Source organism: Sturnus vulgaris, chromosome 5 (assembly GCF_052056855.1).
Source record: "Sturnus vulgaris isolate bStuVul1 chromosome 5, bStuVul1.hap1, whole genome shotgun sequence".
Taxonomy (NCBI): Eukaryota; Metazoa; Chordata; class Aves; order Passeriformes; family Sturnidae; genus Sturnus; species Sturnus vulgaris.
In genome coordinates this window covers 37057314-37122950 of record NC_142247.1, presented here as the reverse complement: position 1 = coordinate 37122950, position 65637 = coordinate 37057314, and the positions used below count along the sequence as shown (strand labels likewise).

At 39.6% G+C, this 65637-nt stretch overlaps 2 long non-coding RNA genes across 2 annotated transcripts; one reads left to right on the top strand and one right to left on the bottom strand.

The window, feature by feature from the left end:
- Nucleotides 1-27676: 27676 nt before the first annotated feature.
- Nucleotides 27677-49282, bottom strand: LOC106863120 (uncharacterized). The gene is made up of 3 exons (XR_015804183.1): nucleotides 49030-49282; nucleotides 29337-29451; nucleotides 27677-28040 (listed from the first exon to the last, which is right to left on the bottom strand). It is a non-coding gene; the product is annotated as an uncharacterized LOC106863120 (long non-coding RNA).
- LOC148223666 (uncharacterized) lies at nucleotides 35893-41155 on the top strand. The gene is made up of 4 exons (XR_015804182.1): nucleotides 35893-37809; nucleotides 37927-38141; nucleotides 38615-38689; nucleotides 40397-41155. It is a non-coding gene; the product is annotated as an uncharacterized LOC148223666 (long non-coding RNA).
- Nucleotides 49283-65637: the final 16355 nt, after the last annotated feature.

Genomic DNA, 65637 nt, shown 5'->3' with positions numbered 1-65637 from the left:
CTTGAAGCCTATACAGCTTTTCTCAAAGATCCTCAGGAAGTACAAAAAAGTATATATATTTCAGCTCATATCAGTAAGCTATATCCCTGCCAGATTTGCAGGTTTAAACCAAGGAACAGCAGAATGTCGCAGTAAGAGGTTTTTCTGTGTAAGTGCTACTTAACCTATAGCAGGTTACGTACTTTAACCTGTAGAGGACATGCTGTGAGAATGCTGTTCACAGGTTGGATAAGGTCTTATTTAATGATTATCCATAAGGATGGCTTAATAGTGACTGGGTTTTATGTGTCTTGAGTACATCTGTCCTCACTCACTCACTAACATCTCTTCTGGAAGATGCAGCTGACCTTTATAAAGAACTGTGAAAAGATCTTTTGCACCTTTGTGTGCCCTTCCCTTGCCGCGCTGTGTGACAGCTTTCTCATTAATGTGATTACTTGGACTGACAGCAGTCATACTTGTCACTTTAAATCTTGTTTGAACAGTTTTGTTTATTAAAATTTATTATTGTGTAACTATCATTTACAAGGCTGAGCAGGAGATGCCTCAGAGGTTACTTATTCCATCAAGACACAATTTCTAAGGAAATTTATGTCAAACCAAGCAATTTCAATAGTCCTTCAACTAGGACTGACTTTTTCCATGGCTCTTCTGAAGCATGTTGGCTTGCTGGCTTTAGCTGGCACTCTTCTTGAGTATTTTCCCTTGCCTGCTTGTTCCCCTGGAACCTGATGCATCTATGGGGTATCCAAAGTTTAATTTCTGTTCACACAGTAATTGGAAAGGATCATGTCTTATGAACATCAAGTGTAACATACAGGTGATACAGAGAGTAGACAAGACACTGATTTGTGACTTCACAATAGGTCAGAGATGATTGGGAGTGCTGAACTGTTCTTGTAATGAGTTAGGAAGGAATTTATGTTCCTGCAGATAATGCTTTTTGTGTTAGCTGAATGATATGTCAACATACTTTAGCTCAAAAACAAACATTAAGGAGATTTCATTCTGTCACTGTCATAATAAAAATATTGGCAGTAAAGTATTGGAGTTTTTTCTCTTGCATTTTTGGCTATTTTATTAGAAGTCCCTCTGGACCTATTTATCTTAATAAGCTAAGAATAGAAGCTGGCGACTTTTGCATACTTCAGTAATAAAAATATATACTTTCCAGATGAAATTTTGACCTTCCCTGAATGTTGAAGTTCTTTGCTTAAGAGTAGAACTTCTTTGGTAAGAAAGAGTTATAAGCAGTCATTTTAACAGCTAGATCTTTTTATTTAAGGAAGAGCTATCCTGTGGGTCTGAAAAATTGAGGCTGGAAAAGCTTTGCAAAAACTGAAAGAACAAAGCTAAGGAAATGCCTCTTTGAATTAGTAACATTTATACATGGTAGGAATAATCTGTAACTTTTACTGGGATTTGGATTACATTTCAAACTTAGTATGGTTATGCATATGCTAGAAATAAACATTTTAATCAGGTCTTATATGTATTTTTTTGCCTCTGGAAATATGAAATTTGTGTATTAAAAGACATGGTGAAGAGCAATCAACACAGGAACTTCCCATTTGATTCCAGAATCATAGGCTTTGAGTCTTACGGAGCACAGTAAATGGTGTGAAGCAAAATTATCTGACTTTGTAGTAGTAATGACCGTTAGCACAGAAGTATTTGCTTGCAGAACTAGAAGTACTTGGACATTCTAGACCCTCTGTTCCCAGAAGAATTTGTAAGGTAGGGGTGGCAGAATGGTCAATAGCCTCTGCTAAATTTAGTCTGATTCACATCAATAAATATGAATACTTTTGTGTGGTGAAAAAGGGTAGAAGAGGCCAGTAGAAAATCTTTTGCTAGGCCTTCATGTGTCAGGACTGTGGAGTGCCCAGGAGCCCAGTCAACTGCTCCTTACATACCCATCAGTCTCCCTTGAGTGCAAATGTTATTTTCTTTATAGTTTTCAGTGTGAAACACAGGGAAAGTTTGTTCACCTTCTTTTCTGTCTCTGAATGAGTGAAGCGTTTGCTTCCAGAAATGGGAAGTCTGGATTCAAGGCTGTCCTCAAGCATTTTGGCTCCAAATTCTCCCTCTCGCCTTCTGGGAGAATGGCCCAGCCCTCAAGCTGTGGTGTGAGCTCCAAGTAAGCGCCCTTCATATCATCTGTTGTGGGTACACCAAAGCGATTAAGAATTTCATAGTTCAACCTAAACTACACATGATATAGCTGATGATTTTTAATGTTAACTGAAATACACCATTGAAGTTGTATTGCTGTGTTATTAACACTCAGCAGCGAGCAGGATCACACACAAGTAGATTTGGTGATCTTTGTCTTTCAAGGAGCTGCTTATTAATGGTATAAAGTTGGAGCCTCTCTGCACTCATTACTCTACTACCTTACTTCCAAGTGCTGAGGCTGAAGAAGTCTATGGGCCAGGGCCTTCTGCCTTTACTCAATCCTTCAGTAAAAAAGTAAATTGAGTTTGTTAATTAAGCGTAAGGCCAAAAAGTAGTATTTAATAAAGTTAAGTGTACTGCTACAGAGGTCCTAGAAGTAAGTGCTAAATGCAAAATACATGATCTAATTATCATCAAGTACTGAAAATAATCTGTTCATGTTTTCCATGTCATTATTAACATAAAATAATGGGTAAAGGAGCTTTAGGGAACTAAAGTCCAAAGCCATCTGAGCCAAGACTAGGCTCAGATTGTAGACTGCCACCCTGTGTTCACTGCCTCGCAAAAACTCACAAAAAATGAGCCAGATAGGCTTTACCTCTGGCAAGCACCGAGGCAGTACCTGCTTCACAGTGCCACCACCAGAGCAGCAATGTCAGGTTTGGTGGTTGCTGTGAACAATCACGATGAAGTGTTACAGATCAGTTTCCCCTTTTGCTTCCCCACTAAACAAGTGAAAAAAGAACCAAATAAGAGGATGTTTCTGCTACAAATTAAGTCCAGCATTGTTCAGATTTGGATTCATGCCCGTCATTGTCATAGAAAACTTCTGCACCCAGTTTATGAGAAACTAGTCAAGCTTCATATATTTGTTAACTTTTAGTTTGTTAAAAAAAAAAAATAGTGTTGCAATAAAGCATCGAGGCTATTTATTGGTTGCCCTGAATGAGTTGTTTACATGAGTCAAGACTTTATTTTTATGTTGGCAGTAACTGAATTCTTGGAAGCAGCCACCTGATGTTCCTCAGTTCCCCAGCAGATGCCGTCTGTGCTGCGCTCAGCGCACGGGCTGCTGCATCCACAGGGCAGGGCTCTGGGAAACAGCAGGAAAATAAGTTTTGAACTGAAAGAGGTGTTCTGAAGGCTTTAAGAAGGAGTAAGAGGACAGGGCTCTAAGTCCAAGAGGCAGTGCAGAACTGGAAAACAGCATGACCAGGGGTTTGGATAGGAGAAAAAGGCACAAGGAAGGTATTTTAGAATGAACATGAGTAGAGTGGGAAAATAAAGTAAAAATGTGTAATAAGCTGGACCATCATGCTGAATCACTGAAGCACTGTGAAATCATTTTGACTATTAAAATGTAAAAAACATGAAGTGCTGAAGTTCAATAGCTATAGAAAAGGAAAACTGATGATGCTGTTTAATTGCTATGGGTAGGAATCAGGCCATGAGGCTGCAATAACCAAGGTCGTAAGATAAGAAGAAGGGGACTTCAAGATGACAGGTGGTGAGGAGAGGTTGTTCTTCAGCCCTGGTGAGGCATATCTGGAGTGCTGTGTCCAGTTTTGGGCTCCTCAGTATAACCTGAGTTTGTACTGACACCTGGAGCTTCTGGAATGGTTTCAGCAGAGGACAACAAAGCTGATTAAGGAGCTGGAGCATCTCTTATGAGGAAAGGCTGAGGGAGCTTGGCCAGTTCAGCCTTGAGAAGAGACAGCTGAGAGGGGACCTTGTCTGTGTCCCTCGGTGTCTGAAGGGAGAGTATCAAGGGGATGGAGCCAGGCTCTGCTCTGTGGTGCTAAGCAATAGGATAAAAACGAACAGGCAGGAAATGATCCACAGGAAGTGCATGCTATATTCATCTCTGTATAAGAGCTTTACTGTGCAGGTGACTGTGTACTGGAACAGTTTGCCCAGAGAGGTTGTGTAGTCTACCTCACTGGAGAATTCAAGAACCTCCTGAACACAATCCTGTGCCATGTGGTCTGGATTCCCTGCTTGATCAGGGAAGTTGGACCAGATGACCCACTGTGGTCCTTTCCAGTCTTACCTATTCAGAGATTCTATTATTCAGCAGTAATCCGTGCTCCTAATGTTGCACCCTTATATCTAAAAAGTTATCTGTTACATTGTATGGCGATTAATAGGTGTGTGTCCTTTCAATAAAGCAAGTTTTTTGTGTGCTAATGATCTGATGCACTGTGCTGAAGTCTGCTGCCTGAGGTTAGCTTTATGACTCTTCCTAGCAAGGAGGTCTGATTCTGAGGAATTTCATTTCTTATTCTGAGGAATTAGAGCAGAAATGAAACACATTTGGAAGGCATTTGGAAAAGTTTGAGGTGATCCCTATGTTCCTAAACAAGCAAGACACTGATGTCCATTTAAATTTTCCAAAAGCTAAGGGCATCCAGGCCAGATGTTCATACACTGGTAACAGCTAAGCGACATAAAAGCAAAACCAACTACCCATCTTTTAACTGGAATCAGTGTTTGAGGGCTCATTACATTACACAAAGATTTAAACCGAAGAGACCTCTAGAACTCATCCAGTTCAATCCTCTGCTAAAAGCAGAGTAAAATTTGTGGGTACGTTGTTACTCAGGGGCTTGTCCAACCAAGTCATAGTCACAACCTGCTTATTCCAATGACAGTTGTAACTTACTTCTTTGTATCTCCAGGCCTGCTCTGGTTTTCACTGTCACACATCACTGAACAGGTACCTACCAGCTGCCATTTCTCCCTCTAGCTAAGATCGTTGCTCCATAGTGTCTTCCTTACGAAGGTCAAGCATTTTCAAGTACCTGAACCAAAACAGCTTAGCTCCCAGAGGTTTTGTGATTAACTGACAATCTAATTGTATTATATTAATTTGCAGCAGGAGTTTCTCCTTTAGAAACTTCAAAGAATCTAATTGGGAAACCATACTTATGAATGTATTTATGACTTTTATCATCATCTACATTTACTAGGTAGCAGAGACTCCACACAGGCAAGAACTCTGAGGTTTTTTGCACCTTAATACATTGCCTCTGACTAATGCATTTCCCATGATTAGGGAATTCATTAGATCTTATTTGCCCATGTGAAATTTCTGTTGTCTTTTAAGAGGCTGAGGCTCAGCAGAGGTTCAGCATTAACAGACAAAACTTGTTTTGCAAGTTTTTTGAAATTTTTAGGAACTTAATATTAGATGTCTGTCCCTCTGCCAAGTTTGGCTAAGGTTACAGGAGAAGAGGCTCCTCTGTCTCACACACAGACCGCCTACATGGAAAACACATCCACACATGACTCATTCTGGAGAGTCTTTCCAAAAGTACCTTAACTAACACTTCAGTGTGGTCTGCACTCATTTCTATATGACAATAGCAAGCTTCAGAACAGACAGAAAAATCCATGTTCAGCATTTGCAGCATTTCCTACTGGTGTGTTTTGGTGGGGATGACCCTCTGTTCAGCTTCTTGGTTCTAACCTATACTGCATTTCATGTTTTGGAACCAAAAAATGCACATTCTGACAAGTTTTAGGTATGGACACCTTTTAGTTAGATTGTGTAGAAATTTGACTCAAGAAAAGCTATTGAGGCTTATCTTGTCTCAGTTGGACACATATTCATCAAAGAAAACAGGGAAAAAAAGTCAACAACATAGCTTAAATTTCCAGCTGAAACAAGCTGGGAGGTATTTTTAATTACTAAGTTTGGTGGTGTATTCAGGAGACAAATCAAGAATAATCAGTAAGAATAAAATCAGTAAGCATTTCATCAGAAAACATTTTAATGGCCTTCCAGAACTGGGAGCCAGAACATTGTGGGCAGAATACAAACAGCATCTCTCTCATTCCAGGAATTCAATGCACTTTTCTTCACTTCAAAAACTCTCAATATGATAGGCATTCAGAAGCATTTCAAGCCACTTTTGTGGAATTGTGTCTATTCCATTGCTTCTTTTTTTCAATTTTGTTTTGGCACTTTTTAATATGTATGAGAAATTATCTCTAAACCTGAGTATCTTCTATAAATATCTTAATTACAGCAAACAAACATGTTCTTAGCCCACTCTAATTTAATTACCATGTTAATTAATTAATTAACATGGAAAGTATCAATATATGCTGTTTGGAATCCTTTTTATGTAATACTTCTTTCCTGTCTAAAGGCATAAGGAATCAGTATAGTTAGTAGACTGCAGATTACGACTGCAAAGCAGAAACATCCAACATCTAATTCCAGTTGCTGGCTGAATGCAACAGGACATTGTCTAAATTCCTTGGGCATTCTGTTCCTCGATTCCCATCCTATGTGGGATGGGTGTAATAGCAACTTCACGGTGATATTTTGAGGTTCACTCTAACTGGTAAAATTTATTGGATCTGTAAACTGTATAACTGCAGTGCAGTTCTACAAATAGTCTTAACAGTCTTTTCTGAAATACCTTTTTTCTTCATTTTGAAATTCCCACACAAAACTGCCAAACAGAATCTGGGGTTTATATTTAGGAAGCCTGTAATCATTCCATGAAGTTTAAGAAATCTGGCAGTGATCTGGAAAACTTAGGAGGTAATGAAAGGTTACGAGGGGGAATGCAGAACTGCCTTGTATGGTAGTGGAGAGTGGAACCAGTACATATTTTGATAACACAGCACAGCTCTTGTCTTTGGGGTGGGCCTTGGTTGTATAGCTCTGCCTGCATCTGAAATGCATGGCAGTGTAAACATCACACAGAGATTCTCTTAAACATTTGTAAATAGTTCAGCAATTTTGAGAAACGGGGTGGAGCCTGCAGATGGCTAAAGAAAGAAGCATTATTCTCATGCTTGCTGAACTCACTGTCCCAAGCCCAGTTTTGATCCTAATGTAAACCACTGCCACTTGCCTTCAGGCACAGTTGTACAACGTGTGTCTGACCAGACTTGGAAGGCACGCACTGTTCCAGAGAGGGCTGTGCTGCATCCAAACCTGACCCAAATGTGATACTCCAATCTGAGGATTTCTTTCTACTTAGCAAGAAAAGGTGCAGTATTGGGTATATTGTGGGTGGCTTGAAGGAGATGCAACTTTTTAAACTGAAAACTACTTCTGAAAACCAGAAATTCTGTGGTATCATCTTGAGGCTGGGTTTTCTTTCTCTCATTGCTAACCACTTAGAGAAAGCCATTACCTTTTCTAATTCTGTAGTTTAAATTTTTTAAATGAGGATGGCAGCACCAATGTTTCTGGAGCCTTCTGGAGTCAATTAATAATTTCAAAATAACCTGAAGATGAAAAGTGGTAAATGTTTACTCCAGATGACTGTTCTCAACATTCCAGTTTCACAGAACTCAATATAGAAATTTTCTTGGCCATCAATACCTGGCTATTACATGTAGACCTTGAGGCTTTAGGTGTATGCTGCCACTCAACTCCCCTGCTCTGAATCTTGGCTCAAGGTGTGGTATCTTGCATTTCAGAAATACCCTGATGCTGTTACTGCAGGTAAATTTTACTTCTTATTTCAGCCAATTGAACTTGTATACTGAGTTAACTGCAGCTACTTATTTACTTACCACCTGCATTTAAATAAAGAACCAAATAAAATCAAATTATAAAAAAACTAACGTCCTTTAATCCCAAATGGTGTCATTAGGATTGCATGATTAGAAGTATTGTTTGCTGTAGCAGCACTATACTAGTCTGCCCTACTGATCATTCAGAGAACGGGCTGGGAGATCTCATCAGTGAGAGGAAGGTGGTATCAGGAAAAGGCAGTATCAGCAAATGCTTCATCTTCAAATTTATAAGAACAGGTCCCTAATGACAGAAGCCTGTGGAAAGGGAATAGGACGTGGAATTTTAGACTCCCATCTCAGAGGAACCTGCCAGCATTCTTGATACGTGGTGGTACACAGGTCTCAGTCCCATTAGCAGAGGTAATAGGAAGACAGAGCTCTTTGGGAGGGGTTCTCTAGGGACTCCAGAAACAGGACAGGAATTAGAAGCCTCTGAGGAATGTTAGAGTCCCACCCCGTTAGCTAACCCATATCCTTCACTTTACATTCATAGTGATAGGGCTGACATCCACAAGTGAGGAAACACTGAGTCATCAGAGTCATCTAATCTAGTAAATTACTTTCACAGGATTCCCCACCTCTCACAGAGTGGACAAAAAATGTGGAGGCATAATTTTTGGTAAAGCACAGTTCTTCTACTCCAAGCCAGTGACATTGCCTCTTCTATTGCTGATAGTGACCCCTACAAGAAACCTTGTCAGAGGGACGGTACAAAAGTGAGACCTGGCCAGCTGCCTGCTGATACCAATCTGCAGCCAATTCAGCTGACTGATAGATTCATAGAATGATCACAGTTGGAAGTGATCTTAAAGATTTTCCAATCTCACCATCCACCCAGCACTACCACTGTAACCACTAAATTACTCAGTGCCAGATCCAGATGCTTCTTAAACATCTCCAGGTATGGTGAGTCAAGCAACTCCCTGGGCAATTTATTCCAATGCCTGACCACCCCAACAATGAATTTTTTTCTAATATCTAATCTGAATCTCCCCTGTGCCAGCTTAAGGCAATTTCCTCTGGTCCTCTCACTGCAGGCACAGTAGAAGAGACCAGCCCCCACCTCACGACAGCCTCCTTTCAGGCAGTTGTGGAGAGTGATGAGCTCCTCTCTGAGTGTCCTCTTCTTGAGACTGTACAAACCCAGTTCCCCCAGCCACTCCTCATAAAACACGTTTTCTAGACCTTTCACTTTACTGCCCTTCACTGAGCGTGCTCCAGTGTCTCCATGGCCTTTTTAAAGTGAGGGGTCCAAAACTGAACTGTAGTCAAGATGTGGCATCACCAATGCTGAGTACAGGAGGGAAGTTCTCAGATTTAGGAGGGGCTCTTTTTGTTGTGTTTTTACCCCAGCCAACAACCAAGCCCCACACAGCTCACTCACTGTCCCATCACTAGGATTGGGGATAAAATCAGAAGAGTAAAGCTGGAAAACTCGTGGGTTGAGATAGAGACAGTTTAATAGGGAGCTATGCACACAAACAAAAGCAAAACAAGGCATTACTTCACTGCTTCCCATGGCCAGGCAACTGTTCAGCCATCCCCAGGAGAGCAGAGCCCCATCACATGTAGTGCTGACTTGGGAAGTCAAATGCCATCACTCCAAACATCCCCCCTTTCCCTTTCATCCTCCCACTTTACATACTGAACATGATGTTACATGGTAATATATGGAATATCGCTTTGGTCAGGTTGAATCACCTGCCCCAGCTGTGTCTCCTCCCACCTTGCCATGCATCCCCAATCTTCTCACCAGCACTGCTCAGCAATAACAAAAACATCTCGATATTATCAGGACTGTTTTCAGCACAAATCCAAAACACAGCCCCTCAGTCCACTATACCTCAATTCAAACCAGCATACAGGCTTAAGTCAGAAAATGTCGTGGGGGAAGAATTTGCTTTAATAAGGGCAAAAGGCAAAAAAGCCCATTGTCCAGAGCATCTGCATGCAGCTGACATTTTCTCTAGTGTTAAAAAAAAAAAAGCTTTATAGATGCTCACATTATCTGTGCAACAGGGCTGCAACAGCTTACTTTGAGCATAACATTGAGGCTGCATGCACTCTACACCAAGAAAAGTAACATGGGGCAATTTACAGTTAAGCAATGATGTAAAGTCTGGAGAATAATAATTGAAAAATTTGGAGAGAAGACAAAAGTTATTTCCTCTGGAAAAGATTGCTTTTGGATCTCCAAACTGTCTCTTAGTCTACCAGACTGTGCTAGGTGTTTTCTTAGAAGGAGCTATTAGAAGATCCACATTTTACCTCAGTAAGCATGTAAGAATAAGATAACTTCTTTAGACTAATAAATGATGCTTCACATCAGCAAATAGATCAAGGGAGTAATTTCTCTTCCCCTTTGTGAAAAAAATGGGTTCATCCTTCACAAAATTTCCTTTTTTCCTGGAGCACATCTCTAGCACACTGACCAGTCACCATCTGTCACAGTGCGAGCTGGCTTGTACTGGGCAGTTGATTTGGCCATATATGGGAGAGGCAGCCTGGCCTGATAGACAGGCCTCCAGGAACAGAGATAGGACAGAATTGGAGACAGACAAGGATTTGATCCAATGAGTCCCAACCTAAGCTGCAGGAGCTATTGGTCGGAGAGTTGAGCAGCCTGAACTTTAAACCAATCACAGGTGCTTACTTGGGAAGATTGAGAAAGGTATTTCAGGTGAGGTCAGAACGCTAAAAGGGCTTTTTGTGTGATTGGGCCAGTGGTTGCAGACATTCTTCTTTTATATCTATGTGTTTCTGCCCCCATAGCTTAGTGGATGCTTCTCCCATGTATGGCCAAATTAACTGCCCAGTACAAGCCAGCTCACACTGTGATAAACATCTGCCAACTTAAGCAGGTATTTCACTTCCCACCATGGGTAGAAGAGTGCAGATTTAGGCCACCGTCTTAGAGGAGACTTTTCTCAGAGTGAAGCTATTTGCACTAGAGCCTCACAAAATATGTGAGACCATCTTGAATGAGCAGCAAAAACATGCATTGTGGTAACTAGAGTCAGAGAAGAAAATACAAAGTCCTGTTTTATATTAGCTGCAAATAATCCAGTATGTAATAGTCTTCATAATATGAAATGTTTTATTTCCTTTGTTTTGACTAGATTTGTAATAAGTCAAACAATAAAATAAAAGTCAAAGCAGAGCTGCTAAAGCCAATCCTCTCTTTTGCCTAAAACAACAGTAATGCAGGCAAGAGGAGTATTTTATTCTTTCAGTAATTTTGGAAACTGAACTGGATGGCTAATTGAGTCAAAGTTTAATTTCCTGAATATTTGTCAACAATTCAACGTTTGTTTTTGCCGGATAAAAATATGCTATACTCACCATGTTCAAAGTCAAGGCATAACATTGTTTAGTAGCTTCTATTTTATCTTTATGATATGTACATGAATAGACTTTAGCCTCTCATAGTCAAACTGCAACACAGTTTATGCAAGCCACTTATCTAGACTGCTGTGAAAAAGTGCTGTAAAATATGGTAAATACTGTGTGAAAAACATTTTTCTGTTGCTTAGACACAAGACTTCAGTGAAAGCAGGGGTTGCTTGCCAAATTGCAGGGGAGTTAAATGGGCTCAAAAAGGTGCCCTCTGTTCTTGCAATATCTAATTTTTCCATGTGTACTTTATACCTTGCCAGGAAACAACCAGGCAATAATGTTGCAATTAAATAGCAAAATAGGTAACATTGGAGGTTATGGGCAGCTAATGCTGATGCTCCCTTTGAGTGTCTCTTCCCATTGACTGTAAAGGGAATCTGGCTTCCTAAACCTGAATTTCCTTAATTGCACCTAAGTAAATGCCTAAAATAAGCACAGTAAATCACTAAGTAAAAGTAATAATTGTATGTTACATCTATTTCCACTTCAGTGTCTCTGCTTTCCCCTTTTCCTGCTTTTTTAAGATAATAAAATAAAATAACTTTCAGATGCTTAATATTCAGCCAGATTTGAGATCTGCAAGCTTTTTTTCCTACACCTTCACTTCCCTCTGGTAAAGACAGATTAAACAAGTGGTAAACAAATCCTTTCAAATCTACCCCTCACATTTTAAAGGTGTAACTGCAAATTAGAGCCATGATATTGATAGGAATTTCAAGTGCTTAACACCATTAGAGATACAGTATTTAATCCTGCAAATTGATGAGCACACTTGACCTGATCCAGCAATACACTTCAAAGGATTTATGGCAATTTTTTTACGTAAGAGTGCTATTAAATGCTTTGCTGCATTGGGTGAAAATAGATAATGGCAAGATTAGGTTCATGTCACCTAATTTTAGCCATTTAACAGTAAGATGTCAATCTGAAGCTAATCATCAAAACTCAGCCTGTTACTAAAGAGAGGAGGTAAAAGCATCTCCAGAGGGTAATTCTATTTTAGACATTTATTTATGAATGACTGAATTTTTCTCCCTCATTTCTCTCTTTCTCACTCTCTCTTGATGGTAGTCCTTTGGCTTAGACTACACACCAGACTTTCTGAGAGTCAAAGTAATTCAGTTTAATTACCTATTCATTTCTGCAGAATTTGTAGTGATTTCTTTTAATCTATGTATCAACTTAAAATATTTATATAATTTGAATGCAAAGATAAGGTTTGTGTCCCTCTGCTATTATGTGTAAGCTTGAAGGGAAAATAAATGCTACCAGCCACTTGAACTCTTTTTTTTTTTTTTTGGTTAATATTACACAAGAGTGTAATCATTTGGCCATGAAAAGAGAGAAATAATTTATTCTCTTCTTATCCACTAATGAACCTGCAGATTGCTGTCACACCCACAGTGATAAATTTATACTTAATTCTCTGATGGAAAGAATTCAGGCAGTGAGAAGCAACTGCCTGTTAGGAGTGGAGCACTTATCTAGATGTGGAGCCTCAGCTAAAAATGACTTAATAACTTGTTGAGAAAAATAAAGCACAGCACTTCCATTCTTGCATATTAAAAAGTTTTTTCAACAAGCGGATCACAACTAAAGCTAAAGATCATCAAAAGGCAGCCACACAGCATTGTGGAAAACTCTGTAGGTGAGGTTTGCTAAAGACCTCTTTGTGTGGTCTTGAGATCCTCTGAATTCTGATAAAAACAGTAAAAAACTGTGATAATATCTAAGTGCACTTAGTACTGAAAGGAAGAAATGGAAAGTTCGATCATAAAAATCTCGAATGAGTAAAATGTAGATAGATGTAAACTTTTACATGGTGTCTGGCTTTATTTTAATTTCTATGTAGTATCAATAAATAAAACTACTGTCACAAGCTTGACAGAACATATTTTTGGGTGCAGTGAGGGCATTTTAATGGTATGTTCTCACAAGCTCAAGTTAACACATCTTAATTGTCTGTCAGTCAAGTGGCAGTGGCTGGATGTGCATGTGGTCCCAGTCCATTGCAAACAGGCAGCTTAACCAATCTTCATGGGTCACTGCTTATAAACCCAGCTTCCTTGGCATTTGCAACAGGCCAGGGACGTGCTTGGAGCAGTCAGTCTCTACCAGATCACTGAAAGCCAGTATGTCATGCAATCAAGAAGGCAAATGGAATTAGAAATGGGAGCCTGATGAGCTACTGATTCTTTCAACAGTGGATTTTGGGAGGGAAATGGTATGATTTTCCCATTCACTAAATTTTTCTTTTTTTAGCTGACAAATAATTATATTACAGTGTAAGTCCGAGCCACAGTTTGATTAAATTGTAGTGATTTTTTCCCCACAAATTTGGGGTATATTTCTACAAATTATTGAAATTCACAGATATCTCTTTTTAATAAATTATTACAATGGGGTGAACTATTCCAAACTATTTATGTTACCTCCAGGTCTTTCTTTTAATCATACAGAAATGCATTTTTTTTTTCAAATAAACCTATTGATGCACCTTTGTTTTCAAGACCTGTATTTCTCATCTGATAGCTTATATTTCTGATTTGAGCTTACGTACATACTTGACACTTCTTCATTTAAATGACCTTTTTACGTTTCAATTTATTCATCGATGCCATTTTAAACTTAATTTTCTTGTTGGGAGAAGTGACAAAATTTAAGCTTATTCATGGAAAACCACGCTGTACTCATTCTAAAAGGTAATGCACTGCCCTGCAGTCTGGTTAGCCTGTATGGACCCAGAGAGGTCCCTGGGGTTCCTTGTGAATGCAGGAGGCAGTGTGGGATGCAGGGCTGGGGCAGCAGTATCTGTTTGCTTTACCTAGAAAATGGATTTGCAATATTCCTGGGAGGGCTCTCTGGATCTGCCCAGATGAATGTCTTCCATCTTGATGATGGATAATACTGATAACACACAGATGTTGTTTATTTGTAGAAACCCATTTCTTAGATTTTAGAAATGTCAGGGGTATACTGAGGAAAAAGAATTTTCCAGTGTGGTGCAGCCTACCCTTGGTAACAAGGCATTTGATCCCTTCCATGAGCTGCAGTCCCCATAGCTGACTCACAGAGAGTCTAAAGCAGATAGAGCCATGCAGAATTGCTTTATTTGCAGGGCTGAGATTCTGGGAAAAGGCATCTCTGGAAACAACTTAATTTCACAAAGTCCACATAACATCTAAGAAAACTTCCAACAGCTCATGGGTTAGATCTTCAGCTGCTGTCAGAACATGCCCCCCATAACATTATTGCCTTGGGACAGTAGTAGTAAGTTACTACAAAACCCCATTTACACCAACATCCTGTCTCCAGCGGCGACCACAAATCAGTGCCTAAGGAAAAGTGTGGGAACAAGGAAAACAGAAAATATATCACTGAAGTGTATGCTTCCCCTTGAGTGATTTTCAAATAAAAGTAAACCCTAAGAACAATATGGGTTTGTTATAGGCTTCAGTTTGGTTTTGTTGGGTCTTTTTTAATTTGGTGCCATTCACTGATTTCTCACCTGTGAGCTTGTCCAGTTTTCTTTTAATGCTCTGTAAACTTTTAGCATTCACAGCATCCTGTGGCAAGCAGTTCCCAAGCTGAACTATTTCATGAAGAACAATAATTTGTGCTCTTTGTTTCTCATCTATGTCCCTTAGCCTAGAGAAAAAAGCATGGACAATTGTAGCAGTCCATTGAGATTTTTCACAGTGACACTCATTAAGAAAATATTAAGCTTTGCAGCTGTTTTATCACTGTTGGGCCCTGGGGTTTTTTGTTTGTTTTTCTTGACTAATGCCACTTGTGTCCCCTCCCAAGGAGTAATTGGGGTCAGTTCTCAACTCTCCTGCAGGCTGCCTCTGTGCCCTCTTGGGCTGTGACCTCCTCTGTATAACCAAGTGTTGAAAGTACTGGCAGTTTAATCCCTTAAACTTAATTCTTAACAATAGTTTGCTTCCCCCACCTTTTGCTTATCTTGCATATATACACAGAATGGTTCACTGGAAGTGAGTCTGCTGTTTTCTTAGTATACAGAGACCCCAAAACCAGTGGAAGGACAAATAAACTTCTAGGTTGACTTTGAAATTGTAGTACTTAAATGAAAAACAATCTGTCTTCTTCTTTCTATTCTGCATCTGGTTATGAATTCTTAAGGTCTTTCATCACATTATGTGGATTAGAATCTTTTTTTATTAAACAATCGTAGAGTCTCTCACATGGCACAAGAAAAATGGGAGAAAAGAAGTCTCGAAGAACACTAAAAATCTTGAAAGCCATAATCAAATCATGAATATCACTAACTTCAATCACTATATCTTTACACAAATACTGTGTTATTTTTACTGTTTTATTTTTGACAGTTGCTGGTCCCAGGAGTATTATGCTTCTGAGGAAAAGAAACTGGAAGAATAAAGTACACTTGTGTGTCTGCAAGTAAATTTCTCCTTGATCTAGTTCTATTCATGATCATTTTACTGCAAGATAGCTCACACAGTGAAATTCAAGAGCATTTGCTTTGGGAGTATTTCAGGTAAAGTGACACTAAAATTGTGGTCACAGTGGTGTGTCAAGGTATTATCAGGGTCAAAGTAAAGAATCTTGGAATGTTCCATAAGTACATTCTTCAAGATAAGCATTTCTTTATGTCTTCTCTTAAGTCAATAACACTATAGCTTTGTGAATGAAGTGGGGTCTATTCAGAGATGCATTGACTTCCAGCAGAAATAGAATCAGTCTTCTTTCACACCAAATTATGCATCTCTGAATTCAGACCAATAAACATGGTTTCCATCATTCTATCTTTCCATTAATAGATAAAATCAGAGTGGTGAAAGAGCTCTCAAGATATCACGGGCGCACCTTCCATGGAAACCATTTATCCTGTCTGCAGATGCCAGTGAGGAAGAACCTGAGTTATCCCTTGGTCATCTGATGTCACTCATTGACCACACACTGCTAAGCAAAGCATGCTGTTTGCTGAAAACTACTCTGTTTGGTAATTTGATAAGTGAGATCTGCTAATTAAGGAAGAAGATCTTTCTTCATAAAGAAATTGTTTATGGAAGCTCTTATTGTAATGCCTCCAACCCAGCTAAACTGATCAGGCTGTCATGCATTATTTATAACTAATGCAGATTTTTTTCCCCATCTTAAACTTGAAGACTTTTAATACCCTAAAAAGCACTGATTTAATAGAAGCATGGGTTACTTTGCAATGTGCCTTTTCAAGTACTTAGCTGTAGGTGTGGAAGAAGAGATTACAGGCGACCTTGCCCCTGATAAGTCACAGTTGTGTTAATTACCAAAGAAGAGGAACAGCCTTGCCCTTAATGGGTCACAGTTGTGACTGATAAAGATAAGTGTGATAAAAGGAGTGGGTTAGGGTAGTCAGGGGGATCTTGGAGGAAGAAGGAATGATCCAGCTATACACACAGAAGAATGAACTTAGCAAGAGAGTTGCTGCAGTAAAAGATCTGCTGTGAGGTCAGTCTGGGTCTGATGGAGTCAGAGCCTGCTGTTGGAGCCTGTAGTCATAGTCGAGCTTGGTGAAAGCTGTGTTCAGTCTGCAAACCAATACTCGGAGTCATTGTCCAGCAGGAAATAGCCAGCAGTCAGAGTCTGCAGCTGGACCCTGCAGTAGGAGCTTGCTGTAGTCAGAGTCAGGATGGCAGAGCTGTAAAGAAGAATCAACCAGGACCCTTTTCATGTTGTTGAGTGAGAGTCCGTGTCTTGGCTCATTTCTACCCCTAACAAGAGGCCTGCTGGAACACTTAGCTTGAGGAACTTTAGTGTTTTTTGAGCTTTTCTTCCTAGCATACCCTTACCTAGCTGAGGCTCTTCATAAACCAGCACATTTATAACCTTCACAGTGGGGCAGCACAGAAATGCAGTGAGGACAAGGAGCTCATGGGTGCAGGTTGAGAGCCCTGCCAAGACCAGGGAGGTCAGGGCACACCTTTTACTGCCAGCCCACCCTGCAGGGCCCCATTGCAGCTTTCCTCAGCACCAGGGGTTTTCATGGTGTGTGAAGCCTTCTGCTGGTGAAATGCAAAGGGAAAAACATTTAGAAATAGCCAGCCTAGAAAACTATGTAACAAACGCAGCACTAGTGAGGAATAATGTTTGTTGGCATTCCCTGAACATATTGCAGATCATTTACAGGTCTCAGCAAAATTCCTACAGAGCGCCAGGCCCGGAGAGTGAATTAGTGTGCTTCATGCTGGTGAAGTCATTTTCTTTAAACAAAATGCAGAGTTTAGGAACTGCATAAACTTTCTAAACGGCATTTTCTCCTTATCTGGATAAGGATCAGGAACCAATTTATAGTTTCTGGTTAGCTATACTTATCTTTTTTCTAATTTCTTTCAGCTTCAAGGTCATTAAGTAATTTCTAAGTATATTTTAGGTCTGTTACCCAAATTGCTGTCCTTGAGTTGCTTACCAGAGTCCCTCACTGCCATCTGATTTTTTTTTTTTCTTGTAATTTGTATGAGATATGCCTGTAATCTGGTAGGATATGGTGTATCCAAAGGTTAGGTGTGCTACAAAAGCCTCTTGTTGCCCAGCTTAGCAAAGTTATTCGAGGAACTTTCAGTGCCTTAATGTTAAATGGTTATCTAGGTATCTGTTAAAAGGGAACAATGTTTCCTGGCTGATTCTGAGGTGCATGGATTCTACTTTGTCATAAATAGCTTATTTCTGCTCATGTAAAAGAGTTCCTCAGACCAACTGGAATAATAATGTGGCAAGTAGCTACAGTCCAAGCAGCCAGCCAACCAGAGCATGATTCTTTATCATAGTTTTGCATTGTTCTGCTAACTGCATGATGCCAAAAAATAATAATAATAAAGAGAAATCCTTTGTTCCCTTTCACTAACCTAGAAGGTCACAAAACAGACAGTTCCTTCTTGATTACACTAAATAAATAAAGGTCTGATTCACAGAGGGGAAACAATCTTCTGCCAACTGCCAAACCCTATAAAGGGTAAATCTGTTTTTACTTTGTGAGCCAGATTGATGAGTCACTGAGGCTATGACTACCACCAGCAAGAATTAAAATGTACCCAAAAATATAACCTCCCTTTGTACTCCACAAGGGTACTTCAACAGCAGACTCTGCTCCGGAGCAGGGACCACCCCAGCATTTGCTTTCCAGAACCAGGGCCCCTCCCTGTCACAGCTACTGACACACATTTGCTTTATTCACAGGCATAAACTCAGCAAGGGAGCTGAATAATTAGGTTCTTCATTTGGGAAATCAGCCATTATGGAAATAAACACCCACCTCTCTTCCCTCCTCCCTATTCCCTGCCCTGGGCGAGCTGCCTTCAGAACATGCCATAGCCAGAGGTTCCTCCTGGAGCCCAGTGACACACACTTGGGAGTAGAAAGGGGGGTTCTCCACAGGGAAACCCCAGCAGGCTGGTCCAGGCAAAGACAGAGATAAAGACTGGGGAACTCTTTGGGATTTCTTGCAAAACATAGTCTTCAAGGGACTCGAAAAACAGGATGAAATGAGCTGGTCATTTAGTATTTTGAAAATTATGTAAGAAAAAAATGTTAAAACAATGGCAACAAGAATAAAAAGGATTTGTTCGTTTCATTTCTTTAGGTGGGTGGATTTGCAAGTCCGTTATAGTCACTGACAAAGCTGCTGTTGATGATAACTGTGCCAGAATTTCATCCACTGCATTTATCCCCTAAATGCACGTTTTAGTAATTTATCAAAACTAATGCTGTAAGACTTTTGTTTTTAAGTACAGTTCTTTCCACCAGGACACACAACCCAACAGAAACAATCTTCAAAGAGACAAGGTAAATCTTTGTCATTCCTTAATTCTGCTATGTTTTACTCTAAAAATTAACTCCTGCATCCTCAGTCATGCGTGCTCAGGGTCCACAGATAATCCTTAGAGATTGCACAAAAGAAGAATTACCTAAAGTGAACTAAAATGAAATGAGGATAAAGCAACTCTTGCCTATGGATGAAAGTAATTGTCAATTCTCAGGTAAACTTCTATATTGTCAGCCTGGCATTTGGAGCTCTTTGCAGCAAGACCTATCATGGAAAATTGTAGAAATCATTTTGGTGAGGATGTACCAATGAGAAAAATAGAAAGAATGACATGGTAGTCAAACACTGAATCATTAACGGGGAGAATGCCCTATACACTTTCTTTAGGTCTTACATGAATCTAAACAGCGGAATAGCTTCAACTTCAGAGTGGAAGAGCTGCAATTGATACTCAAAGCTGGTTAGAGCAGGTGCTTTTATGTTCTTTACTGCACTGTAATTGAATACTGTAACTTTTGGAGAGCAAAGTTATCCGTGCTGAACTAGAAAAGAGTACCCTATTTTTATTTAATTTTATTTGATTTTATTTATAATTCTATGCATTATTCATTTTTCTAATCCAGCAAAATGTTTACTTTTATTTAAATATTTTACATTTTATTTTTATAATCATTTAAAGCATGAGCCTGTTAAAGATAGTGGGATTTTATGATTAAACTTTGTAATTTAGTCTTTAAAAAATTAAATGCCCAGCTTCATATATTTGGTAGATTTTTCTTGAGACACTTTTGTAGAGAACACAGAATATTAATTAATATTAATATTAATATTAAATATATTAATATTAATATTAAATATTAATATTAATATTAAAGCTACCTTATATTTTAAGTGCTTTGATCTTTAGACTGAGGGGAATGGAGTTTAAAAGTACATAACTCCACGTTTCTTCTACAATTTCAATCTCTCACTGTTATTTCAATCTTTCACAGTTTTACTGTAACAGTGACAACTGGATATGTAATGAAATATAAAAAAGTATCCAAAAAAGCACAGAAACATATTTGGCCTATGCAGTTGCAAAAAGCTAGGGGAAGTTCAGATACCAAACCCACCTGCCTTGCCAGCATCAGTTTAGATATAAATATCTACTTTTTTTCCTGGTGGTTCCATCAGAACAAATTAGAATAAATCCCTTGAGAGAGCAGTTATAAACTGCAGTCATATTCCTGTCTATGAAACCTCTGAATAATACATGTAATTTGTGACTCATATGCCAAGAATCCCAATTCAATGTATCTATCAGCAGTACTAAGAGTTCTATTTTTTTAAATAAATGAATGAAACGCTATTAATCAGTCATTTAACAGTCATAATATTCTCAAAAGCACAACAGATTTTACATATGTGTATATATATAAACCTGTAAAAATGGAGGAGGAAAGTCATTGAAATGGGGCTGAGTCTGAAAATCCTTCCCTAACCTTGTGCAAGTGGCTAGTTTTTCTGCCCCTCAGTTTTCCAGACACAATAAGCTCATAGTCATTCTCTGCCTTGGGGAAGCGTTTTGATGACAAGCCATGTTTATAAAAGAATTTTGCATATACAGTGATGAAGGCAGCCATAAAAATAAGTAGGCAGATAAAAGTGATTCACTGGCTGAAATAAAATGATGCTTGTTAAATTAATTTCAAATTTTATCTTCTTGTCTGTGTATAGAGACCTATGGTATAGGAAATAAACCGTGGGTTTACTGCTGAGGAGTTGACCTGAAAATAAATATTTTTCTGGTTTCCATTATTCTGTTCATCTTTCTTGATCTCAGTCACTTGACTTAATTTTTCCGTGTCTCTTTGGAAATTTCAAAATTGTTTCCACCCCATCCTCTCCTCCCAAACTAAATATCTGTACAGATGTGTGGGCACACGCTGCTCAGAGAGCTGGGTGACAGAGCAGGATGGAGCATGATAAGGCTGTGAGTCTTTAAAGGAGCAGGGCTGTGCCCCAAACTCAGAGTGTTTGCAGAGGTAAGATCACAGATGCACAGAAGAATCTGGCTTGAACTTAGAAAAGGCCTGGGAGTGGGGAGAGATAAAGCCCAAAATGCCAGTAACAGAGAAAGTTGTGTCCAGTCTTACAGATTTGTGTGAATGGTGACATACTTCTGTGTTATTTACAGTGAGGAACGAAGTGTAGGGTTTAGAACTTTTTTGACTACTCTTTGTTTCAGAGATCAGAAGCCTCTAAAGAGCTGCACTGTAAATCCAGATAATGCACAAGGCTGGAGGGCTTCAAGGTCTATGCTGAACTTGGCACCTGAATAACACTGGATTTCTGTAGCTGTGAAGCCCCCAGCTTCCACCAACAAGAAGCAAACAGAAAACAATACATGCAACCAGTGCCTAAAAGAGAAGAGCAGGAGAGCACTGTGGATCAAGGGAAGCTGAGGAGTGATCTCTGTATACAATAACCAAAGAGAAGCAGTCTAAAGGTTAATATAAGCGGAATAATGGTTTCTTTCCAGAAAGCTTAAGAAGGTTACTGCAGAATGGTGACACACACAACCCAAAAAATGTTTAAAAAAAAAAGCCCCACACTGAAATCATGCCAAACAAAAATTTAGCTAGAATAGTCTTCTATTTGCAGAACTGTAAATTGTGCCTATGTGTGTGTGTGACACAGCAAGGCCCCAGAAACCTTAATAAAACCCTATAATCTGAGAGGAGAGCTTGGAGTAACATTTGCTCTTGGTAACAGTATAAAATGTACAGCTAGCACTGAACTCATTGCTTGATGGCACGTGGTTTTGTCCAAGCTAAGAGAGATTGTAAAGGTGAAAGCTTTTATGTTCTTCAAGTTTTATGCAGAGTGGGATGGAGACTATGAGAACTGCCTCCAAGACAGAGAGGGCAAGGTGCAGGGAGGCAGCAGCAGTGCAGCTATTGTGCATAAAGCAGCCAAAGCTGATGAGAAAAGTGCTGTCTGAGCATTCTGTGAATATCTCCCACAAAATTACCAACTCTCCCCACAGTCTGGTCTCACTTAGGGATGGAATAAAACCAGCATAAAGCCTTGAAATTTCTTTCACTTGTTTCTTGCTTTTGTTCCTCCCTTGCCTTTGAACAGTATGTTGAGATGAGGATTTTTTGGGGGAATGCTTAGAAAATGAAATAGGGTCAAAAATGGAAAAACACAGTGTGGCATATCATGTTCTTGGCTTAAGCAAATGAAATGGAAACAGGGACATTAACTTTCTGAATTGTTCTCTATCACAAAGTTGTGATAGCAGTGGAAATGAAAGGTAACAAAATGAGAGTTGTCACACCTATGTTGAAGGGTCTAGCCAGAGAGAAAAGCCATATGACCTTAATGCGTTCTTTAAAAAGTCAAATGCAAAGACTCTTTCATGAGAAAAGCAGGTTCCTGAAAATGTAGTGAAGGACACAGGGATCAGCATGATGCCAAACTGAATCAAACTACTTCTACAAGCAATCATTATATGCGATTCATTTTTCTGTACCATAACAGTAGTGTGATGAAAGTTAACATTTAAATTAACAATAGAACTGTAGGTAAAGAGAGTGGAAAAGAATATGGAGTATTCAAATCACAGTCTACATGTGAGAAAACATGAGAACTGGAAACATATTGCAAGGACTCATTTGAATGGACACTACCAAAGACATAATGCTGAAAACAAAAAGGAGACAACTGACTACACCAATGGTAAAGAAAAAAAGAGCAGAGGTTTCTGAGTTGAGATTTCCATGTCCAATATTCTTTTATTGTGTGGCAGGAAAAGAGACTGGTTAATAAGATTCAAATTAGGGCCTGGCACAAGGAGAGGGCAGCGACAAGGAAAGAAAAAGGAAATTATAAGCAAACAGAAAGAGCAGCAACAGCAGTGTTGAAGTACTTGCTGAAGTACAGTGTTGAACAATTTGCCTTAAGAAATACTAAAGAAAAGAAAATGCAATTAATTAAAGCCAACTTTGAATAATATGATGACAAGGCCAATTACTAACAGAATAAAATAAGCTTACATATTACTGGTGTTACAGATATTTTTAATTGAGATGATTCCTACCAAGAAATTTTTCCGCTTTGATATTAGATTTTTGCAGATTTGATCCCTAATATAATTTTCAAATCCAGATTACAGTGGCAGAGGAAGAAGAGCAGAAAGAAGATCAGAGCATGAACATATTTCTGCCTTTCACTGCACCAAGCACTTTTAAGAACAAAACCAAGCTCTGAACAAGGACAAGCTACTGCTGGGGGAAGAAGCTGGGTGACTTTAAGGCTTTTGCAGGGGAACACTGGAATTGATTACTGGAGCCAAATATGTCCAAAAAAACCATGTCCGTACAGCAGAAATAGCCAGGATGAGAGAGGTGAGCAAGCAATTAGTGTGACATAGGGGGAAAGGCCAGAAAAGGCTTCTTTTAGAGAAGTTGCACACTCTAAAGAGAGAAAACTGGCCCCTCTTGTTCCTCACTGATTTCAGGATAACAGGATTTTTCATGCATTCTTTGCAACCAAAAAAGATTTCCATTAGTAGGTACCTTTCTCCAAAGGCAATAAACTAGAGAGGTCTCTAAATATGTAAAATCTGCAAGAGTATAATTTATTGGTCCAAATGCTGCATGTAATGCTGCAAAACATTATGTAAACACATGAGAAGACCATCTACATGGAATTTATTCTCTGCATGGAATCTCTTTCAGCTATGTGTGTTTTACAGTTTTAACAGTATCATGCCAGTTTTGAAGATTTATGCACAGTTTATAAATTCACTTACGAATTTATAATTCAGCCTCTGCCCACTATATAACATGGGCCTATACCAAAATCAGGGAAATAATCTGGAGTTCCTGAGTAATGGGAATCATGTTTCACTATTATTTTTCATTTGTGTAAGCCACTGGTACACGCTTGTGTAACTGCTCCCAAATAACAGAGAATGATGCAAGCCTGAAAAAAATATTAATTTATCAGCTCTTGAGTTTAAGGAATAAAGATATCTGTCTTTAATTGAAAAAGACATGGGCTTATTTGCTGATGTTAACCAAGGCAAGATTCATACAGCCCTGTCTGAAATCTCGTGCTCTCTTTGCAGAAGAGAACGACAAATCACTAGAGATGGATTACACATGAAAAGCCAGAGCCTTCATCTTATTATGGAGAGTGTTCTGAGGAATGAGCCTTGTCACAAGCACTTCACAGAAATCTCACCCAGCTGAAAAATGACACTGACAGCCTTTTGCCACTCTTTGAAGAACTTTGTTCTTTATATGCTTTATTTCAATAACCTCTAAATGTGGATAAAACTATAGATAGTCAGTGTAAGGCATACATTCGCCCACATATTGTGTGGAGAAGAGCAAAATCAGGTGCTGATCAAAAAAAGGCAACATAGAGAGTGGAAGTAAATATTCTGCAAAGGAAGGACACTGCAGTGTGGGAATCCCAGCAACAATTTTTATTCTTTGCCTTCATCTTCAAGTTATTATTTGATTTTTGTTGGTGGAAATCTTTCACCCAGTCTCACCATGTGCTTTCTGTTCTGCTTGAGAACAAGACAGATTCAAACCTTGGTGAAAAAGCACAAGAAAGGAAAGTGCAAGAGCTTAGACAACAATGAAAACTTTTATTCTAGGACAAGAAATAAAACAGGCTCAACTGCTTTGGTATTTGCTGTAAAACTCTGGCTTAAGTATTTTTCCTATTAGTCCATCTGGCAGCCTTCAGTAACTGTTCCTACACCTTGACTCAGCCAGCCAGGGTGAGTCAGCGCCCAGAGCAGGAGCACAGCGAGGAGCTGAGCGCGTACCAAGGGCACTCACAGCCAGGACTGAACTGAAACCAGGCAGAAAAGAAAAGCTGTTCACCTAACATGGTCTTCTCATTTCAGCTAATTTAAACATCCCTGTGGGAAAAGCTCCACCTGTGACTCAGCAAAATGCCTTAAGCACAGTTCACTGGAGAAGCCCTATTTAAGTAACAACTGAAAAATACACACACGTATTAGAAAATAATATATATAAGAGTGATGGTGGAAATTCTGTGGTTAGGGACCATAAGATGAGCTGGAGAAGAATAGTTCTGTGCTCCTAACTGATATATGGATTATAAGCCAGCAGCCAGCAAAACCAGCCTTGGGCTCAGTGAGGGCCCAAGCTGCTGGTGGTGGGACTAAATCTGGAGTGGTCTCCTCTGGTCTTTGGCCAGTGGTGGGACAGTCATAAAGAAAACTTCTTTCAGCTCTATCTCAGCTGTCGGAAAGTGAGCTCAGCTGGCAATCTGCATTCCCTCCTTGTCTCTAACCATGGTTATTTGGTAAATTGTGTATTAGTCAGACCATGTCTTCCAGGAGAACCAGCTGTTGCAGCTTCATTGCTGCCACTTTCACCAGCTTGGGATAGAGCACTCATTTACAAGGTATACCATACATCCAGAATTTTAATAATCACCCCAGAAGGAGTTTTGATAGAATTTAAAAAATTCCATGAGAAGATCAAAATCTCAGGAGCCAGGTGTTGATGCATATTTCTTATGGAGAGATGCATTGATTCTTGCCATAGTACTAGACTGTCCTCTAGATTGCAACCTATATATTCAAATAATAGTTTAATTCAAGGCAGGATTGTAGTAACAAAAGGGACAAGTAGTAACAGAGGCAGCTGAATTGAAAAAGCCTTATTAATTACAGATATATAAAAAAAAATTTAAGGGAAGAAACATCCTAGCAGTCCCTGAGGCCCCTTTCTGAGCAACACCTCAGAGTCCTTCAGCCCCTCCAGCTCTTTGTGATCAGGACGAAGGAGCTGAGCACCTACGAGCTTCCCTGCACACAGGGCAGTGCCTTCCTGGCTGGGTATTTGTGTGAGCAAACCACCTGTGTTCTACCCCCAAAGGGCAGGGGCCAGTGCACCTCCCACCCAAACCCCACCTCAAGGACACTGGATGGAGATAGGACAAGAGACAGCCAGTGCTCTAAGTGCATCTAGAGATCCTGGTCACACCACAGGAGAGAGAACATGTCTACTTTATTACCAAAGTGACTTGGTTTTTTGAAAGATAAAAATTTTTTAAAGCTCCGAAAGGGCAAACTCTGCAACATTTTCATTTTCGTATTTTTCAGTAAATCTCTTCCACTTTCTGATCACATTCCAAATGATTAGAAACAAGAAGGTATTAGTAAACAATATCTTTAACCAAAATGCAATTTCCTCTCATGTCAAAATGAAAGATAATCTGTGTAACCTCGGGGATTTGAAGGCCTTTCTATCAGAAAACGTCTTTTCCTCACATTAGCTAATTCAAGAGAACCTTCTAAATAGTCCTCCAGAGACAGCAGTTCCCTTTTATTGCATTCATCTGTCTTTTATGGCTTTGCTCTCATGAAAGATTAATAGCTGCAAAGGTCAAGGGCCAGTGTGAACATTTTGTCTGACCTGCATAGCATAGGCTATCAAATTTTACCCAGTAATTCTTGCACCAAATCCCATTAATTGGAGATAAAGCATCATATATCTTTTATGTTTTCTTGATTTAAAGGCTGCAAATTATGAGAAGCCTGCTCTATAAATTTGTTGCATTTCTTGTAATTTATTTACTCTGACCTGCAAATTGTCACTAGAGCTTATTACAATTTTTTCAATGAAATATTTTATACTGGAGAAATTTGGGTATTATCACAGGAGCATAGTTCTTGAGCTTTATCTCACCATTTTAATTCCACAAATGAAAAAAAAAACAAAAAAACAGAAAATGTCGTATTTCTCAACAATTAGACTCTTTGGTCTGATTTGCTTTCTGGATGTTCCTCTTTCCTCAGTATCAGGACAACTGGGGAGCCAGGCTACTCATGTTACCTGCTAGGCAGTGGCAACGCCTCTTTGATGTCTCAGACAGACCAGATGTTCTCAGGCACACTGAGCTGGTAACCCCATCCTCATCATGTGCATGTACCCAAACACCAGCAAAACCCTATAACTTCTATCAGGCCTGTGATCCTATTTAAAAGTGCCATAAATCCCATTTGTGCCTCCTGTGTTTGAAATATGGCTCTGGCCTCAGCAAACTTATCTGTTGCTTTCAAATAAACCACACAAAATCAATTAATCTGGCAGAAGGTAACTTTCAGGAGAAGGGCTTGGTCTCAGCCTGTTAACAGAACAATGGCAAGCCTGAGAGCCTCTGGTGATGGACACCCTGAGCTACACACATTAGTTTGACCTGCAAAACAGTGTAACATACAGACACTGAACTGATGAGGGTACAGTCATAGCTTTGGATTACAGATTCCCTTTCCCATGGACTAAAATTCAGTAACAGGAGTTTATCAGAGTGGCTCTGACATAATTTTCTAACTAATGTCTTCCCTCTCTGTAATATAAATCATAAGCTTCTAGATATAAGAAGCTGAAAGTCTCAAACGAACCTTTTTTTCAACAGGTAATTTAACTTCTAAAAGCTGAAGTTTAAAAAAATATATATATTTATATAGATAATATATATCTTTTTATATATGTTTTATATATTTATATATAATGTATAAAAATATATATTATATATATTACATATATTTATATATAATATATATTATATATATATTTTACATGAAATAATTTTCAATAAAATTAGCATAATATCCTCTTTCAAAATAGTATTTGTGTATTTTTAAGACTTTTAATTTTGTAAATAAATTTTTATACATAGTCAATAATACATAATACTTTTTCAAAGAAATATACCAAGCAGCTTTGCACTAAAACATTCTTTTATTGAAAATTTTTAAAATTTCTAGTTTGTGCAGCAATGTCAAAGTTCCAAATATTACAATCACAATTTCTGACCTCACTGTGACTACATTTATGCATTGGTAGCAGAAATCTGGACGACATAATTCTCACAAACTATATAATTGTGGTAGAGGACAATGGAAGCCATTTTCTCAGATTATAGCTCTGAGACTTTTTGGACAGACTTAAGAACTCAAGCATACTCTTCACCTCTCCCCATTGTACAAGGGTCTCAGGGAAGATGATCTCCTGATCTTGTCAGAATGAGAATGAGTTCAGGTCCAAGGAACCCATGGTAACGCAGGATGCAACAGCAGAATGAGACACAGAACCTGTGAGTCCAGGAACACAAAATTAGAACATTCACATTTACAAATACCAACTCATATCAATTTTAAGCAATGCTTGATTTTGGCACTTCATGCAATATTTCTTTTTCCTCTTTCTCTAGCGATAAAACATTAAGAAACCAAAGATTTTGTAAGTGCTGTGAAAACATGATAAATGAAAGTATCATGCCAAAAGCGTTCACAGCTAAATCACACAGAGCAAAAGCAGATTACAAATGATGACAGCAAGACCACAAGAGTGAGGTCTGGTGAGCCAGTAAACACATTTTGGTTACAGACATGAACACACCAGACTTGTTTAGCCTTTCGGTTACATGTAACTATGTTCACAGTTTTTCAGATTGGAAAGTAGGAGGTTATCCTTGTAGGTGTTAAGCAATGGTGACCAAATGCTGAGCAAAACTGAACACTGAAATGAATTCTCTGACATGCTGAAAATTGCTGGGATAGACCTCCCATTCGCAGCAGATTTTCCTTTCTGTATCTGACACTCCTAACAGCTATTATACTGGGCACATTCTCACAGTCTATTGTTAAATTTGAATAGTAGTTACAAATACAAGCATTTTCAAGAACTTCCTGTTTTTTAGCAGTTCAAGTTTTTTCCTTTTGTAAATGAGTTCTGTGATTATTTTTATGCTGTTTATTGTCTTGACTTTTTAACATCCTCTCTGAAAACAGTAAATGGTTAGACTTCACACCCCATTCTAAAAACTTGTCATTCATGTGTATGTGCAGTGGGATCTGTAATCTGTAATATTCTGTTGGAAAAGAAAAAGCCTATGTAGCTGCCATCAATTTATTGAGAAAGCAGTGTTTGGCTGAACCTTTTGATGGAAGGTACCAGATGGAAGGCTGCTGCACTCCAGAAAAACAATTTTGAATTACAGTGCCTTGGCATAGGTCTTGGAGGTGGTTTAATAGTGGTTTCACAGGGCAATAAGACTCCAGAACCTAATCTGAATACTCCACTTTTCTGATACATTATTTGTTTTGCACAAGTAATATTGGGGTAGCCTTGCCATAGACCTAGCTGGGCACAGCTAGAACAGAGATGTTGCAGCAAAACCCACCACTGCCATTGCTGTCATTTATTTAGTTTGACTTTGGGAACTTTTTACATCATTTCCTACCAACCTGGCTTTCTGATGTAATCCAAGAACTTGAAGCTGGGAGGTGAGGGTACTGAAACATATCATTAATCTATGGAAATCACTGCTCTAGTCACAAAGATGACAATTAAAAAGCAAAACTAACCATTTGATTTACATATCTTACCAGATTATCACAATTATTTCACAGATAATTGTTCCTCATTTTGTCTCTGATGTCCAGATCGGTGTTACACTTGTCTTGAATCTGATACCATTTATGTAAGTGCAATGGCAACGGCCTACAATCAAAACACCAGTTTCTTAATCTCTTTTATGATATTTAGACTTAAGCCATCCATAAGATTTTTACTTCTACTGCTGCAACTTACAGCACTAAATAGCAAGTCTGGCTCAAAGCTTGATGGTGCTTCTCTGTGCTGTGGCATGGACTGTTTCTATTCAAGGCTACATGACATCGTCATTGCAATTGCTTGTACAAAGAAATACTATTCAAAAATTGTTCCACTCATTTCAGTTGATTTTTAACATGTTTTTAGATCTGCAGGAGCACTTGACACTGGATTTTAAACACCTACATACAAAATAACAAGGCTCCATGCAACATTGGATTTGAGAACATTGGTTGAATCACAGCAACAGTATAAAAAACCTGTCTACTTAAACACAACCATTTTTTTTGTTTGTTTGTTTGTTCAGCCTAGAGAAGAAGAGACTGGGAGAAAGCCCCATTATGCTCTTCAACACTTTCACAAGGGGGAGTGGAGGGGCGGGTACCAACCTCTTCACTCTCATGACCAGTGACAGGACTCAAGGAAAAGGCAAGAAACTGAATCAGGAGAGGTTTAAATTGGATATCCAGAAAAGGTTTTCACACAGAGGGTGGCTGAGTTCTGGAACAAGGTCCCCAGGGAAGTGGTCATAGTACCAGCCTGACAGAGCTCGAAAAGTGTTGGACAATGCTTTTGGGCACATGGTGTGACTCTTGGGGTTGTTCTGTGCAGAGCCAGGAGTTCAACTTTGATGATTCTTCTGGGTCCACTCCAACTCAGCATATTCTGTGATTCTATGACATCTGACAACCAGGCAGTTTGGTGAACTGGTCTCTGTATCTTGCAGAAGGCATTTAATCTGTTTTCAATCTGTGAAGACACAGGTTCTGAATGATACAGTCACTGATTAAGTAATAACCATACACATCTTCTGTGTTGGTTTACAGTTTAGATTTTCTAGAGCTGAAAGTGGCAGGAAGATGATTATACATACACATGACACAGAAAGCTCCTCACAAGAGTCTGGTTCAATCCAACATAAAATTACTTATTTTCTATTTTTTTCCCCTGAGAAAAACACTAGCCTTGAAAAAACAGCATGTTTTTGCCACACATGGGCATAAATATCTTACTGAAAGACATTCCTGGTACTAAGAGGCCAAACACAACAAGAGCCAACAGAAGAAGGTCAGACAAGTCAAAAGAAAAATGTAGCTTTTGAAAAAAAGTCTTTTAAAATCAGGACACATAATTATTTAAAGAAGTCATCACATCAAGTGATGGATTATCTGTTCACATCTGTAATCAAGATTGTATCCCTTTCAGTATATGCTTCAAAGACAAGCTGTAAGACCAGTTGCAAAACAATGAGACAAAACACTTCAGCCTGTGTTAAGGTTTTCTGGGCCTTTCTTCTGTCCCTAAATACTCATTATTCCTTAAAAATCTGCTCAGTCTTTTATTTTCATATTTTATAATTTTAAACAGAAAGGTGCTTGTTCAAAATTTTGGGTACCAGCCATCCCTCATAAACAATATTGCACAAATAAATAAAATGCCCAACTTAAATGCAACCAAGTAAAGCTATAAACAAATGTCTCATCCTTTTTTGACTCTATGAATACAGTTGTTTATTTGCTTTGTGCTCATTTCTCTTGGATTGGTAATATGGTCCTGTTTAATACCTAGTTGGTGCCATGGACAGTGAGATTGAGGGCATGTTCAGTAAATTTGCTGATGACACCAAGCTGTGTGGTGCCACCGACCCGCTGGAGGGAAGGAATGTCGTGCAGGGAGACCCGGATCAGCTTGAGAGATGGTCCCATGTGAAGCTCAAGAAGTTCAAACAAGGCCAAGTGTAAGGTGCTGCACCCAGGTCGGTGCAACCCCACACATAAGTACAGGCTGAGTAGAGAAGGAATTGAGAGTAGTCTTGAGGAGAAGGACTTGGGGTGTGATGGACAAGAAGCTCAGCATGACTCAGCAATGTGCAGCAGTTCAGAATGCCAACCATATCCTGGTTTGCATCAGAAGCAGTGTGACCAGCAGGTTCAGGATTCTGGGATTCTGTCCCACTGCTCCACTCTGGTGAGACCCCACCTGGAGTGCTGTATCCAGCTCTGGGGACCCCAGTTTAAAAAGGATGTGAACCTGTCAGAGCAAGTCCAGGGGAGGCCACAAAGATGATCAGAGGGCTGGAACACCTCTCCTATGAAAAGATGGCAAGAGAGTTGGGACTGTTTAGCCTGAGGAAGAGAAGGCTCCATAGAGAGCACTTTCCAGTACATAAAGAGGGCCTTCAGGAGAGATGGAGAGGAACTTTTTACAAGGGCATGTAGTGATTGGACAAGGGCAATGGCTTCAAACTGGTGGAGGGGAGGTTTAGATTCCACGTTAGGAAAAAATTCTTTACCATGGGGGTGATTAGGCACTGGAACAGGTTTCCAAGAGAAGTTGTCGATTCCCATCCCTGGAAGAGTTCAAGACCAGGCTTTGAGCAACCTTGCCTAGTGAGTGTCATCCCTGCCCATGGCAGGGGGGTTGGAACTAGATGGTGCTTAAAGTCCCTTCCAACTCAAAGCATTCCATGATTCTATAATAAATATTTTTTCTATTTTCCTAACTTTCATAGGGTTTCTTCCTTATTGACTGCTTTTCGGTTGTTGTAGTAAGTGGCAATTATATCTTCCTGTGTGATTTCTGCACATGGCAGCTTCATATCGAAAGGATTCTATTCCTTTGCCGTGGGACTGACAGTATAAAAGTCATATTTGTTCTCCATCATAACTTGCAGCTGGGAAAGTCAATTCAAACCGACTCCTAACAAACTGAAAATGGGTGATGGCTCCTGACATCAGTGCTCCAATGTTGCCTTTTTTTTTTTACTTTTTTTTTAATATCTGGGAAGTCCTAGCTTCCAGAACTATGTAGTTTGTCCTTAAGACACTGAATTCACTTTTAAGAGAAGGTTTAAGACCAGAGAGGTTGGACAACTTGACCTAAAGCCTGAAAATGCCAGATGTAAAAATATAAAACCAGCAGCGCTTCAGTTTCAAGCCAGTCTGATGCTTTTTGTTGTTTAATTTACATTTTTCTAACTCTAAGTATGGACAATACCTTGCATAGTGCTTTCTCATGGGGTTCTGGTTAAGAACAATGTCTGATTTTTCATTGAGCTCTTCTCCTCAGTGTCATTTTGACTGCAGACTACACAAGTGTTTTTTGAGTGTGAAAAACAGCAGTCCTGCTCTTTGTGGGCAGAAGATAGATTGAAGCAGTGATGAGCAAAGGGTAAATTCTTGTCTTTATATATCCAGGCCATTTATGGAGAAGCAAATAGAAATGCAGAGGCATATGGCAGGAACCAAGGCCGTCCTGGCTGGGAGGAGTGCTGCAAAGAGCACAGTGTGCATTGCTTCCTCTGTGGAGGCGGCTGCATCATGGGGGCTGGAACAGTCGCCCTTCCAGGACAAATCCTCCAGAAGCAGGCAGCTGTAGGCATGCTGCCCCTGCTCCTGCTGTGCACCTCTCCACTGGACACTAGCACAGCAGGGCAGCCACAGAATCAGCCTCCAAGTCCTGCTCCCTAAGAGGTGATCTCTGGGCAAAGGTAGAGATGCATTTGCCCAGCTGAGCATTGTCTTCACAGAGACAAAGTGATTTTATAAACAAGGTGCATATCTGTTAGACTGTTCATGGCAGGGAGACATTTCCTATTCCTTTACTATTTGCTACCCTGAACAGAGATTTTTTAAATTAAATCTGTTACTAATTGGATAGCAATATAGTAAATAAATATGAGCTTATGACTCAAACTCTACTAGTCCTCTGCAACAGGAAATAGGAGCTCTGAGCACTGAAGTGTCTATCACTCCTCCAACAGTCAGAACAGCCTTAGTCACAGTAATTAATGGTATTTTTGACCATAGCTCTGCTTTTTATAAATGCATCTGGGCTGTTTATCTCAGGTTAATCCCACCCTGGATCCAATGAGTGCTACAGTCCAGCTACATGCTGCTAATCCTCCAAGGGAAAGCGTCCCTACAAGTGTTAAAGATGACTAGATTCTAACACTAGTGAGTGAGATGCTTTCAGGGAACTTTACAATGCTGTATCCCCCTGGGATATAGCAGGGACAGCCTGTGCAGGATGAATCAATGCCATACGTCAAGTACTGTTTGTATATGTTTCAGAGTAACCAGGCAAAGTCTTTTAACTTTCCATCCTAGAGCCCGAGCAGTACTTTCCTGAATGTCAGCCAGGAAAATTTTGTAGATTTGGCAGTAGAACTGTGGGAAGCCTGGTTGAAGACCAGCCCAGAGTGCTGGAGCAGAGGCTTTATATAAAGAGAGAGAATCCAAACACCTTCCTTTGTTTCATGCTACAAACGAATACAAATGGAGTCCTGAGATTGCAATCAGGCTCCATTGTATAAGCACAGGCCTTTCCATTACTCCATTACAGCTTTTTGGCATGTAGAGCTTCATTATTTTTCAGCTGGAAAACTAATTAAATTAATTCTTTTTTATTTATCGGAGTGTTAATGCTTCAGTTCTCAAGTCTCCGCTGGCTTCCAGCCATTTAATTTTGGTCCCTAGGGCAAAGCCTGAAAAATTAAGATAAAGTCATTACTTAATGTTCCCCTTCTGAGAGAAAACAAGAAGTATTTCCTGTTCTTATTACTTGCACAAAGTCCATTTCCATGGTAGAATTTCAGCATGATCAGAGCTTTTGCACCCAACATCTCTCTCCTCCCGAGCTCCCCATTCAGCCGCAGTGGCTGAGGCAGGGAGTGCTGCCAGGCTTCAGCTGGGCTTTCCTCAACACCCTGGAAACCACAGGGTGAACAAAGGCTTTGCTCAGGTGCTTGCCCTTTGCCATTTGGAGCCACCCTCTCCAGTACCTCCAAAGTACTTCAGGAGTGCTGTGCTTTACCTCCAAGGAGAACCCAGCCCTGGGGATCCTGGCTGTGCCAAATGGGTTAGTCAGAGCTGTGGTATGGGCACTGCCCAGTTCAAGTGCATTCAAAGCAGCCAAAATCCGCCTTCTTTTATTCCCCCCCCCCGTGTGTATCACAAAAGTTCATGCACTTTTCCAGCAGTGTGTTGACTTAACCGGGACCTGTCCTCCCCAGCTGCGGAGCCTGGTGCAACAGGTAACAAACAGCCCTTTCCCATGGCAACAGCGTTTAGTGCCTGTGCCTGAGCCTCAGCTCGGGAAAGCTGCCAGGATGATGCAAAAAGTTTAGAGGGGAAGCAGAAAAACAAACAGAAAGGAAACACAGCAAAGTACCGGCAGTTGTGAGGGGACAGACAGAGCTGCAGCACCACCGCGTTTCCCTCCCCATCTCCGGTACAAACCTCTCACCCCTTGGCCACCAGAGCTCTGCCCAGCACTGCTCTTCAATGCTCTCTTTATAACATTCTTACATTTAAAGAAAGCTGACACCAAGGAAGCCCAACGCCGTAGCAGAAGTTCACCCAAATATTTTCATAAAGACAGCTTGTTTAGGGAAAGACTTGGCCAGACAAGGGCACAGCTTGCTGAGTGCTCTTGAATTGCATTATCTGAGACGTGTTGCCCCGTTTGGGACTGAGAGCAGATATTGCAAAATGTCTGTTGACTCCCTGGTAGCAGCACAGGGCTGGCACACTGGGCCAGGCTGTGCCAGTGCCCCAGGGGGATGAATTTTCTCTCCTGCAGGGTTGGGACGTCTTGCTTCACAGGCCATGCTGGTGCAAGCCCTCGCAAGGAGCCAGAAGCATCTCATGCAAGTGCCAGCACACCTCTGCTGTGCTGACATGTGCCAGGCCAGCACCTTTATCCCTGCAGGGACAGGCTCTGCCCTGCAGCCTGCTCCTGAGTCAGAGCGAGATCCTGCTGCCTCGCCGGGGCTGCACAGAGGGGGCAGGAAAACACAGCCCTGGGATGCTCCTGGCCAGGGCCAGCGGGGCTATCAGGGCCACTGAGGCTATCAGGGCCAGGGGGGCTATCAGGGGCATGGGGCTGTCAGGGCCACTGGGGCTGTCAGGGCCCCCGACACTGAGAGCAGGAGGGGAGGGAGGGCAGGGAGGAGACGGCTGTTCCACAACAGCTTGGATTCGGGAGGGGACAGAGCTGGAAGCTCCGTGCTCCCGCGTTTCTGGGGCAGGCACAAACAAAAACATCCTCGAGGGCAGATGTTTGGAAAGGAAGCAAAGCACGCAGCTCCACTTCTGCTAACTTACGCCAGACAAGGAAAGCAGCTGAGTGAGGCATGCAAAGAACAAAACCTATTCACCAAACACACTGCCCGAGTGAACAGCAATATACTCCCTGCTCACCTTACCCTCTCTCAAAATCAGCTATTTTCTGCTGATTTTTAAAAAGTGTTACTAGCTAAAAAATACATATAGGCTTTGAAGATGTCCTTTTAACTACTTCTTTTAAACTTCAGCATTTTCAGCTGAATTATTATTGTATTTACAGTTTTGTACAGAAATTCTTTGCATGATCTCAGTTTTTCTAATCTCAGCACGAATCTCTGGTGGGTCATCTTGTCCTACCACCTATTCCTGAATTCCATATAGCTGAACTCTACTGGGGCATATATGCTGTTAAAGCAGCAAGAAAAGTCTTGAAGATTGCAAAAAAATGCATTCTGATACCATGTGAGATGATTCAGTGGATTGAAATTCAGAAGTGAGCAATAGGGAGAATCTGGAGCACGTTTTGTGCTAAAGTGCTTCAGGTAGGTTGCTACACACCATCACAGAAAAACTCATACCAGCCAGTGCTATGTGACAAACACTTCCTAAATCAACATGATTCAAGTAGTCATTTTCACTAACCATACTGAGAATTATATTAAAAAGTGTTATCATTTTGAAATGTTTTTGAGGAAGATATGAGAGGCCAGTTTTGCCAATAGCTTAAGCAGATGCAGTTTCTGTGCACTTTTAAGTCAAGAGGGAATTTGATCCCTTTTTTCCACATGCAGGCTTTAAAACCCCAGCTGTGGCTTTTGTCCAGGATAAGGTCAAGGGAAAATACATGTTCTCTCTATGTCAGAGAATTTTTTAAGGTATTTGTATTGAGAAATTCTTCTGCTTAGTAGGAAGGAGTGACTTGAATTTAGTAGAAAGGTAAGAGGTAGGATGTACTTTTTGAAGTCCCTTAGAAAATCACTAGTACATTATGTTACAAACCCCTGACAAATTCCATTTCCCATGGACAATAGAGTTTTATTGGGACTTACTCTGTAATTTCTCCATTGGCTCTTCACCCTCTCAATGTGCTCTGTGCAACTGTAGCAAAAAGGAACTACTCTCATAGGTCTGGATATGAAAGCTGTGTGCATGTTAAGATCCCCTTGTTCAAATGCTTGGGATCTGAAGGCAGGGTAGAAGCAGTGACCTGATGATAGAGAGCTGATAATGAAAGAGCAGTAATAAAGAATTATGTGAGAAGGAGAGTTGTAGTGCAGCAGGCAGGAGCAGAGACGAGCATGGGAAAAGAAAGGAGGAAAGAGGGAAATGAGCTGTCGTCAAGATGACTCATCTAGAGTGCAGGAAATAGGGAAAACCTCATTTCTGGTCCTTATGGCATCTCGTACACTGTGTAGCACATTCTTAGCTCTTCCTCACCCCCAACCCTCTGAGTAGTAACACAGTTTAAAGAAGAAAGGTAAAATGCACTCCTGCCTTCTCCCATCTCACATAACACATGGATTAGCAGTAAAGATGGCCCCCTGGGAGTACTCAGCATAGGGAGACCATTAGGTATTTCTCTATACATAATTACTAATTACCCAGTCCTGAGACAGATGCCAAGATGTTTTGCATTTGCACAAAAAGCCTCTGGGAACCTTGGAGTAAAATAATCAGCATTCAGTGGTGTTTGGGCATCCAGAGTTTAGGCAGAGTTTAGGAAGCTGCTTCTCAGCTTCCACATCTAGGGTCCATGTTAGAACTTTCCTGAAACTGCTCCAGACTTCCAAGTGTTTCTCTTTGCACTGCTAGCTGGTACTTCATTAACTCGGGTGTTTATATAACATTAATAGGAAACCATGTAATTTCAAGCTGAGTTTAATCAAGATAGGTATTATTAACACTGACATTATTTTGCTTCTATTTACAGTTTTGATAAGAGAAGAGGCAAGGCCTGCTGGACTGCTAAAAAGGCAAAATCTTTTCTACCATCAAAGTGCCACTTATGGCCCCTGTTAAATATATCATCTTTAGTTTTTTGCTCTGTAGGAAAATGAGCAAAACAAAGGGTTGGGAATTCTGATGAGTACATCCAAAGTCATAAGGGAACTGGAGAAAAGACAGCACCTCTGTTTTGCAGCCTTGGGAAACCTTATAGCCTCGAGGGACACAATCTTTGGTAGGATCCAACATTTTATCATAGAATCAGATGTTTAAATGAATCATTTTATCTGAATTGCTGCTAGCCATAAAAGTTGAAACAATAAAACATATAATAAATATATCTACATTGCAGGAATGACAGTAACACATATAAGCTAGATCCAGTTTTCATGGGCAACTGTAGCAGGAAGGACATAGTAGCCTTGGATGATAGAAAATCATTTAAGCATGCTAACATCAACATCTATCTTGGATTCTCTGCCATGGTTAACTGCATTTGATTTTTATATGGAAAGACAACTAAAAGCCTTCACCACAGGCCTCTATTTTCTCCATATGGGGGGAAAGGTAAGCTCCTAACATGGACACATGTGATGTTAAAAGTGTATAACCACATAGTAAATTGCACTACAGATTTAAAAACAAAGAAACAACAACAACAAAAACCAACAACAACAAAATTTAAAAGTAGGCAGGCCCAAAGTGCAGTATTTCTTGAAAGAGATTAGCTTACAGGAAAAGAAATCTAAGGTCAAGATGTGTGATTTATTGATGAATAGTTTGAGGCCAACAAAAATTGCAGAGATGAAAACATAAAGACATAAAATATGACACTGTCGAGTTCACTTTCTTAATTCATTTTGTTCTAGTACTTCTTTTTCCACAGGGAAGTTAGCAGTAAGTGGTTTTGTGGGTGGTTTAGAAAATTTAGAAATTATCTGACCACACAAACTCAGGTTTCAAATAATTTTCTCAAAGACCCAGTGTTTTCCCTCATGATGCTTCTTTCCTTATACGAGGGATGCTTCTTTCTTTTTTAGATTATAGTGTGGAGCTTAACATGGAGCAGGATCTGCAGCAGTGACCCTGACATATAAGGGCACTGGGAGAAGAAGGTGGGTTAAACACCTCTCTGGACCTGCCAGATTGCTCCATGAGCAGCACAAGGTGTCCCCCCTTGCACAGAGCACAGGTACTCAGGTGGTCATTGTGTTCTGTGTGTCCCTGGTCTAAAACCTTACACTGCCCACTTCTTGAATGGTGTAGACACTTCTGATTTCCCAGTCTCAAAAAGGTATAGGAGAACTGCAAAACAAGCAAAGAAATGCTACCAATATGTTCCTAGCCATAGGGAATATCTCCTCTATCAGGAATAAAGACAGTTAAACAGACAAGCACAATTCAGCCTGAGAACAAAGAATATTGGTGGAGATCTGATAATTGTCCTACAGTCACCAGTGATGGAGAGGATGAACATGGAAATGCCTTCTTGAGCTATGAAACTCCTACTGCAGCTACAATTTTACAGGGGTTTAGAAAGGCACTAGACAGGTCACTGGAATACCTCCAGAAGAAAAGACCACCCATTTCAGAGTTCAGACTGTCCTCACAGCTATTTTGTGTATTTCAAGCACTCCAGAAAACCCTTTTCTATATAAGGCCACAAAAAGCCTTACAGGCATTATTAGTTCAACATGCAAGACAGAACTTTTCCAACTCTTTCCAAAGCAAGAACAGCAGAATAGTGTCAAGATTACATCCTTTTGATAAACTGCAAGAATGGCAATGTGTGAACTGTAGGAGCTGCAGTAGGCATCCAAAGCAATTCAGAGAGCAGGAATTGACAAAAGCTGGAAGCATCTGGACTCTCTCCAGCTTCTAAACCCAAAGCTTGCAGCTGCAGGATCCAAATGCTTCAGTGGTGAATACCTCCCTCTGGAAAATCCCTGTTACATAAATGGAAAGTAGTACGTAGGTACACACAGAGGTACATACCAGCAGAGGAATGATGAGTTACTCAGAAATGTATTTGAAATTCTTTCTCCTTACATTTTTTCCAGATACACAGAACAATAATTTCCCTCAGTATAAACCATTTGACAGCTTCTACTCTATGTTGCAGTGGTGTGCATGCAGCTGTTGTCTTTGAACATTGGGTGTTTCCTCAAGAGTCCTATTTTCTGTCTTGTTCTTAGCAAGTATCTCTGCTTATAAAGAATCCTGGAAAAAATCATATGAGAAAGTAAGCAGGTTCTATTTCTGTGTGCATTCTACAATACATTTTCATGCATTTAAACTAAATCAGGCCAGTTGATAAAATCATAGAGTGCTGATGAGAAGGATAACAGGATGTTATTTGAATATTATGGATAAAATTAATATCTGTAGAAAATGAAGGCATTTAAAAGTGTTCTTATACCTTAACTGAAATCCCAGGTAGTAGCAGAGAATAGCTGTAGTAACTATTCCTCTCACCCTGGTGCTGTTTTCTGAATGGTTGATTTTGATATCCACATAGACAAATGGGGCTCTATGATTATTGAAATAAGAATAAGCACACCCAGCAAGAGTTGACCACCCCCAAAAATGACAAATTGGAGTGCTTTTGTTTTTTAAAAAAATACATAATAATGGGTCCTTTGTTAAGCTTTTAATTAATGAGTTCTATTCATGAATCACCCAGGTGCAATGAAATTGCTCAAAGCTTGTCTGTTTGTTGAGTGTAAACCCATGGTGTTTAACCCTGGCACAAGCCATTTCTCTCCAAACCAGCCCAGTGTTTGCTTGAAAATCTCTACCAATGAAAACCTCCTCTCTCTCAGGGCTCCCTGAACAGCTGTGCACAGGAACAGGACACTGAGCTTCTACGGAAAGCTCCAGCTGAATGCTTTCTGCAAAACTAAGGCAGCTTTAAAAGGAAATTGGGAGGTCCCTGGAAGGGTGATTCCCACTAGCAACTCCTCTGAACACACAAACACTGCTTCAACACAATTCAGTCACTGCTCTCACCCCTCCAACAGCACTGGCAGTCCTGCCATGACCCCCAGCAAAAACCCAAGCAGCAAAACCAAAAGCCTCCTGCAGCAGAAAGCCAAGCAGCAAAATATAATTACAAATGATCATATGCATTTTAAGGGGAGCAAAAATATGAAATATAAGAAAAAGCATCTTGAAGATGAATGTTTCACAGTGATGGGAAAAATTATTTCAATGTATGAAGCCCATGAATCATTTTGAGATCTTCAGTCAGATAGATAAAAGATTATTATTGTTGTTATTATTATTTCATGTAAATAATGATTACATTGCATTTGAAATAGCTTTGTAATTTCCTGTCTAATGCTACCCTTAGGTCTCTTCTATATTACTGCTTTTCAATTATCTTTTCTTTTTCTTCTTGAATATATATGTTTTGAATTATTTTTTCATCTGATGTATCAGCCCACTCTTCAGATTGAATCTTATTTTTATATTTCCTGCCCATGTTTCTACAGTTAGGAGTTTATTGCTTTGTAAAGCTGAAAATAAATAAATAAATAACAAAAAAAATAAAATCATGTTCATGTCATATGTTTGTATTTATATCTAAAAACACATACTATGTGTTTTCATGCTACAAGCACTTTTTAAAACATCTTAGGGATATGCCCCAATTCACTATTGTGTGCATATCTGTGCATTCAGATCGGAAAGAAAACCAAAACATACCCAGATTTATAATCGTACATTGCTATCTAAAACCCCTTTGAATTGCAAGCAGTATTCATGCCAAAAGGAGGTGGGTAAAATCCAGCTCTGACAGGTTAAAGATGGAGAATTTCAAGGTCAATGTTGCTCCAGGAAAATTCCCCAGCATTGCTGCTCACTCATCGCAAAATTAAATCACAATTGCAGAGCACAGCCATAAAGTTTAGAGGGACGAACCCGTACAAAAACCTGCAGGCAAGGGCAAGAAACCCCTCAAGAGGAAGGTCAGACCTCAGACCAGAATCCAGGCATGGAACAGGCAAGTGTCCTGGTAGCACCAGCTACCAAGGGGACCAGGGGGCTCCTCGGCCACCGCCTCTCTACATCATGGCAAGGCAAACCACCTTGTGTGACCACACAGCCTGACTGCTCTGAACCTGCACATCCAGCACACTGGAGATCTCACCTGATGAGCTTCCCTTAGCTGCCGGACAATTGCTGCATGGACAAATCAGGAACTTCTTCACACCTATATGCAGCACCTTCATTTAGACTTCAGTGAGGTTGTAGACAACCAAACCTGATTACAAATCTTACAGGGACTTCTCCACTGCTTGACACATTTGGCATTATCATTATGTTATCGTCAGCCTCGTGGTGTGACTCTTGGGACTGTCCTGAGCAAGGTCAAGAGTCGGACTCAATGATCCTTGTGGGTGTCTCTCAACTCAGAATATTCTGTGATTCTGTGACCCCGTGGTCCACCTCTTCAGTCATTTTGCAGGCTGAGCTACACTGCTCATCTCAGCAAAAATTTAAATTAATTTTTTAAAAAATCTTTTCCATTCAACTGGTAGTGACTGAGGGTACAGTTGTAACTTGAATGATTTTAATATTTCTGTTAGCGAAAAAGACAAACGAACAAAAAGAAAATAGTAAAGTCCTGAGGAATAAGAATTTTTCTGTTTTCTCTGCAGGGTTTGTTTTCATCTGGTTGTTCTTTAAAAACTTAAAACTAAAAATATGTATTATAATATTTACATGGCTTTAAAAATCTATAATTAACTTTTCTAAAAGGCATGCCATTGCAAGCAGATTGTAAATAGCATTTAAAAACAGAAATTTTATTAAAACAATTCAGAGGCTATTAAACTGGCTGTCACACTCTCCTGTCTGTGCAAGGTTGATGAGCTAAATAATGAATTGCCTTCCTGCCTGCTTCTCAGTCATTTTAAGTGAACTGAGGCTGGGATGGGCTGTTTGCCTTTCTCAGGTTTATTTTTGCTTTGTTTCCATCAATCCAACAATTTTTGTGTATTCTTTCATTTTCAAGGCCACAGGTTCCCTAAAGTACTAATGTACTAATTTAGTAGCAGCAGAAAGAAGTTCTAAAAATCCAGCTGGCTATTCTGGGAATCACTGCAGCAGTTTAATAAGCCTCAGTTTTCTCTTATTAATCTAAAATAAGACTTGGCACATAATGTTTGCCAGCTGTTGTACATTTACTGCCTTAAATACATTTTTTATTGTCAATGAAGCACTATGAAGAGCCCACTCATAGCCTTATTTGGATTAAACTTTACACCATGCCATATCAGATCTCTTTTTTTATTTTCATGTCTATTTGCTTTGTTCACTTACTTTTATTGGGCCCAGATATGAGCAGTGTTCTTTAATTAGTATAAGTCATTATATGCCTGGGAAAATCAGATTTAGTTCTTCTGTGGTGTGAGACATTTTAAAATATTTGCAAGTGAAAATTTTGACACAAGAGTGTCTCTCCATCCCAAAAGAATGGCAAATCATGTTTGTCATTAATTTCCATATCTCACAGTCTGTAAAGCCTGCAGCACACTGCAGCTCCAGGATTTCTAAGGTGGACATTATTTGGCCTTGCATGGAAAACTTGCAGCTGCATATCAGTCCCATTTTAGTCATAAACAATTCAACTGCTCAGCTTCATACCAGGCTAAATCCCCAGCCCTTTCAGTGAGCTTTTATAACCAGACTCTGCACACTTTCCTTGACGTCCCTCACTAAAGCACGACAGGTCCTCCATCAATCTGCAGCAGATGCAGCAGCACAAGGAGAAGCTTCCTCCTCGCTTAAGGACTGGGCATCTGCCACTCCTGGGGCTGCAATGTCCTGTTCTGCACCCTCAGCTGATGCCAATATCCTGCTTCTGCCAGGAGAATCAAGTCTTCAGACTTCCATCATGTCACTTGCCCTGATATTCATCTCCAATAATCTGCAGGAGGGGCTCAGGTGTCTCTGTCCCTCCTGTGTCCCCTGGGAATGGCTCCTTCCCCACCCCCCTGGAGCTGCCTAGCTCCCACTAGCACTGCACAAGGGGAGCCCAGCATCTGTTTGCCCCACTTCTGCCAGTGGCAAAGCTGCTGCATTCATGTCCTTCATCAAGTTTTTTAGAAATGTCTGTGACAGTAAACCCTTAGCACTCAGTAACTGGGAAGACTGGGAGCAGACACTGTGCAGCAGCAGGAAGAGCCTGAGGTTGGAATGTTTGTAGACTTATAAACACAACAGTCCCACAAGAATGGAAGTACCAAGGCCGACCAAAACTGCAAGTTTTGAGATTCCAGGTCTAACACTCTAAATGAGTCTCTCTCCATTAGTGATGACATGAGAAGAGAAAAAAATGCGTTTTTTTAGCTCAGTTCAGATCCCAAACCATCACACCTGCTCACGGAGCAAAAGCCTCAAGGGAAGTACAGAATTCAGAGAGCATTATCCAATGTATCTGTGCCCACAAAAATAACCCTCAACCAAAACAAAGAAGAAAGCAACTGAAAGGGCGCTTGGCAAACTTCACTGTACCATATTCTTCATTTTCAATCTAGGGGCTTTTAAGTTTATAGACAAGATTGTTTCATGTTAATGTAAATATGTGGATGAAAGTAGTTACCCTCTCCAAGTCCCTGATGATATTCACTCACAGTGAAAGATCACTGAAAGTGTAAGAACATTGTGCCTTTTTCAGAAAGGCTGCAAAGTGTAACACGTTGTTAATGAGAGTCAGACAAGTCTTGTTGTCTTGTGGTTGTCAGAGAAACTGGACTATGGACTAACCATATTCATTCCATACAGCTACTGTTGGTCTCAGAGCACAGCAGGAAGAATATCTGTGAGCTGCTGTAGCAGTGTGGCCTGAAAATAAAGCCAAGATGACCTGGTAAAAGACAGGGTCCTCCTCATTCCCTTGACCAAAATCCTAAAGTGGCTTGTCGTTGGCCTTGTGGTGACAGTCACAGGGGAAATTCTCAGTTGCCAGCCATCTGAGGGCATCACGATATAGGAAAATTACTTTTCACAAAATATCATTTCTGGTTCACTGTTCCAGATCTTCCCAAGATGTAAATGATCTCTCTTGAGAATAAGGAATCATAAACTCTCATGTTCTTCTATATGAAGAATTGTTAGCAGCCCTGCTCAGCCCCCAAGCAGCTCTTTTACTAACCCCCTTGCCACGGGTCCCATGATATCTGAGAAGGCTGATGAGGAGGTGGGTGGGAAGTCCACATGTCAGCCCACCAGTCTTGATGTTACTGTTAGTGCCAAATCTTATTTCCTTGAAGTTTCCTTTAGAAAGTTCAAATGGGAGGCTGCAGAATCTGAAAAATTTCTAAATTACAATTTTCTGAATCAAGGCATGGAAAAGCACTGACCTTTAGAATTGCTTGTTCTTGGATGTGCCTTCCTCTTCCATTTGTGAGTGGTCTATTTGGGTATGTGAGAGACCCATGGGAGATACATATGTTAAGACAAGAGCCTTTAGAAGGCAAGCTGTGAGAGTGATGGATATGACTGATGAAGTGTCATGTGTGAAAACCAAGTGGTTCTTTAAAATTGGCTCTTTCTAACACCAGATATTATCTAAATGTAAAAAATGTAGAACAGAATATTTATCTTGTTGTTAAAGGCTGTTAGAGAGACAGGACTTTAAAAGTCCACCAGTATCTTCTTCTCAAAATGTTCCAGACTGGGATCCAAGCCTAATGGCTCGATCTGATTCTGCATTGTGTAAACACTTCAAACTGATTAAAACTGAGGAACAGTAATCTAGGACAGTTTAGGCAGCCTGTAAACTATTTGTCAGATAGTTCATCCTTTATAAGCTGCTAAAATATTCCCTGACACAGTCTTAGGTTATTCCCTTTCCTTTTCCCTTAAGTAGCAATAACAGAATTCCAACAGCAATTCATAGTCACAGAATCAAAGAATGATTTGGATTGGAAAAGACCTTTAAGACTTTTTAGTAAAGAGGATTGTAGAAACTGGTGCTAAACAGTGTGGGGCAATAGAGGGTGGTATCTGTCAGCTGTGCATGGCAGCATGGCCACATCAGTGCCCCCAGCTCAGGTGGAACTGTACAGTCACCAGGGTATGCTGAAAACACTGGGGTGTAGCCACTTGAGTTCCTGTTTCCTGTTTAAGAAGAAAGAAGTGTTGAAGTAAAGTGAGGGTAAAATAGCAAATTATATTTGCCAGATTAGAAGAATTTCCTTAGTGAACACAATTGTCTATAACCAACAATTTCGGTGACTTGATGAAAAATATAATACAGTATTCAAGAGCATCTGCTGTATGTTCTGCCTCTCCTTGTGGTGTATTTTTTCAGAAATGCATGTTTAAAGATGGACAACTTGAGATATATAATAGCATTCCCTTGGCTGCTTAGTTGTGCTTGACACATGCAGTGTGCTATATGTAAATGCACACAAAACCATCACATAAGGTTCTTCACCATCTGTAGTCTGGCTCTATTTTTTTTCATGCTTCCTCAGTACTGAGAAAGAAAATGGAAAATCTTTGGTCTGCTCCATCTTTTTGCTCCATACAGTGACATATGCCAGTCATTGTAGAGCATACCAGTGGAACTGGCTCAAATGATTGAGTGATTTTTGTTACAAAAACTAAGATAAAGCCTTCTAATTTTTCTTTTATTTTCCAGTTCAATAATAAAACTAGATAGGCTTCTTGTGGTTTTGGCAAGAAAATGAAGCACAAAACCTTCCATTTACTTCCAACTTATTTTGTGACTAATGGTCTTGAAGCCCCAGACTGCTATGAAGCTTGGATAGGAAAGGAAGGCTTTTTATTCATCCACATGGAATTCAGTCCTAAGGATTATTCATGATTTATAGTGCACCCCAAAGAAATGAGAGCTTCAGTTGGAGCAGTATCTTCCTTTACTTACTGCTGTCACTAAACCAGTGTATTATTTTTGCCCATGCTGATAAAAGGAGTTAAAGCAAAACCTGAATGTGCCTTCAGTCCCTAGTTGCCCCTATAGCACCCTGGAAAATGCCTGGGAAAGCAGCTTGGAGAGGCAGCCTGCTGCCAGAGCTCAGTTGTCTTGGGAAGGCTTTCTCCAAACCCTCCCTCTGCTTATCTCAACTGCATCTCTCCTGTGCCAGAACCACTCTCAGCCAACCAGCCAGCAAGGGACAGTCTCAGGAGAAGCATTTCAGAATTATTAAGAGTGCAAGGAAACCAAAATAATGCAGGCAACTTTCTGCAAGCTTTAAATGCAAAAAACGTGTCTTAGACCTGGTCTGGTGCTAGAGATATTTCACCTGCAATACTGCCTCCAGCTCTGGGGCCCTCAACACAAGGACATGGACCTGTTGGAACAAGCTCAGGGGAGGGACACAAAGATGATCAAATGTCTCTAGGATAGGAACTCCTCTCCTATGAAGACGGGCTGAGAGAGTTGGAGTTGTTCATCCTTGAGCAGAGAAGGCTTCAGTGAGACCTCAGAGTGGACTGTCAGTCCCTAAATAGATCCTGCAAGAGAGCTAGAGAGGGACTTTCTGCAAGGGCATGCAGAGATAGGACAGGGGAGAATGGCTTAAAGCTGAAAGAGGGGAGGTCTAGATTAGATATTGAGAATAAATTATTATTGAGAGGGTGGTGAGACACTGGAACAGTTTGCCCAGAGAAGTTGTGGATGACCCATCCCTGCAATGTTCAAGGCCAGGCTAGATGGGGCTCTGAGCAGCCTCATCCAGTGGAAGGTGCCCTGCCCATGGCAGAGGGGAGCTAGATGATCTGTAAGGTCCCTTTCAACCCAAGCCGTTCTATTATTCTTTTATTCCACAATTCCATGTGTGTATGATTCGGTGATTCTCTGAGCAAGGCATGTAACCCCCTGTGCTTTCAGATAGATGTTTCTATCTCTGATAATACTGCTTGGGAACTTCTATAACTATTTTTTGTATAACTAAAACAAAGTGAGAAACCAGTAATTCTGAGCTCTTTAAGAGAAAAGAAATAACCAAATCCCCCTCTGCTGCCGTTGGAGTGTTTATAAACAAGTGATTAAAGTGAAGAGTGGTGTCCAGGCACACTGCTCCTACAGATGGAGCCTCCAGACACTACTAATGGCAGGGATCGTGTTGCAAGCAGGTGCACACACATTTAACAAAAGCAAAACATTACCCTTGAGTAATACTGTACTTTGAAAAGAAATGTGCCACAAACACCATTAATTTTAAAGCAGGAAGGAATTCCACGTACTTCTCAAAATTGCAACAGAAGATCTGTGTTCATGGATACACATACACACAGATACACACACAAGTTATGAAATGCAGTTAATTCTGCCCTTACTCATTACTGGACTAAATAACACTGATATACCTGATCTACATTCAGAAAATTCTCCTCTATTATCTTAACTTTTTAAAATTCGCTTATTCAACTTAAAATGAAATGCAACATTTCCGCCTCCTCATTTGGCAGACATTTTGGATGAGCTGGTAGAGAGCAAAGAGTCATATACAATAGGTTTTTAAATTTCTTTTGTGAGAAAATGGTAGTTTTACAGCAATCAATGCTATAAATGGCAATAAGTCAAAATATTAAGATGTAAGGTGTGACCAGCACTCAGTACATTAAGACTCTCCACGGAGTTTATGTGTTTTACTTTAGTCTGCTTCATAGTAATGTTCATCACTAGCATTCTGCTATTGAATCTGGGACACTGACTCCTCCAGAAAAACTTCTGATTTACACTGCTGTATAATGAAATCATATTATCTATTTTTTCAGCAGTTAATATGCATGATTATATACCTCTTTCTGATAAAGGTTTACTACTTCTGAAAGCTTGTTGTGAAATCTGGCAGCTACCAGCCATTCTTCGGCTGAGAAATTTCTCCCTTCTCTGCTCCAAATAATTTGTCTGATACTATTCCTCCTGATTCCTTTAAAATTTATATTCATTGATGGCAAAAATACCTGAAAGGACCTTTCCAAGAAGTTGATCAAGAGAAAACACATAAATCTGCTGTGGTACACAGAGGGAAGTAGCTGGAGATATGCAGCAGCTGTGTGTTCTACATGGGCTCTGCAGAGCCACTGGAAGAGTGAGCTGCTATTGACATTTTTGCAGTGGAGTCTCTGAAGTCTCCTTTCTAAATGGTTTTGCTAGTCACTGATGCTAAGGAAAGTAAGTTAAAATCCAGCACTTACACACAGCATCTCTCTAACCAAAGAGAGATTTTAAAGCTATGGACTAAACAGAGAGCCTCCCCTCTGGAAAGTAATATCTTACTGGAACAAACAGTTGTAACATCTTATTCTTTCTACTTTAATAAGGCAAACCCCTTAATTAAAATCCCAAAGAGTTTAGGGAATATCTTACTATTACATTTTACTGTGAAGTAGGAAGGAAGTAAATTCAGCAGCAGAATCTGTGGGCAATATTCTCAAACAAGTACTTTGAAGCAAAAAGCATATGACTCACCTCCTGCTGCAAAACTTGTCCTTCCCCCCTGGGACACCACCACTGATGTTGTTACAGCTGCATCCGTGTGGCATTTTCTGGACCATTGCTTTACTCCTGATAGAATAGATCTGCTGCATTTGTGGTCAGGCTGAAGTGCATGCAACTGAAAATGTGAGAGCAACAGAGAGGAGTCTTTGCAAACTGTGTCACCCAGCCTGGGGCACCAGGAGGAATCCAGCCAGAGAACTTGGAAAGGCCTCATTGATGTGTCTGGGCTGACTGTGCAAGTGCAGGAAGACTTCTCTCCAGGAGGAGGCTCCTAGCTCTTTTTGTCTTAAAACAGATTTTACCTACACACTCATTTTCTATCAATCTTACCAGGCTCAACAGAATTTTTACCAGCATCTCATGAAGAGATGTTTAAACTACCACATTTACTGCAGATAGAGAGGAAAAAGCAGAAATGTTTGGAGCTGTGTTGGAAAGCTGAGAATTAGCAAACTCTCTTGACTTAAACAATAGAAGGGAAGAAAGAAATTCACCTTTATGAGACTTGAAATGTTAGTGGAAATTGAAAATTAGTGGAAATACTGACGATTTTTGACAACAATAAAAATTGATTTTTTAATATCCTTTTTCACTTTTTTCTTGGGGATACTAACTGAAATATGGATTTCCTGAAATTGAAAAGAATAGGCAGAAGTAAGAATCATGGTATTATAGAATGGTTTGGGATGGGAAGGGCATTAAAGATAATTGGGTTCCAAACTACCTGCCATTAGCAGGGATGCCATTTACTAGATCAGATAGCTCAGGATCCCATCCAAACTGGCCTTGAACATTTCCAGGGATGGGGCATCCAAAACTTCTCTGGTTAACCTGTTTCTGTCTCACCACCCTCTGAGTAAAGAATTTCCTCCTTACCTCTAACCTAAACCTGCCCTTTTTTAGTTTTAAACCACTGTTCCTTGTCCTGTCACTGCCTGCCCATATAAAAACTCTCTCACCCTCCTTCTTATAAGCCCCTTTCAGGTACTGGAAAGCCACGTGGGTCTCCCTGAAGCCTTTGCTTATCCAGGCTGAACAACTCCAGCTCTTCATAGGGGAGGTGCTCCAGCCCCCGGATCATCTTCGTGTCCTTCCTCTGTTTTCTAAAGTAATTAGTGCATATTGTCTTTCCACCTCTGAAGTTACAGGCCTTCAAGTAGGACAAATGATCAGCCATTTCAGTTGGATTTGGATCCAGATAACCTATCATAGAGCATGAGAAAAAGCTGCATTTAGTAGACGTTCTGTCTTACACACGACTGCATTGATTCTACATTCTACAGACGGTAGATCTAACTAAAAATGTCTGTCCTGTGAGAGCAATTGCCACTGCAGGAATACAGATGGGACAATCTGAAGACAGGCAAGATTTCTTCATTCTCACACAACATTTCTGTGTGGGTGATCTGGCCAATGACACTGAGTGCTCGCTCTGCAAATCTGGGGCAGAAGATGCACAAGTGACCAGGTACACCTTCCTTGTGTTTGGGGCAGAGCTACTGCTCAGCCACAGAACGAGTGACAAAGTGTCATTTCAGATCACTTACTGAGAGTACCAAACCAAAGCAGAAATGATGACCAAAGAAAGGATTTAGGAACAGTTTAAACATAATCCAAATATCCAGATAAGAACATTTAACAAACAGAACATTTAACAAACTGTTGTTACTTGAGACCTTAAAGCAACCTTTAATCTCACAGGAAAAAAAAAAAAGATAAAAATATATTTCCATTATTAGCAGGCATGAGCAGCATACTAACCAAGAAGTCAGAACTACATCAAAATTGCCAACTGCCACAAACTTTATTTGACTCCTGAAGCAATTCTACTGACATCATCATAAGCCAACAGCTACTCCAAGGACCTGAACTTCATTCCATGGCTTCTTTGAACAATTTAAAGTAGTAGAAGTCCCAAATATTTTGCAAGATTGCATCTAAACTGGCCTTCTGAAAAACAGACCGAGATCAGATTAACAATACTGCTGTTCAAGAAGTGCCAAGAGGAAGGTTTCCAGCTAGGGTACAAGAATTTCAAACCATACCTCTGGGTTTTGTAAGGGCATGTTAATTGTTACCATGGGGCTGGATTCCTCACCTTCAGGGTTTGCTTGCTGGCCACTTCAGATTAAAGTAAATTTTGGCCAAAGTCCTGAATTTGCCTCCTCTTACAACTGTGATTCAAAAGGAAAGTAGATAAAACCTGCTAGATTTATCTAGTCTTTGTTCATTAATATACTGGACAACAGTTACTAATGTTTTTAAATATATACCTTCTGTGAAATGTTGCCAAAACAAACCTATACTGCACACAAAGGCAGGTAAATGACCACATTTTGTCTCTCTGATAATCAAATTAGGAAGGATGTTTAAACAGTAAGTGTACGTAGAACAAATTTAAATTACAGTGTCAGTAACACATAAGAAACTTTTGTTAGATTTGCAATTTTTTATTTGACCCCTTATTTTCCTCAGCCAGAGGGATACTGCTTCAGGTTATCTGTTAGTTAAGATATTATAAACCAAATAAATGATAGATGAATGACATATAATTAACCTGGGAAAAAAAATAAGGATTATGTATTTGGGGTTTTGTTTGGTTTTGATACTGCTTCCAAGTGATGATTACTTACACAAATTTATGGAACTCAGGTGACATTGACTGAATGACTGGAAAGATGTTCCACTCCTCCTGCATAACATGCAAAGTCCCCTGCAGGGAACTGGAAAACTTCAATCTACACATTTATAGGAGCCACTTCTTATTCATTATAAAGATGATAAGATTTTTCCTGGTTGCATATTGCATTAAACAAAAGTTGACAATTTTATATGATGTCAAATATGATAAGAGGCAACTAAAGAAAAAAAAATGGCAGAAGGAAATTTCAAAGATGGGTACAAAATATCTACACGAGCACTAAAATCCCAGGCAGAGGTTTGGTGGTGTTACTTCATGTTCTGTCTCTTATGTGGGGAAGGAGTTGCTGGTGGTGCAGATTGCTGCCAGGAGCCACACAGCTTCATGGAGCCTGCTGCTTATTTCCTTGTAGATTAGAATTCCCCTGCCATTTTTCAGTTTTGGTTTTAAGCTGAATTTCCAGTCTTCTCTGCAGTCTGCATTGCTCAAGGTCAGGCCACACTCTGCTAAAAGAACAAAAAATGTGTAATGGCTATACTTTACTACAGATGAAATGCTGTCACCAAACCCCTTGTGTTGGAAAAGGTTCCAGGCCAATGAGACAAAGAGAAACTCAAGTAAAATAAACCCAGTAAACAGAAACTTGTGGGAGGAGATATGGAACAATCAACTACAAAACAGAGGGACTTAGAATGGTAAAACCACAGTTGCTGCTGTCCTTGCAGGGGAACACCACAGTGGCTAGGCCCTCTCAGTAGCCACATCAAAAAGTAGAAAAAAGATTTAAAAAAAAACAGGAAAAGGAAAATATAATGATAAATAGGGGTGAGGAACCCAGGAGAAGAGTAGCTTGAGACTGTAAATAGAATTACCTATGGAGAGAGCTCAGAAGCATAAATATTTAAAAGGCACTGGGAATTGCAGTTGGGCTTTTTTGTGTAAGAGTTAGCATCTTAATAAAGCTATAAACTTCACAGCAGCTCTGTAATGCTCATGTTCTGCTTATCACCTTCGTTCTGCAGTGTTTGCTCATGTCAGTGATCCTGAGTGCAGTACATGAAAGCTTCACTCATCTCTGCTCTGCCATTAAGCTTCAAAGAGTTGGCTCTGGGTACAATTTTAAACCACTTTCTGTAGTAAAGCACTGTTATTACCTCAAGCAAAGGGAATGAAAATCCAGAAAGAAAAAAAAAAAAAAAAGAAAATTTAAAAAAATAAGGAAACCCTTCCATAATATGGGCTTAGAATCAGCAGGTTAATTTTCTCTTGCATGGATGTTTTTTTTCCAAAAAATACTTTAGGGATGTTGATGTTTTTACTCAGCTTTTCATTTAGAATGACTCATAGCTGTGGCTTCCTATAACAGAAGGGATTCCTATTTGGCCTCCCTACAAGCCACCTCCTTTCCATTTACATATAAATCAGATGCAGGAAGAGATTAGCAGCTTCATTCCAGTAAACGGGAACAATCCAGGTCCTTTGACATTCACATTTAGAAGGTTTGTACGAAATTATGATCTGTATAAAAGACTTGGAGAGGGGAAAAGCAGTTTGTTTACCCTTTCCAGAAAAAAAAAAAAAAAAGGAGAAAAAGAAAAAAAAAAAAAAAAAAGAACAAAAAAAGAACTGTTGCTTGAGCCAAGGGTTATGACAGAAAAACCTAGTGGAAATCCCAGAAAGAAAAGCAACCTGTATTGACTTGAAATGCAACTGTGCTGGAGGTAATGGGAGTTTCTGATTTTTCTTCTTTGGATATAAGGAAAAAAATAAGTCAATCTGCCAGGCTTTAATAGGAACGAGCAGCCCTATTAAAGGACCGATTTAAACCTAATAAAAGCCACTGAACTTCATGGACCAGGGTCATGCTGTTAACAATCTGGACTAGAAGGTAAACAGAACATTAATTCAGCATGGAGTAGATGTGAATGCTGTGAGAACGGGTGGGAAATAAGGTTGATTTTGGAGTAGCATGAACTATTACGCACAGATTAAAATATTAGAGATGATTGAAAAGCAGCCGTGGCAAGCTCCCTCAGAGTGGCTGGCACGGATTCGGCTCAAGGGCAGAAAAAATTGCTTTAATTCCTCACAAGTCTGGGCCTGGCAGGGGCAGCTGCCCCCAGCGAGGGCAGCCAGGAGCCAGAGGAGCTGTGGTGCAGATCGGGGGGTTTGGTTAATGGGGTCCTGCCCGGAGCTGTGGCCGTGTGGCCCCGGGGCCAGGAGCAGCGAGCCCAGCCCACCAGGCAGCCAGAGAGGGGGAAAAAGGGAATAAACCCTTCTGAGCCCCCTGCCACTAGCTCCCCTAATCTCAGCCTGGGGCCAAGCTGCCAGAAGTGAGCTTCCACATAAGATAAATGCACAGTGCTTCAGCTGGATGGATATAGGATGTCTCTACCTACAGCACATATATACATAAACACACACAGAGCATTATATAAATGCCTTATTAAACATATACGCCATAACATACAGCAGGACCACTTTTTTCTCCCCGTTTCAACTCCCCAGGGACTGACTGTGTGTTCTCTTCCCTTGCTGCCCATCTGGAGCCAGTAATTACACCAGTGCAAAGCTGGTATAAATTTACATTAGATTTATTATAAATTGTTCCCACTGAAACATGCATTCATATTTGACCGCATAGTTTTGCTGCAAGTTTTGCTCAGAAAACTAGGGAAGCAAAAAGCTCTTCCAAAACAATTTCATTTGATTATCCTCCAAGTTATACACTCCACCACTATAAACAAAGTTCGCTTATGAAAGCGTATTGAAGTGTCTTTCCAGGACGTCAACATTTAATACAGGTGAATTTACAATTCAAACTTTACAGATTTTTGTCAGTATAAACATTTATAAGGCAGATATTAAGATAATTTGATCTGTTTAGGAGCTGAACCTGAAAGAATGTTATTTTTAATCTGCAAACTCACTTACAGGCTCTTAGCAACAAAGACATTTGCCATAGAGTTTTCCAAGTACCCTGATGTAACCAAGATTTGCCAGAGACTTTGCCTATATAATGATTGCTTTTTCTTAGATTGTTTTCTTTGACCGTGGGAGGAGAGATGAAGGGACACAAAATCTAGCTGGTGTTTATAGATGTCAGTCCAGGTCCATACAGGGCTTTAGGCTTCTTGTATGGCTCTGTGCTTGCATTTGCCTTCTTTAGAATTAGGGTGCTACTACTCCCCACTTACCAGGTAAGCTGTGCTAGTCAAGAGCATTTTTTCCCATGCAGCAATAGCACTTTGAATGCAGGGGCTTCAGGAGTAGAGCAGAAGCAATGGAGACAGACACTCCAAAAGCAGGGGAAGGGGAGAGGAAGTAAGCATAGGTGGGGGGAAAAGGCAAAAGAATCACAGGATAGGTGAGTTAAAAAGCTGCTGAGTTGCTGCTGGTAAAAAGAGGGTTGACAATTTCAAAAATCTCACCTCATTTTTTAACAAATATTCTTTCTGTAAAAAATTAAGTTGAACAGCCTTTTTATGAAATGCATAATCATTTAATCTTAGTTCTTACAATACCTTCTCTTTACTTTGCCGAAGCAAAGCCACACATTAAATCACTCTATCAAGATGAAGTTACCATCTAATAATATAGTGGGTCTCCAGAATTTAGTTATCTCAGCCATGGACAAGGAATTTTTTTTTTTTTTTGTGAATAATATCCATAGCATTTAATGAATTAATAACAGAAAACAAAGCACATCTTTTTAGGTGAACCATGGACATCCAATCTGCATATTTTTTACTTTTATAATATGAAAAGGAAATGGTAACAAATATCCAAGCTAATACCTTTCCTGTAGACAAACTATGCCTCTTCAGGAACTATGCAGCAATAGGATACAATATATCATCATTCATCATCTAAAGTATTCAATACAACTTCACCCATATCACAAGGTCACTTCTTCCAATGGTCATTTAAAAACCCCTAACTTTGTATTAAAAAAAAAAAAGGTGATTTCAGAAAAAAAGTGTCTTATTGTAAGAGTCCTGAAGTTGTGGAATCTTGAAGATACTCAGATTCCTGCGTTTCTAGCTGCTGTCCCACATGAATGTGAGGACTTCACAGAGAATCTTCAGCGGCTTATATTTATGGTTTCTTCTTCCTCTTCATCAAGGTCAAAGAGATTTAAAGGTGCTCAGGAACTCACAAAAGCAGGATCCTTATTTATAATCTTCTCAGTGCCAGAGCAAGTGTCAGCTGGTCTTTGATTTTGTAAACAGAAAGATCTCCCCATGCACTCATTAATAAAGGCTGGGAACTGCCATTTTTCCTGGCCCTGTGCCTTTCTGAGTCAGAAAGAGCCCCGGGCTCAGCACCTACCACCGTGGTCCCTGGAGACATAAGCTCCAAGATAACAGATAGTCCAGACTGACATTACAAAACAACACTGAATTTCAGAGTTAAGGTTTTATTATTTATTATGCATAATTTTTAATTTACAGACCTTTCCCCCAACACATCTTGAGGTTCCATCCAATTTTAAGAGGTACCCTGGTTTTTCAAGATAAACAGCTGACTGTGGGTGATGCACAGGTTATATGCAATGGATGCAGGACCACATGGTCTGCTCTCTTTGCCTGCATGGGGGTGGAGGGAAGTAAAGACTGTGCTTGTGGAGACAAGCCCTAAAAGTTAAAGCTTGCAGTCCCCAGAGGAGAAAAGTGGGATGCAATTCTCATTTGGGTGGGACAACACATTTTGATAGTGATTGCATCAGGAACAGGAGAGCATTTGTGTGCAGAAAAAAGTGTCTTGCCCTCCTCAAGAACAAAAGGAGGAAATACCATCACTCCTTCCTTTGGAGGTATTTTGTCAGCATCAGATGGAATATTGTACAAGTGCATGAATATACTCACAGGCACACATGCATAAACACATACAGGCATTTAAGATTGAAGATGCTCCATATTCTGGACTAATCACAACATCACACCACCTCCTGGTCCACTCTAATGAGGAAGATGGAACAGGAGAGAAGAAGGACAAGGATGAAGAAAATAATAGGGATCCCAACAAATAAATTGTCTCCAAAAATTATGTCCGTTTGCTACTTCATTTCTCTCTTCTTCAGCATGAGTTTCCCTCATCTCACTAACTTAGGAGAAGTATGAACCTTTCAGCACCCTCTGTTCTGCAATAAGTATTAAACTGTTTTCTTTTTCACTTGCCTTAGCACTGCCCTTTACTGGCAGTCCAGAGGCTTATTACATTTCTTATATCTGAGAAATATTTAATGCCTTTTGACATCCTTGCCAAAAACAATTCCAACTGATTAGTCATCTCATGTTTTTGTATCATGGCCATTATTCAAAGCTTTTGCTAATTTGCTAAATGGGCCAAAATGGGCATACGTGTTCATCCCACTGATAACAATGATGTATTCAGAAGAGTGCACACTGCAGATGTCACACTGAATCATTCATATCACCCAAAACACAGGTGGTGGCATTGCCCAGGAAACACATTACTCATTTAGAGGTAACTTAGACTCTGATGCCTACTTCCCAAGATGTTTTAATATTCACACCTAATCAGAGATTTCCCAAGCTATTTACATTTTCACTCCTAAGAGGGAAGCCAAATTTCCCTACAGCTCACACATTACAAGTCACATGGGAATCCTCTTGCATGCCTTTTCCTTGGGTTCATGCTTGCTTCATCTGGACTATCAGTACGCTTTCTCCAATGGGAAGGCTGGAATGTGACCCCATACCTGTCTAGGGAAAAGACTGGGAAATGGGAGGGGGCTGTCACTTCCTCAGGATGTGGAGGAAACTGAATCAGATCTTCCACTTCCCAGGGAAGTGCTTTCCCCCAGGTCTTCAGAACAACATGGCCAGTGCCTTTTCCTCTTCCCTTGCAGACTTGAGAGTGTTCAAACTACTTCTAGCAAATCAAGCCCTTTCAGATAAAAAGTCTGAACTGATTCATTTAACCACAAACTGAGGCCCTATCATCTGCTGTAATGTCACTAAAGGTATCCAAATAACTTTTGGGTCTAAGATAAGTGTTGGGGCAGCTACACAGACAAGGCATGCTTTACATTAATTGTTTAGGGGAATCTAGTTCCTTAAACTGGGCTCATAAAGAAACATTGGTGCCTGAATTGTGAGTCTGCCATTAATTTCTCTGACTTCATCCATGTGCTGTGCAAAAGTATGAGCCTGAGCATGTACTGGAATTCAGACCCAGAAATGGCTTGGGGAATGCTGGAAGAGAAGGTTGGAAACTGTGAGGAATCTTAACATATGACCTTATTTTCCATGGATCCCAGCTTGGGTGAGAGCCTCGGCATGCTCCAGCCTTGCCAAGGGAGTCAGTGAAGAGGCAGTGTCTCCATTAATGCTAATAGCTGGTGCACTTTCACAGAAAGCTAAAAGTAGCCACAAGGTCAATTATCTAGTGATAATTTTCTAGAATTTCTGTAATTTAGCGCTTGCCTCAGATTAAATGCTAATACAGATTTCTGTGCTAATATCCCTTCCTAATTTCTAAAGGCACATAATAATTTCTCTAACAAAATTTTCATATCAAGTAGCCACACAGTTACACCAGTTTCCAGGTAGGGTAATGCAATTGCACAGATACCAAATCTGAGGTAAAGAAGTTAAGACTATGGAGCTTTGGTTACTGACACTGACATTCCTTTCTTACCTCCTTCCAAATTTTAACAAGAGATTAAAAGCCAAGATTAGATGGAGGTACAGAATGTTCTGGCTCTCCTTAGTCTGGGTCTTCTTAACATTCTGAATTAGCAAATATTTTCATGTTGGATCTTCACTTTCCTGTCTGTAAAATAAAAATTAAATCCCTAAAGCCAAATGTAAAATACTCCTTTTTTCTTTTCTGCATTATATTAAATTATGGAAGGCAAACTTTTTCTTGATGGCAAAGTTGTTTGGTTTGGTTGGTTTTGGTTTGGTTTGGTTTTCTTTTAATTGCAGCTCAATAGAGTTGCTGAAGAGGTAGTGAATAGCATGAAGTGAATAGGACAACAAGAAGGATAAAAATCTGGAAGTCAGTCTAGCTTCCATTAGCAGTTTGAACTGAAAAGAAATCTCTGATATTTTTCAATTTCATTAGATCACATTTTATCTTGGAAATTATCTTAGAGATCACTTCAGTCCATTCCTAATCAGAGCAAAATAGTTAATGAGTAATTTCTCAATTGTTCTTTAAAAAGATCTTGAAATCTAACAGATAATAAATTTATAATCCATTAAAAATTCAATAGTTTCTTCTTTTTTGGCTGTTTAACAAATACTGTACTAGAGATCTTTCTCATTTGTAGTGACTCAGTGCTTGCAGAACATTCAATTTCATAACAAGAAGAAAATTCAGTGTAGAGAAGACTGACTCATGGTGTTTTATTCTCTTGTACATGGCAATAAAACATGCCTTAATGTCTTAGACATGGAGACTTTTCCAAGATAATGTGCTAAAAGCAAAGGATTTTGCCTGTGTCTCCTTGAAGTCATGAGTTTCTGAATTCACTTATAGAAGGACTGGAAAAAGAATGAGAATATTTAAATGTAGTTCTGTGAAGACCATATATTTAGAGGACATTTAATTGCCATCAAGTCTTTTCTTTCTTATATCCTTGCCATGTGCAGTTCTGTTTAAGCCAACCACCACTAGAAATCCAGTTAATAGGTGGGAACTAAGTACTTTACCTTCAATTTTTAATGTCTAAACTAGAAGGCACTGTTCTCAAAGAGCAATAAAAATGTCTATATCTTAAGGGCATTTTAATATTTGCATTTGGAAAGTATTCCTCTCTTCACAGCTGTTACCCAGCCAAAAATACAACATATAAGCACAGCCAGCAACTTGGAATGGAAAGGAGCTATTTATTTCCTTGCTGTGGTCCAAGGTGTTTTCAGGATTGCAGAATACAGTTTCCTGTTTTTAGACTGTTCTTAAAAGTGGGAAGTGGAGAAGCAGCTTATTCCAAAAGCTGCACTAACTTCAGAGTGATCTTGTTGATTTCCCTAAATTAGGCCTGGTTTACGTCACTTGGCCCAGTTTCTTTTACATTTTATGAAACAACACAAAGTAACTCAATGCATGTTGAAGTATGGATGCAGGCACGCTGCTGATGTGCAATACTGGGAATAACTTCGGGTTTGTGAAGTCTTTGGAGTGATCAGTGCGACTGCAGGTGGCACTTGAGACGTGTCCAAATGTGTCTTCATCTTTTGTATGGCTCTCTGTCATGCCAAGAAAGCAGCATTTCTTGGCAGGTGCCTTTCTGCAGAACAACTTTCAGTAGACTATTGGCAAGCTCTTGGAAGCCAAGAAATTTATGATATACTCGTCATTGATAGCCCCTTAATTTATTGATAGTCTTTTAGGTGGTTATATGAAGCAGCTTTCTCAAAATACATCTCAGTAAATTGAAGGATTTCTGGAAACTTACAATGCATAGGTCCTTTTGAAATGAACTCAAGACAAATTTGAATGTGTTTGCCTTATTGCAGTGTTTTAAGCAATTTTTTTTCTGCAGGCAAGTAAACAGCTTGAAAGAATCCTAAATCATTAAGTGATATTTATCCTCATAGTCAATATTCTGATCTCTTCAAATGTAACACAGAATTATTACATCCTTTTCCACATAGTTTGCACGAGCATTTTGTTATTCTGTATTATAGAAGTGCCCTGGGTTGAGGTTTCTACTGGTGGAGAAAAGTAACATTTTGTTTCTGTACTGGAACAGCCCACACATTTACTGGACTATAGACTTCAAATTCTTTTCAGGTACTATGCAATTTAGGGCTGAGTATAGCTCTGGATGGGAGTTAGTAAGCCTATTCTTGATGTTTTTCCACCTAGTTGCTTTATTTGTGGTATTGCATAGCTGCTGTCACACTTGCAGGATGACATTCTTGCAGGCTCAGCACTGAAGCTGGACTATAGCCCATCTTTCTTTGTGTAACTTGTACCTGAATTAGATTTTGAATTCTTATTACTTTTTACTTTGAATACTTATTACTCTTATACTTATAACCCAAAATTCACTTAACTTCAGTTGTAGCATGTGTAATCATTAATAATGACACAAAATCTAAGTATTGTCCAGTAGATTAAATTACATAAATTATCTTAAATAGTGATCAGGTTTAAATTTCACTAGACCCAGGGGAATATCTGCTCTCTAAGATTTACTGGTAAATTAGTTTGATTCCTGTGTTTGAGACACTAGCTCATGTCTTTATCTAGAAACCATTCACAGAAATGTGTTTATTCATTAGGTCAACATTTATTTGGAATATATTTTAAGACTAAACAGGGACTGATAATAGGATGTAGTATTTTTGAAAATACAATTCAATGAAAGATGTTCTTGAAAGATCTTGGCTTGCCTCTTCTGCTCTTCAGGATATATGAATTCATTCACGATTCAAGTTTTACCTTTCCTGAAGGACTTTTTCGCATTTAAGGAATTAGTAAAATTACCAGATTGCCAAAAGCCGCAGAGCAAAAACTCAACAAATGTCAGTGTTTTCAACTATTTTTCATACTGAGTTGCTTCATTGTACTGTTAATACTCAGTATCTCGTGGAGACAGTGCTGTCCCTGCAGAGATTCTCTTGTCCTGCTTTCTCTACTAACCTGTGCAAGCTTAGCACTCACAACCTCGAGGAGCAAAGGCTTTCTACTGACAGATCCAGAATCATTGTGCAGAACGGGACCCTAAAAAGGACGATAAAAACATGAATTCAGTTCAGAATTTGTCATGCTAACTACTTTTCCTGAGAAAAATACATAAAGTTTACATGCATAAAACATAGAAATATATGTTGGTAGGAAAAGAGTTCAGTGTAGCAATGTCTGTATTTAAGAAAAGTGCACAGCGCTGAAGAGCTCAGTGTATCGGACAAGAAAAACTTCACAAATTAGTCATTAAAATCAATTAGTGAGGAGATTACTGATTGAATAGCTGCTCTGCTTGAGCTGCTATCAGACTGGAAAAAATTTTACGGTTACCTATATAAATTTGAATGGTATTCTTGTCTGTTTTCAAGCACATATTTTCTAATCACACAAACTGATTAAGAATTCCATCTAATCAGTGATGCCACACAAGATTTTATGGTAAGTATTGTGGAAAATATATTTCCATATATGTACTAATAGCCATCATAAACACTCAACACAGATTTCAATTTTTTAAATAATACTGTCTATTATTATTGCTACTGTCATCGTTGTTGTTATCAGTGTAACTATGTTCTGAAAATACTATCCCAATGGTTTCTCATCCCACTTGCAGTAAAAATGAGTTTCTACTTTTGTATTGATTCTTAAAATGATAAAAAATTGTTACTAAGAAAAAAGTAAAAAAAAAAAATTTAAAAGATGGTGTCATGAATAATACTAATACCATAACACATTCCTATAAGAAAACGAATCTTTTTTTTTCTTCTTATTTTATCAATCCACAGTTTTATAATAATAGTCTACACAACACATATTCTGAGGAAATGATAGAACTTCCTGTTCTTTCACATCTGGAACATTAGCTAGCTCAATCTCCAAAAAAATAGAGTCTAAATAATTTACCACCCTGTTTATTTCAAAGACGTCTTTCCAGAATTAAAGGAAATCTATTTGCATGTTTCTAAAGGCATTGTTCCTTCAGCCTGTGATGTTCATCAGTCAGGTTTGCTGCTTTTGTTTTTGTAATCTAAATAAATATAGTTCAATGGTTTGGAACTCCATGGTTATCCCAGTGGATTCCTCTATATCTATTGTGTAAGGCAAAACTAGGGGAAGCAAATGATGACTAATTTTACGAACACCAGATGATAGAAACAAATGGAAACCTCTACATTTCCTACAATCTGCCACTTTCTAACACCTTTCTAAAGCCTAATGGTCCAATAGCACCTGAGTCTGTCACAGATAAATTTGCATTTTCCATTTTCACTGACCATTTCTAAAATTTTTATAATTAATTAATTTATTAGGTATTGCTAGAAATTTCATAAAACACTGCTCATTTACTTGTGGTTGGTATTTGCACACAGGTATCCACCAAAAAATAACTCCTGAGTGTAAATTGACACTTAGCTTGCAATAATTTGTTCACAAAATCATGTCCTAAATAAGAAACAAATATTGAGGTAAGGGAGAAACAACCACGGGGAAACACAGGTTGAAAATTGAAGGCAAATAGAAATGCAACACAATATGCTGACAGAAGGTGTTTCAATTCAAATGGGTTACATTTTTTTCTGATATACTCTAAGTTTTAAAAATACTTATAAAATTGGAAGAGTTCTGCAAAGCAACTACAGCTTAACTAAAGTGACCTGTACCAATTTCTGTGTAGTCTTTACTTGTTAATGGTTTTCATGGTAAAATAAATATTTAAGGAGGTTAGTACCTTGAGCAGGGCTTTAGAGGAATAAGGTTTACCATTTCATAGAAAATAATGTAAAATGTGTTTAAAAGTGTAAACACAGAACTTTAGAGTTTCCTGTTATTTCCCATGAATCAGGATATTCCTGCATATCCTAATAAAATAGTATTGAAATTCCTTTATACTTGCTGTAAGCAAAATACAGGGGAAAAAAGATAATTTGGTTGATGCAACCTGGACTGTGACCCAAGCCCCTACCTGCTCTTCCACTGAAATCAAGGTGTCTCCGGGCAGGATCACACCAAGCACACTGCAGCACTGAGCCTCAGGCTATGCAGACAAAACCATGAAAGACAATGCAAAAGTGAAACCAGCTATACAACAGCTGGGTTTTATTCTGTCTGTCCCTTACACTGTCTACAGTAAGGAGACAGAAATTGGCTCCTAAGTGTATTATAGCCTAACTATAAAACACACATCTAAAATAACTAGCCAAATCTCCTTCTGAGGAACCTCTCTTTCTGCTAACTATACAAGTAATAACTTAGATTAAATATCTAGATTATAGAATTTCCACTTTTATAATAGGCAAATTTGGAAGAGATAAATATTGTTATGTTTTATTACTGAATTAGAAATGGCCCAAATTTTACCCGATCTTTTTGTTTGCAGTGGCTGTGTATATTTAAATACATCGCTGCTGCCACCAAGAGAATCCCAGAGTTTCACAATACCACTGAAAACTAAATTCTTTAGGGATTCCCAGATGATATCTGGAGTTCATTGCCACCCTGAAAACCATGTGTGGAAGACAATGGTCACAGACCCCCTTGGGAACTCCTTCTCACAGTGATGCCTAATGCAATATTCGTAGTTCATGGGAACTTTTTATTTACAATTAACATATGAAATGTGGTAGCATAGAGCTCCTTTGATCATGCATTAAAAGTCACCATCAGAGTAGACACAGTTATGAGAGTGTTTCAGCTTATAGAGGAAAGGTTTGAAAGACAAAGGGCAGAGTCTGAATTGTCCTTAAAGCTGTGTAGAGTACCAGTGAATGAGAAGGGTGGAACCATTTCCTTGAGTGAATTCATGATTTAGCCCCTGAACTTTGAACACTGAGAAGCTCTGAGACTTAAGAGCACAAAAGTGGCAGCAGAAATAGTTAAGATGGGAAGTGATTAAGTCATGAACAATGAGAGGGTGGAAAGTACTGCAACAGGCCATTGGGAAATAATGATTACACTGTCAGCACTGAACTGCCAGATGTGTTTTCTACTGACTGAAGTGGGACCCAGGATTTCTCCGCTGCAATGCAAGACGTTGATAAAAATGTAATATTTGTCTCAGTCACTGAACAAAATCTAAATAAAGTGGTGTTGCCACCCATCTTCTTGGTGGAGACATTTGTGCTATAGGTGCTTACGGAAAGCAGCTCATTAGTGCTGAATCAATCAGCAGCCTGTGCTCCTCAAAGCAATTTTCCTCGTGTGTAGTGAAGTGTTGTCCAAACGGTCAACACAAAACAGGATAGTGTGCCTTAGCAACATGTTTCAAGAAGAAACACACTGAAGCTTCACTGTGAAATCCACACAATATTATTAGAAAAAGGGGACTCACTCAAGGGAACCTTTCTCAAGACTGAAGCTTGTGCAATCTGAAACTTGGAAAGAGGTTTTGACTGAGAAATCTGCTGACCTTTCTGAGACATGCTCTTGGTAAATTCTTGTGTGCCAAAGGTACTGGAGCTGATTTACTGTGAAGCAAGGCAATGTCTGCTCAAGAGACACCCAAATTTCATTAAAAATATGAATTTTCTATTTTTATCGGACCCTAGGAAAATTACACAGGCATCTCACATTGTAAAACCCCAAGGCTGTTTCCTACCGAGCAACTAAAAACATTCCATAGATACAAATTAGCATTACAGATTCTTTAACATTACCAGTGTTCAATCAGTGAACATGTTCTAGACAAAATGTTAAATTAAACATATGGTTATAGGGAATATTTGCTCTGGAGAGGTATCCATGTCATAGTTCTCCAGCTGCTCCAAATGTCATTTCATGGAAACAGACACACACTCTACAATAAAGGCATTGGAAAGCTTTCTCTTTTCTCCTGTAAATAGAAATTATCTTTCATTTTCTCACTAGAAGATTTTTAAGCCACTGTTCACACTTGAGGATTCACCAGTTCAATATTTTACTTTACTGTCGTCACCTCAATAAAAATATTCTCAGATGTGATTACATGCGTTCTTAGGGAATATCATGTATACCACCACTTGAAAATGCTTTCCTATTATTCAGGTGTCTCTACATAAAAACTTTGCCTGGGAAAAGCAGGTTCTTTAGAATAGATAGCAGCACTTAAGCACAGCCATGGTTCTTATGGCAAATCCAGATTAATTCCATTACATTTCATGAAGCCATGAACATTTTCTTCTGAATTTTGACACAAGCATATTACATTAAATTACAGGGAATAGTCCCTGGCTTCATTTCAATGCAAGAACTGTAATTCAAACCATTCCTCTTGTTGTCCCCTATACAGG